The sequence below is a fragment of the Triticum urartu genome, chromosome 3A (genome assembly GCF_056163025.1).
Source record: "Triticum urartu cultivar PI428250 chromosome 3A, HENAU_Tu73, whole genome shotgun sequence".
Classification (NCBI taxonomy): domain Eukaryota; kingdom Viridiplantae; phylum Streptophyta; class Magnoliopsida; order Poales; family Poaceae; genus Triticum; species Triticum urartu.
The window spans coordinates 186,083,484-186,155,572 of record NC_141875.1 but is presented as its reverse complement, the minus strand read 5'-3'; the positions used below and the strand labels follow the sequence as shown (position 1 = coordinate 186,155,572).

At 46.8% G+C, this 72,089-nt stretch overlaps 2 protein-coding genes and 1 pseudogene across 2 annotated transcripts; 2 read left to right on the top strand and 1 right to left on the bottom strand.

Moving 5' to 3' along the window:
• The first annotated feature begins 28,121 nt into the window (after positions 1–28,121).
• LOC147979138 (uncharacterized) lies at positions 28,122–29,514 on the top strand (annotated as a pseudogene).
• A 21,018-nt stretch (positions 29,515–50,532) lies between these two features.
• Positions 50,533–52,113, top strand: LOC125543610 (transmembrane protein, putative (DUF1218)). The gene is made up of 3 exons (XM_048707012.2): positions 50,533–51,109; positions 51,187–51,458; positions 51,537–52,113. Exons 1-3 carry the CDS (start codon positions 50,945–50,947, stop codon positions 51,961–51,963), a joined length of 864 nt encoding a protein of 287 aa, XP_048562969.1. The 5' UTR covers positions 50,533–50,944; the 3' UTR covers positions 51,964–52,113.
• A 61-nt stretch (positions 52,114–52,174) lies between these two features.
• On the bottom strand, positions 52,175–56,672 carry LOC125543609 (importin subunit alpha-1a). Its single transcript, XM_048707011.2, has 11 exons — positions 56,300–56,672; positions 55,565–55,661; positions 55,378–55,469; positions 55,152–55,283; positions 54,869–55,054; positions 54,621–54,784; positions 54,438–54,516; positions 53,839–53,967; positions 53,179–53,306; positions 52,712–53,084; positions 52,175–52,587 (listed from the first exon to the last, which is right to left on the bottom strand). The coding sequence occupies exons 1-10, from the start codon at positions 56,498–56,500 to the stop codon at positions 52,718–52,720; spliced, it is 1,575 nt and encodes a 524-aa protein (XP_048562968.1). The 5' UTR covers positions 56,501–56,672; the 3' UTR covers positions 52,175–52,587; positions 52,712–52,717.
• Positions 56,673–72,089: the final 15,417 nt, after the last annotated feature.

Here is a 72,089-nt window from a genome sequence, read left to right as displayed (position 1 = left end):
GCATATCCTCCAAAATCTGATTGACTCTCTCGGTCTGTCCATCTGTCTGTGGATGAAAAGTTGTATTGAACTCTAGCCTGGTACCCAAAGTTTCGTGCAACTGATTCCAGAACTTTGAGGTAAACTGGGTTCCTCTATCTGATACAATGCTCCTCGGAACTCCATGCAGACATACGATCCTGGTCATGTATATCTTTGCCAACTTAGCACTGGTGTAAGTAGTTTTCACTGGGATGAAATGAGCTACCTTTGTCAAATGATCGACTACAACCCAAATCGAGTCATAGTCTGAACGAGTTCTGGGCAATCCCGTAATAAAATCCATGCCTAGCTTATCCCACTTCCATTCGGGTATTGGCAATGGCTGTAACAATCCCGCTGGCTTCTGATGCTCTGCCTTTACTCTCTGACATACATCACAAACTGCTACATACTCCGCAATATTCTTCTTCATTCCGGTCCACCAGAAAGTATCATTCAAATCCAAATACATCTTGGTATTTCCTGGGTGAATCGAATATGGTGAATTATGGGCCTCCTGTAGAATCAACTTCCTGATCTCCGGGTCGTTAGGCACATAAACAAGATCTTCAAACCATAGGGTATCATGCTCATCCTCACGAAATCCTTTAACTTTTCCTTTGCTCATCTTCTCCTTTATAGAGGCAACCTCCTTGTCAGTCTTCTGAGCTTCTCTGATCTTATCCATCAAAGTAGACTGAATCTCCAATGCCGCTACATAGCCTCTCGGAACTATCTCCAAACATAGCTCACGAAGGTCCTCGGCTAACTCCTTTGGTAAATCTCCCATCATTAGTGTGTTGACATGGCTCTTACGGCTCAGCGCATCGGCTACTACGTTAGCCTTTCCGGGATGATAATGCAATCTCATATCATAATCCTTGATGAGCTCCAACCATCTCCTTTGCCTGAGATTTATCTCCTTATGCGTGAAACTATACTTCAAACTCTTGTGATCCGTGTACACTTCACAATGGTTTCCAATGAGAAAATGTCTCCAAGTCTTTAATGCATGCACTACGGCTGCTAACTCCAAATCATGCGTGGCATAATTCAACTCATGAGGTTTCAGCTGTCATGAAGCATACGAAACAACTCTTCCCTCCTGCATAACCACTGCTCCAAGTCCTCGACGTGAAGCATCGCAATACACCTCATAATCCTTGCTTTGATCTGGCAGAATCAACACTGGTGATGTAACCAAACGTTTCTTCAACTCCTGGAAACTGGTCTCACATTCCTCAGTCCATTTAAACTTGGTATCCTTCTTCAACAACTCTGTCATAGGCTTCGCAATTTTTGAGAAATTCTCAATGAATCTCCGGTAGTATCCTTCAAGTCCAAGAAAACTCCGGATCTCTCCAACTGTTGTTGGTGCTTCCCAATTTGTCATAGTGACAACCTTGGTGGGATCTACTGCTATACCTTCTCCGGATATAACGTGTCCGAGGAATCCAACTTCCTTCAACCAAAACTCACATTTGCTGAACTTGGCATATAACTGATGTTCTCTGAGCTTCTCAAGTACCAAACACAAATGCTCCTTATGCTCCTCTTCATTCTTTGAGTAGACCAAAATATCATCAATGAACACCACGACGAACTTATCCAAAAACTCCATAAACACCTTGTTCATCATGTTCATGAAATATGCAGGTGCGTTAGTCAGACCAAATGACATAATGGTATACTCGTACAGCCCATACCTGGTGGTAAAAGCCGTCTTAGGTATATCCTGCTCTCGAATCTTCAACTGATGGTATCCTGATCACAGATCGATCTTGGAAAATAGCTTAGCTCCTTGCAATCGATCAAACAGATCATTGATCATCGGCAGTGGGTACTTGTTCTTGATTGTTACTTCATTTAATCCTTGATAATCAACAACCATCCTTAATGATCCATCCTTCTTATCCACTAGAAGTACTGGCGATCCCCAAGGCGAAGAACTTGGGCGAATATAACCTTTATCCAGTAACTCTTTAATCTGCTTCTTAATCTCTTCCAAATCTTTTGCGGGCATCCTATATGGTCTCTTAGATATTGGCCATGTGCCTGGCAAAAGCTCTATCAAAAACTCAATATCTCTATCCGATGGCATGCCTGGCAACTCCTGTGGCAATACATCAGGGAAATCCTTCACCACTGGTACTTCATCCTGCACAACTCCTGATAAGGAATTTCCTTGAGTCCTCTTCGGCACATGCCGGGATACGTACTTGATCCTTCTTCCTTCTGGCGTCGTAAGCAAAATTGACTTACTGGCGCATTCAATGTTCCCTCCATACTTTGATAACCAATCCATGCCTAATATCACATCTGCCGGGGTTTCTGATCCACGGACACCTATGGGACCGGCGGACCGGGTCCCTTTTGGTTTGGCGGGGGGCGGAGGTTGCGCAAAGAGCAGATCGAGGCGAAACACGCGGGCGGTTGGTCGTGCGAAGGGCAAATCGAGGCGAAGCACGCGAGCGATTTACCCAGGTTCGGGCCGCACGGATGCGTAAAACCCTACTCCTGCTTTGTGGTTTGGTATTGATTTCTAGCTCGGGAGCGCGGAGTGCTACAGTACACACCGGCGGCTAGCAAGACCGAGCGTGAGTGTTCGAAGTGACTCCCCCCCTTCGTTGCACTCGGGCCTCCTTTTATATGCTCAAGGGGTTACCGACATAGCAACAGAGGTAAAGGGCAAAAATGGAAAAGGTGCCGAGGATAGGCACAGCTAGGTGCTGTAGTAGGCACAGCTATCCGCTACAGTGTTATCGAACCTAACCCTGACGGCAGGGGACAAGGGCATTAAATGCCCGTCTGTGTCGCCTAAACAGTACCGAGAGGGACCGCTAGGGACGCCACCGTTTGCCATGATGGTTATCTTGCCAGCGCCTGCTCGCCACCACGCGCCCCTAGCTGCCCGGCCTCCCGCCACGTGTGCTCGGGAGAGCGACACGTGGGTGGGTGTGCTGGAGCGTGGGCTCGGAGAGGCGGTTCGCCGCGGCCAGCGCCTTGCCGCGTTCGTCGTCTTGTCGCGCCCGGGAGCTTGTCGCTCGCCGGGTCTTGCCGGGGCGCGTAGCGCGCCGTGGCGAGTTCCTTGAAATGCCTCGAGTGGACTTCCCGGCAAGCTCCTCTCGCCGGGGTCTCGAGGTACCTTTGATAGCCTTCCCGGCAAGCTCCTCTTGCCGGGGCCTTGGTTTGCCTTCCCGGCAAGCTCCTCTTGCCGGGGCCTTGTTTTGAGTACTTTGTTCTTGAATGGTCTTTGAAGTAGCCGCGGAGGGTCTTGGCGGTCACTCGGCAAGCCTTGCCGCGGGGATGCTGCGACTGCCCGTGCACAAGTTCGGGATACTAGGGTACCCCTACTCTAGTACACCGACAGGAGCCCCCGGGCCTAGGCCAGACACGGTGCCGAGCGCTGTTGGGCCAGGCCCAAAACAGTGCACGGGCACGCGCGGCCTAGGTCACGCCGCAGACCTCTCCGCTTCCACCGCGCCCTCCCCGAACGGCGCGCGTTGAATGCGGCGTCATGGGGAGGTCGTGGGGGTTCCTTTTCTCGAAATGTGGAACGCCCCCCCCCCTTTTAAAAGTAGGGGGAACAGGGGTAGTTGGCCCATTCGCCCGTTGCCGTTCCCAATCTCAGAAATCTCCACCGCTCCCTCGCCTCCCCAAAGCAGAGAGAGAGAGCAGCGCTCCGCCCCCCATCGCCACTAGCACCACCAACGCCGTCGACCTCCTCCACTGCTTCCTCCATGGCTCCAAAAGCCGACAAGGGGAAGGCCGTGAAGACGACCGAGGCGCAGCGGCTCGCGGCGCTGTGGAAGAAGCGGTCCGTTTTCCCCCCCAAGCTCGGCGCGAAGGAGCTGTGGGAGGACTACTCTCTGTTCTGGTCGGCGGAGACGCGCGCGCATCCGCGCACAAAGGTACTCCCCGCCGCCGCTTGCAAGGAGGCTCCGAATGGATACGCCTTCTTCACATTGTTCTTCTACTGCGGGCTCTGCCCGCCTTTCTCTGATTTCTTCTGTGACATCATGAACACCTATGGATTCCATCTCCTCGACTTCACCCCCAACGCCGTCCTGACAATGGCAGTTTTCGCGCATCTGTGCGAAAACTTTGTCGGAGTCCTTCGCAACGTAGCCCTCTTCCGCCACTTTTTCATACCCCGAGTAGAGAGGGGAGAGGCTCTACCCGGCGGAATCGCCTGGATCTCAAGGGCCGGCAAGAAGGAGGCCTATCTGGAGGGAGAGTTCCGCGGCAAGTGGGAGGAGTGGAGGGCGGATTGGTGCTGGATTGTCGAAGAGGATCCGCAGACATTCACCACCCGGCGCCAAATCCCAGTAGTACGCGGCGGCGACTGGAGCGACCTGGCCCCGGAGGACGACAGGCTGAGAATTGCTGCCACCAGGATCCTGCGCCTCAGGCTCGCCGGGCTTACTGTCGGTGCCGTTGGCGCAGACTTCCTTCGCCGCCGCATCGCTCCCCTGCAGGAACGAGGGAGGCCCACTTGGGAGTTCAAGAACGCGGCAGATATCATGAGGCTGCGGCCGGGCCTCAACTACAACTTCACAGTCCTGGAGCTCAACGCGATGCTGCAGGAGCTGTTCAGATACGACCCCCAGCATCCCGAGGTGTTCAGGTTGCCGGGGGGCGTCGTGCCTCTGTGCAACAATTTCGCGCTTGACCGTATCCGCGCAATGATGCCGGAGTGCGACTCGCACGGGATTGTGCCGACTTGGCAGGAGCCTGCCGACGAGGTCGTGCAGCAGTTCTTCGACGACTTGGTGGAAGTGGCGGTCCGCCCCGACGAGAAGGACGGCCTCACCCGCGACACCACTGACGCGGAGATGGCGCGCATCGCCACCAGGCTGGAGGAGGCGGCGGCAGCCGCAGCCGCGGGCGAGTTTGGGTTCACCACGGCAGAGGCGGATGCAGCAGAAGTGGCAAGCCGCGCCGAGCTAGGGGAGCCTGCCGGCAAGAAGGATCTTGCCGGGCGTGACGCCGAGTCGAGCGAGCCCGCCAAGGACACGAGCGGCTCGTTGCAAATCGACTCTTCTTCCTCCTCGTCTTCAGCCAGCCCACCAGAAGCAGAGCCTCCATCCCCACCAAGAAGGCGCCTTCGTGAGGTTGGTGATGTGGCGGAGCGGCAAGCGGGCCAACAGTCGCCATGTCGCGTGACACGCTCGACCACGGCAAGCACCGTTGCCGCGGGAGCGCCTCATGCCACGACGGCGACCGGAGCGGAGTCTAGCCGGACCACCGCTGCAGTCCCTGCCGCCACTCGCGCCGTGCCAACGGCCGGAGCGGGGTCGTCTCAGACCGCCGCCACTGCTCCCGCCAAGCGGCCAAGGGAAGCTTCTCCTCCGCCTCCTCGCGCCGGGCGCGGGCCAGGCTTTGACTTCTCCTCGTTAAGCTCCTACGAGGAAGAAGAGGGAGAGTAAGCTTCTCTCGTTGTACTTGCATTTCTCCAACCCTTGCTGTTGGTCTTGTTTCTCACTTGCCCTTCCCTGAATCTGTTCCTCTTTAGGACTCTGGCCCAGAGAGCGGCAAAGAGAGCTAAGGCCCCGGCGATCACCATCGAGGACGAGCCCCCTGCGACAACGGGTGGCGTGCCCGAGATAACCTTGCCGGAGCTGGCGACTTTCCTCCATGGCAGCCCCCAGCGTAAGTGTGTGATTTACTTCCCGCCGCGAGGCGCACTTGGGTACTTGTCTTTGCTGATATCTACTTGTTGACTTGTGTAGGAGCCGAGCAGCCCCACCAGGAGCCAAGGGAGAATTCTCCGACGAGGGAAAATTTCCTGACAAGGGAGGGCTCTCCGGCAAGGGAAGGCTTCCCGGTAATGGAGAAGTCTCCGGCAAGGGAGGGTCCTCCGGCGAGGGACAGCGTCAGCGGCCCTCCGACAGCGGAGACCACGACCGCAGAGCTGGGCGCAGGTACTCCTCTTGCCTCGCAACTTCTCTCGGGTTCTTCTTCCTTTGGTCTTTTTGAATTTTTGCTGGATTTTGCTTGATTCTTCTCCCCTTGCCGGCTGTCAGACCCACCTGCTGCGGAGCGGATGGAGACCGAGGTCGCCGCCGAGGACGTAGCCGGCGCGGGTGATCCCGCCGGCGCCGAGGCCGCGAAGGCTGGTGCCGCGGCGACTGGCGAGGGGTCTGGCGATCGTACTGATGGCCCAGAGGCCGCAGGAGCACCAGGCGCTGCACCGACCGCCGACCCGTCCGCCGAAGCCGCCGCGCCAAGCACCGAGGAGCCCCAGCCGGGCGTTTACTTGAAAGCCGGCGAAGGCGTCTTCGTCAACCTCCCCTGGGCGTCAAGCTCCAGGGCGCCGGTCGAGGGGGAAACCTTCGACGGAGAAGTGCTCACCTCCGCGGGACTGAAGCTGGCCGACGCGCCAAACAGCAGCAGCAACGAGCCCGAGGAAGAGCGGCTGCTGCGCAGGTTGATGTCGCTCTACCGCGCGCGACAAGCCAAGCTGGAGGCCCGCAAGGCGCTTGTCGCGAAGGCGGGAGCCGACATCGAAAGGCGCGCGGAGGAGCTCCGGGGTTTCCACTGGGAAGCCGTCTGATCCCTGGTGGAGGAGCGGGAGCAGCTCGCTGAAGCGCGGAAGGCCTTCCTCCTCGAGAAGGCCGAGGCCGAGGAGCTGCAGCGACTTGCCGCTGTGAAGCTAGCCGCGGAGGAGGGCGAGCTGGCGCAGCGGAAGGTCAACCTCGACACTCACGAGGAGGAGCTTGCCGCGCGCGAGGAGAAGCTTGGCGGAGCCCTCAAGCAAGCGGAGGACGCTGCCGCCGCCGCCGAGGCCGCCAAGGAGGAGTTGAAGACGAGGGTGGCGTGGCTGGAGGCCGATCTCTCCGAGAAGGGCAAGGAGCTCAGCGCCGCCAAGGTCTCCAACTCCGCTCTTGAGTCGAAGCTGGTCGCTTTGACCAAGGCGCTGGACGGCGCCAAGGAGCAAGAGGCGACCCTGAAGAAGGAGATCGAAGCCGATAAGGCGTTGCTGGAGAGTGCTGCCACCACCCAAAACGCCTTTAGGGATACGGTGGAGCACTGGACGGAGAGCCTCGTGAACGCCGCCGGGGACATCGACAAGGAGCTGGCGCAGCTGGGGGTGGAAGACTTCGGGTACTCCTCCGACGAGAACCTCCAGCCCAGCGCCAAGCTCACTCTGTTCTTCAAGGGCGTGGCGACGGCCCTCCAGCGACTCCGGGATAGGATCCCGAAGCAGCTGGCTGACGAGTCGCGCGAGATCTGTGCAGGAGCCCTTCAGAAGGTGTTGATGAAGGTGGCCTTCCGCAATCCAGGCCTCCGCCTCAACAACGTCCTCAGACCCTTGCCGCCTGATATCGATCAGGAGGAGCTCAAGGCCCTCGTCGCACCCATTGTGGACAAGGTGGGCGGGATCAAGAGGGTTGAGGGCGACCGCGTTGACTAGGCCGTCTGCTTCCTTCTTTCCTTGTCGCTGCTGGCTATGCCATAGAAAGCATCTGTTAGAGCTGCGACAAGTTATTTTGTAATGTATCCTCCCTATGGGCAGTGATCGCTATGTTATTCCCCTTTACTTGATTCCTTGCCTTGTATGCTTTTACCCTACGCTTTTAGGGAACTTGCCGGTGCAGGCACCTGAGCCGTGAGTGCTGAGTGCGGAATGTCAGCAGCCTGCTGGCGGTGCCGCTACCGGCAAGAAACCTTGTCGCAGCTAGCCGCAGCTAACTTAAGTTGCTGAGCGGGCTCGAAGCAAAGTAAGGGCGCGGCTAGTTGAGCAACTAGTCGCAGCTCACTTACGTTGTTGAGCAGGCTCGAAACAAGGCAAGGGCGGGGCTAGTTAAGTAACTAGCCGCAGCTCACCCAATGTTGTTGAGCGAGCTCGAAACAACGCAAGGGCGCAGCTAGCTACGAGCTGGCTCCTCCGCGCACAGGCTCTCCATACAAGGCGCGGCCGTTCAAGGGGGATAACTTTAAAATTTAAAAAATCTGACTGCTCAAGCTTTGGCAACTTATCTTTTCTGTTGTTTGCTTCCCGGCAAGGCGAAACTCTTGAACGACGCCTGGTCCATACCATCATCTTCTCCTCTCCCTCCCGGCAAACTTGTGCGCGAGAGAGCCTTCCTTTCCTTGTGAAAAAGAAAGAAGAGAAAATACAGATATGGAGCCTTACAGCTCGTTATTGCTTACCGGGGAGTAGGTGTTTACTCGATTGCCATGCATTTCTGCCAACAGCCTTTGTCCGTCTTCCTGGTGAATACGCTTCAATTTCACACCGTTGAGTCTTCTTCTGTACAGTGTCTTGTCGACAAACTGGTACATACTTGACTGCCGGGTTACTCTTTCCGCTTCTTCTGGCTCTCCGGGAAGCTCTCCTGTCTGAAGGAGGCGGACAATTTGTTGTGCCCATGCTGGAGCTTGTGGCTCGACAACAGGGACTAAAGGCGATTCTGCGGCTGCGAGAACGTCCGCTTCTACGGCGAGAACTTGCGGGTCTGCCGGAGCGTGACGTTCCTCGGCAAGCTTGCCGGAGCAAAGCTTGTCACTGCCCATCATGTTACGGGAACAATCTGTTAGAGCTGCGACAAGCTATCTTTGTAATACGGCTTGGTCATGGGAACGACCGCAGCGTTACTCCCTTTACTTGATTTCTCCCTTTGTATGTTTTCGCCCTACGCTTGCAGGGAACTTGCCGGTGCGGGCACCTGAGCCGTGAGCGCTGAGTGCGGAACGTCAGCAGCCTACCGGCGGTGCCGCTACCGGCAAGAAGCCTTGTCGCAACTAGCTGCAGCTCACTTAAGTTGCTGAGCGGGCTCGAAGCAAAGTAAGGGCGCGACTAGTTAAGCAACTAGTCGCAGCTTACTTACGTTGTTGAGCAGGCTCGAAACAATGCAAGGGCAGGGCTAGTTAAGCAACTAGCCGCAGCTCACCCAATGTTGTTGAGCGAGCTCGAAACAACGCAAGGGCGCAGCTAGCTACGAGTTGACTCCTCCGCGCACAGGTTTCCCATACAAAGAGTGGTCGTTCAAGGGAGGCAACTTCAAATCTAGAAAATCTGATTGCTCAAACTTTGGCAACTTATCTTTGGCCGTCGGTGCGGACGGAGCAGCTGCCTCCGAAACCTTCTTCTTCGGCGGCATGTTGATGGAGATGATGAAGATCTAGCCCGCGAGAACGCCGGATCTGAGGACGATGAAGATCTAGCCTGCGAGAACGCCGGATCTGGTTCACACAACTTCGACGCCCCCTACCTGGCGCGCCAAAGATGCCGGGGTTTCTGATCCACGGACACCTATGGGACCGGAGGACCGGGTCCCTTTTGGTTCGGCGGGGGGCGGAGGTTGCGCAAAGAGCATATCGAGGCGAAACATGCAGGCGGTTGGTCGTGCGAAGGGCAAATCGAGGCGAAGCACGCGAGCGATTTACCCAGGTTCGGGCCGCACGGATGCGTAAAACCCTACTCCTGCTTTGTGGTTTGGTATTGATTTCTAGCTCGGGGGCACGGAGTGCTATAGTACACACCGGCGGCTAGCAAGACCGAGCGTGAGTGTTCGAAGTGGCTCCCCCCCCCCCTCGTTGCACTCGGGCCTCCTTTTATATGCTCAAGGGGTTACCGACATAGCAACGGAGGTAAAGGGCAAAAATGGAAAAGGTGTCGAGGATAGGCACAGCTAGGTGCTGTAGTAGGCACGGCTATCCGCTACAGTGTTATCGAACCTAACCCTGACGGCAGGGGACAAGGGCATTAAATGCCCGTCTGTGTTGCCTAAACAGTACCGAGAGGGACCACTAGGGACGCCACCGTTTGCCACGATGGTTATCTTGCCAGCGCCTGCTCGCCACCACGCGCCCCTAGCTGCACGGCCTCCCGCCACGTGTGCTCGGGAGAGCGACACGTGGGCGGGTGTGCTGGAGCGTGGGCTCGGAGAGGCGGTTCGCCGCGGCCAGCGCCTTGCCGCGTTCGTCGTCTTGTCGCGCCCGGGAGCTTGTCGCTCGCCGGGTCTTGCCGGGGCGCGTAGCGCGCCGTGGCGAGTTCCTTGAAATGCCTCGAGTGGACTTCCCGGCAAGCTCCTCTCGCCGGGGTCTCGAGGTGCCTTTGATAGCCTTCCCGGCAAGCTCCTCTTGCCGGGGCCTTGGTTTGCCTTCCCGGCAAGCTCCTCTTGCCGGGGCCTTGTTTTGAGTACTTTGTTCTTGAATGGTCTTTGAAGTAGCCGCGGAGGGTCTTGGCGGTCACCCGGCAAGCCTTGCCGCGGGGATGCTGCGACTGCCCGTGCACAAGTTCGGGATACTAGGGTACCCCTACTCTAGTACACCGACAACATCCAATCCTTGAGATTCCAATACTATTAGGTCCGAGGGAAATACATAGTTACCAACCCTTAATGGTAACCGATCATACCATAGACTAGCCATATACTCTGCTCCAGGCGATGTTACTAACATGGGTGACCTAAGGGCTTGAGTTGGCAGTGTATACTTATCCACAAATCCCCTTGAGATGTATGAATGCGATGCACCAGTATCAAAAAGAACGAGTGCCGTAAAGGACTTAACCAAAAACTTACCTATTACTGCAACTGGCTGAGCTTCAACCTCCTCCACATTAACGTGGTTCACCTGTCCCCTATTGAAAGGGTTCGGCTTCTTCCCAGAGCTTACATTGCCATTTCCATTCTGGGCGTCAGGACATTCATTGGCGTGATGTCCAGTCTTCTAGCACTTATAGCAAGTGACTTGGCTCAGGTCTCTCTTGGCTGGTGTTGATGGGTTGGTGCGGTTCTGGACGTTGCTTCCTCCATTCCCATTACCATTCTTGGGGCCATTATGATTGTGCGAGCTACCTCCTCCATGGGTATGCTGAAAATGTCCTCCCGGTTTAGGGGTAAAACGAGGCTTCTGCTGAGCTCCAGAATTGTACTTCCCTTGTCCATACTTCCTCTTGTGGTTTTCAATCTACTGCTGCTTCCCTTCAATCATAAGAGCGCGATCTACCAACTCCTGGTAGTTGTTGAAGCTTGCTACCATCAACTGCATGCTCATCTCATCATTCAGTCCTTCTAGAAACTTCTCCTGCTTAGTTGCATCCGTAGCAACGTCATCTGGGGCATAACGTGCTAGCTTACTAAAGTCATCCACATACTGGCCAACTGTCCGTCCTCCTTGGCGCAAGTTGCGAAACTCACGCTTCTTCATGGCCATAGCTCCTGCTAAAACATGGGCAGTACGGAAAGCCTGCTGAAACTGATCCCATGTGACAGTGTCGATAGGATAAGTGGTTGTGAAATTCTCCCACCATGATGATGTGGATCCTTCAAGCTGATGTGCGGAAAACGCACCCTCTCCGCATCTGTGCATCCTGCCGTGGTCAACTCCCTTATTGTCTTGCAGAGCCAATCATCTGCAACAATCGGCTCGGTGCTACTGGAGAACACCGGTGGATTCAGCCTAAGAAAACGGGTTAAGTGATCAACAGGTGGTGGCGGTGGTGGGTTGTTGTTGTTGTTCCCCTGATTCTGATTCTGGACTAGCAATTGCATCAATGCATTCTGCTGCTGGATCAACGGAGTGAGCTCCGGTGGGAAAGCAAACCCATTGTCACGTCTCGGAGGCATCTGAGGGTTTAGAAAAGATGAGAATATAGAATAGAATGAGATCTAGAGAGAAAACACTACCCAAATGCACATGAGGAAAATGCACACAAAAATAAGTTCATTCAAATCAAACAAGGCATACAACGGTCTATCTATCGTTACAAAAGTGCTCGAGCTATACTAGATACATGGGGGAATACTACTACTGTTATGGTGGTCGACTAGAAAAACTGCTCCGATGAAGACTCCATGATATCTGCTCCAGCTTCCTCAACATAGTCATCATCGCTATCGTCTGGGTCCGAGTCGGTGTCGTCGATGATGATGTAGTTCTCTGGACAAGTGCAATCTTCGTCTTCTCCTCCAGTTGCGGGAAATCTCATGAATACTTTTAGCTTCTTCTTCAGATCATCATTCTTCTCCACGAGTGTTACTATTTCCTCCTCATATCCATCGCGTGTAGACTTGAGTTCTTCTTCCAGCTCCATGATCTTGGTCATGGCCTTCTTTAGGTCTATCATGCCTGCGCACATCTGGTTCTCCTGGCGTCGAATGTGCTGGTTTAACTCCTGGATGAAAGCTGCAATTGATCTATCCTTCCTGGTGCTGATCATCCCCATTGCTCATCTCGGCGCCCACAAATCTAGTAGATAGTATCCTTGAGATACTTGTGGTAGACTTCTCCAATGCGTCCCATAGTGATATGGGCTGCCATGCTCTTTCCTAGACTCCAGGTTGGTGCATCAAAGGAAAACTCTATGGGCCCAATGACGGGCATGAACGTCCTTCCTGGAACTTGAACTTGAATCATCCAGCGCTCCTCTTCAGGTAAAGTGGCGTTGTAGGTTCCGGTGAAGCTTGGTACTCCGATGTTCAGGTATCTAGTGACTTCCTTCAAGTGGCGTCCAAAGGGTGTATCTTCACCCGGTTGCGTGAACTTGTTCCTTGCTTCCGCCATCCTAAAAGAGTATAAAAGATGAGGAGTCAGAAACAAGAAGAGTGAGTAATGATCTAGGGCTTTAGCTTAGTGGTCGTGTCCTATAGTCAGTGTGTGCTATGATACCATCTTGTAGCGACCAGACCTCAAACAGTCTGATCTCTATGCTTTAGTGTCATCCCTGGATCAGTAATGCTGACACGCACAGTACTTGAAGGATTTATAACAGAGTAGCAATCACACACTTATTACATCGAATGTCTCAAAAGAGAACTTATTACAATAAATATGGCTTAAGGCCATCTAATACGATAACAGCGGAAGGCTTGAAAGATAAGTGAGTCCATCAACTCCAACGGCATCACTGAGTATAGAACCACAACCTAAAGGCACCTTACTCATCGTCTGAAAAGTCTGCAACATGAACGTTGCAGCCCGAAAACGGGTCAGCGCATGGAATATGCTGGCAATGTAACACATAGAGAGTAATGAAAGAAATAAAGCTATACTACATGCATATATGGCTGGTGGAAAGCTCTATGGTTACAGTTTTTGCATAGAGCCAATTTTTCCCTACTGCAAAGGAATAAATTTTATTTAACTATCATGGTGGTCGTTAAACATTGAGAGCGTTGACACCCTCTCAATCCCAATTAAGCATCATCATTAAAACCCAACAATATTAATTAAAGTAACATGATGAGATTCACATGATAATCCAAGTACTAGATACTCAAGACGTCCATAACCGGGGACACGACTAACCATGATTAGTTTATACACTCTGCAGAGGTTTGCACACTTTTCCCCACAAGACTCGATCTCCTCCATTGGGATTCTCGCACTACATGATGTTTGAGAAACGGATAACCGAGACATAGTCTTTCAGAAGCGCTAGCACCTTACGATCGGGTAGACAGTACCAACCTACATCCCCTACATCTGCTAGTCTACCACTGTAAGAGTTCGCACGACTTAGTCAACTATGCTAGAGCCCATAGTAGCTTGTGGCTGCACACGGAAGTTTCTAGTATGAATAATCTCATGATCCCTTTGAGCCTGGGTGGCGGCCCATAAAGAAAATTAGGCAATCGCTGGAATACCCAGGTGCCTCAATCCACCCAGATGTGTGTTTAAGTTGCCACCTTAAATAAACCATTGATTTAACAATCTCACATCTGTCATGGATACACTCACCCAATCCACGTCTACTAGCATAGCATGGCATAACAAGCAAACGTTAGAAGTAACTCCCAAGGGTTTGATAATAAAATAGGTAATAGGTACTACCTCATCTACTTCCCAAAACCCACATATTAATCAGTCCTAATCTTGCAATTGTTTGAGGATTGATCTAATGCAATAAAAACTGGGTAGTAAAGAGGTATGATCAAAGTGTTACTTGCCTTGCTGATGATCCGCGAAACCTAGAGATTCAAAGTAGCAAGCGGCGCACTCCGGGTACTCTATCACAAACAAACAAGCAAGCATACAATAAGTACTCATCTAATGCACGGGTAAAACTCAAATAAGAGATCTAACCAGAAAGTTCAACTTAAGAACTCCGGTTTGCAAAAAGAATCAAAACGAACGAAGCAACGAAAGTCAAACGACGAAAGAAACAAACTTCATTTACTAATATGGATCTAAGTCAAATTTTACAGAAGCAAAATCTTCTTTGAGTAGGTTAAACGGAAAGAGGGTTTCGAGACGAAACTCCAGGCGCTTGAATCGCCTGATTCCGATAAACGAGCAAAAAGTTATACTAGAACGAAAATTGGATCAGAAATCGCGATCAGAAATAACCGCGGAAAAATCCGAGAAAAAGAAAAACTGACGAACAGATTAACGAACGAACGTTCATTAACTGAAACTAAACGGCGAATTCGTCCGTTAAAACGAACGAACGGGCGAACGCTCGCTAAATAAATAAACCGGAAAAAATAAAACCGATCTATTAAAAAAACGAATCTATGGTTTTCTAAAAAACCGGATCGGTTTCTTTAGAAAACCGGGGCGGCGGGGCGGCTACCTCGACTCGGTTCCGGCGGGGTTCCGGTGCGGCGGCGGGGCGGCGTGGGGTGGCGGGGCTGCGGCGGCGGCTCCTGACGGCGGCGCAAGGCGGAGGGGACGGCTCGGCTGCTGCTGCTATCGGCGGCAAGGCAGGTCGGGTGGCGGGGTGGGGAGGGCGGCAGCGGTATTTAAGTGGGGGGTGGCTCCTTGGGGGAGGGGCAAGGCGGTGGGGAGGAGTCCGGCTCGGACTTGGAGTCCGGGTTGATGGCGGCGCGGCGCGGGAAAGGCGGCGGCGGCACGGGCCGGCCTGGCTCGGCTGGGCCTTCGGCCCAGTCGAGCGCGGAGATTTTTTTTAAATAATCCCGCCGAACAAAGAAAAATCCTAAAAAAATAAATATAAATCTAAAAATGCCAAAACAAATTTCCGCCGTTTAAATAAAATATTTAGAACAAGATGAACATTTTCTTGGCCCTAAAATGCAGTTTTGAAAAACGTGCAATTTTTCCTAAATTCAAATAAAATAGCAAAAACTCCAAAATAAATCTTATTTGATTTTTTTATTAAATCCTCAATATTTCTTTAATTTGGGAAAGTCATTTTATTCCCTCTCTCATATTTATAATAGAAATAATTGAAGATAAAATAAATAAAATCAAATGATCCTATTTTCAAAATTTGAGAAAAACTCAAATATGAAAATAACGAAATCTCCAACTCTCTCCGAGGGTCCTTGAGTTGTGTAGAATTTCTAGGATCAAACCAAAAGCAAGAAAATATGATATGAAGTGATGATCTAATGTATAACATTCCAAATTGAAAATTTGGGATGTTACACTCTCTCTCCCCTAGGCCCAATAAGGCCCATTACTTCTCCGGTGGTTTCGATAACCCTTCCGGCACTCCGATATTTATCAAGTGACCCCCGGAACTCATCCGGTGTCCGAATAATATCGTCCAATATATCATTCTTTATATCTCGACCATTTTGAGACTCCTCGTCATGTCCGTGATCACATCCGGAACTCCAAACTACCTTCGGTACATCAAAACACATAAACTCATAATATCGATCGTCATCGAACGTTAAGCGCATGGACCCTACGTGTTCGAGAACTATGTAGACATGACCGAGACTCATCTGCGGTCAATACCAATAGTGGAACCTGGATGCTCATATTGGTTCCTACATATTCTATGAAGATCTTTATTGGTCAAACCGCATAACAACATACGTTGTTCCCTTTGTCATCAGTATGTTACTTGCCCGAGATTCGATCGTCGGTATCTCAATACCTAGTTCAATCTCGTTACCGGCAAGTCTCTTTACTCATTCCGTAATGCATCATCCCGCAACTAACTCATCAGTCACATTGCTTGCAAGTCTTATAGTGATGTGCATTACCGAGAGGGCCCAGAGATACCTCTTCGACAATCGGAGTGACAAATCCTAATCTCGATCTATGCCAACTCAACAAACACCATCGGAGACACCTATAGAGCATCTTTATAATCACCCAGTTACGTTGTGACATTTGATAGCACACTAAGTGTTCCTCCGGTATTCAGGAGTTGCATAATCTCATAGTCATAGGAACATGTATAAGTTATGAAGAAAGCAATAGCAATAAACTAAACGATCATAGTGCTAAGCTAATGGATGGGTCAAGTCAATCACATCATTCTCTAATGATGTGATCCCGTTCATCAAATGACAACTCATGTCTATGGTTAGGAAACTTAACCATCTTTGATTAACGAGCTAGTCAAGTAGAGGCATACTAGTGACACTATGTTTTGTCTATGTATTCACACATGTACTAAGTTTCCTGTTAATACAATTCTAGCATGAATAATAAACATTTATCATGATATAAGGAAATATAAATAACAACTTTATTATTGCCTCTAGGGCATATTTCCTTCATGCGGTGCCCCCCTCCACAGTTACACACCTCGGTCATATCGTCGTAGTGCTTAGGCGAAGCCCTACGCCGGTAACATCATCATCACCTTCACCATGCCGTCTTGCTGACGGAACTCTCCCTCGTCCTCAACTAGATCAATAGCCCGAGGGACGTCATCGTGCTGAATGTGTGCTGAACACGGAGGTGCCGTATGTTCGGTACTTGGATCGGTTGGATCGTGAAGACGTTCGACTACATCAACCACATTACTAAACGCTTCCACTTTCTGTCTACGAGGGTACGTGGACACACTCTCGCCGCTCGTTGCTATGCTTCTCCTAGATAGATCTTGCATGATCATAGGAATTTCTTTGAAATACTACGTTCCCTAACACTACCTTCTTGTAATGGATTGAGTTTTCCCTTTGAAGTTATCTCATTGGATTGAGTCTTTAAGGATTTGAGAACACTTGATGTATATCTTGCATGTGCTTATCTATGGTGACAATGGGATATTCGCGTGATCCACTTGATGTATGTTTTGGTGATCAACTTGCGGGTTCTGTGACCTTGTGAACTTATGCATAGGGGTTGGCACACGTTTTTGTCTTGACTCTCCGATGGAAACTTTGGGGCACTCTTTGAAGTTCTTTGTGTTGGTTTGAATAGATGAATCTGAGATTATGTGATGCATATCGTAGAATCAAGCCCGCGGATACTTGTGGTGACATTGGAGTATCTAGGTGACATTAGGGTTTTGGTTGATGTGTGTCTTAAGGTGTTATTTTAGTACAAACTTTTGGGATGTTTGTGACACTTATAGGAATAGCCCAATAGGTCGATCAGAAAGAATAACTTTGAGGTGGTTTCGTACCCTACAATAATCTCTTCGTTTGTTCTCCGCTATTAGTGACTTTGGAGTGACTCTTTCTTGCATTTTGAGGGATTGTTATATGATCTAATTATGTTATCATTGTTGAGAGAACTTGCACTAGTGAAAGTATGAGCCCTAGGCCTTGTTTCTAAGCATTGCAATACCGTTTTCGCTCACTTTCGTTACTAGTTACCTTGTTGTTTTTATATTTTTAGATTACAAAAGCCTATATCTACCATCCATATTGCACTTGTATCACCATCTCTTCGCTGAACTAGTGCACCTATACAATTTACCATTCTATTGGGTGTATTGGGGACACAAGAGACTCTTTGTTATTTGGTTGCAGAGTTGTTTGAGACAGACCATCTTCATCCTACGCCTCCCATAGATTGATAAACCTTAGGTCGTCCACTTGAGGGAAATTTGCTACAGTCCTAGAAAACTCTGCGCTTGGAGGCCCAACACGAGTCTACAAGAGGAAGGTTGCGTAGTAGACATCAAGCTCTTTTCTGGCGCTATTGCCGGGGAGGCTAGGTAAGAGGCACTCACATCCCGTCAACTAAGCTCTTTCCTGGCGCCGTTGCCGGGAAGGTTAGTGCTTGAAGGTAGATCTTTAGATCTTGCAATCGAATCTTTTAGTTTCTTGTTTTATCACTAGTTTAGTCTATAAAAGAAAACTACAAAAAACGGAATTGAGGTTGCCTCATATGCTTCATCTTTATAATGTCTTTCGTGAAAATAAGGATTCCGATAATTGTGCTCAATTGCTAGAGGAAGAATGCAATAAAATTTTTGGCACTAAATATTTGTATGATGAGCATGATTGCAATGTTATTAGTATGAATTCTTTGAATATCCATGATGCTAATGGTATGCAAAGCCACAAGCTTGGGGATGCTATGTTTGATGAAGATGATATTTTTTGTCCCCCAAGTTTGATGAGAATATTTATTATGATGATGGCATGCCTCTTATTTATGATGATTATATTGATAAAAGTGGATTTGGAGAGGTCATGACTTTATTTAGTAATGATTCCACTATTTCGGAAGAGGTTCCAATTGTTTATGAGAACAAAGTTGCTATCTATGATGATTATTGTGATGACATGTATTCTATAAAGAATAATGATAACCATGAAACTTGTCATCATGATTTTAATTTTCAATTGGATTATGCCTCACATGATAGTTATTTTGTTGAGTTTGCTCTCACTACTATTGATGAGAATAAATTTGCTTATGTGGAGAATAATAAAATTTCTATGCTTGTGCATCATGAAAAGAATGATTTATGTGATAGTTATATTGTTGAATTCATTCAGGATGCCACTTAAAATTCTTATGAGAGAGTAACATATGCTTTTACATATCTCATTAATACCAAGTTTCCTCTCTATGTGTTGAAAGTTTTGAAGTCATGCTTGTTTTGCCTTCCTATGCTAGTTGATTCTTGTTCTCATAAGTTTTTTGCTCACAAAATCCCTATGCATAGGAAGTGGGTTAGACTTAAATGTGCTTTCCACATATGTTTCATGACGCTCTCTTTGCGTTTCAACTATTTACTTTTATGCAAGCAACATTGAAATTATCATGCCTAGCTAGAAAGGCATTAAAGAAAAGCGCTTGTTGGGAGACAACCCAATATTTACCCCTACTGTTTTTGCATGTTCACATGATTAAGCTATTATAGTAATCATGTTTTATAGCTTTTGTTTCAATAAAGTGCCAAGTAAAGCCTTTGGGATATTGTGGATGATAGTTGATTCAATTCTGTCAAAAGCAGAAACTTTTGCGCCTAGTCATAGAATTGTTAAAAATCACAGGACCGTCGAAATATTCTTAATTTTTTATAGTATGTTTATATACTAATTTCTCAGGTTTTCCTAATTTTTCAGAATTTTTGGAGTTGCGGAAGTATAATCTCAATTCAGATCTTTACAGACTGTTTTGTTTTTGACAAATTCTATTTTCGATGCATAGTTTGCTTGTTTTCTAATTTCTATGGCTTATATTGCTTAATATAAATTGTAGAAATGATAGGGTACAATAGGCATCATGTGAGAAAACAAGAACTGGCACTGGGCTCTAGGTTAATAGGTTAGTCCCAAAAATAATATAAAATAGCATATTAATGCATATAAAACATCCAAAACGGATAATATAATAGCATGGAACAATCAAACATTATAGATACATCGGATACGTATCAACCATCCCCAAGCTTAATTCCTGCTCGTCCTCGAGTAGGTAAATGATAAAAAACAGAATTTTTTATGTGGAATGCTACCTAACATATTTATTCATGTAATTTTGTTTATTGTGGCATGAATGTTCAGATCCATAAGATTCAAAACAAAAGTTTAATATTGACATAAAAACAATAATACTTCAAGCATACTAACAAGGCAATTATGTCTTCTCAAAATAACATGGCCAAAGAATGCTTATCCCTACAAAATAATATAGTCTGGCTATGCTCCATCTTCATCACACAAAATAATTAAATCATACACAACCCCGATGACAAGCCAAGCAATTGTTTCATACTTTTGACGTTCTCAAACTTTTTCAACTTTCATTGAACGCAATACATGAGCGTGAGCCATGGACATAGCACTACAGATGGAATAGAAGGTGGTTGTGGAGAAGGCAAAAAGAGGGAGATAGTCTCACATCAACTAGGCGTATCAACAGGCTATGGAGATGCCCATCAATAGATATCAATGTGAGTGAGTAGGGATTTCCATGCAACGAATGCACTAGAACTATAAGTTTATGAAAGCTCAAAAGAAAACTAAGTGGGTGTGCATCCAACTTGCTTGCTCATGAAGACCTAGGGCAATTTGAGGAAGCCCATCATTGGAATATACAAGCCAAGTTCTATAATGAAAAATTCCCACTAGTATATGAAAGTGACAACATAGGAGACTCTCTATCATGAAGATCATGGTGCTACTTTGAAGCACAAGTGTGGTAAAAGGATAGTAACATTGCCCTTTCTCTCTTTTTCTCTCATCATTTTTTTTGGCCTTCTCTTTTTTTATTTGGCCTTTTCTATTTTTTTATTTCCTCACATGGGACAATTCTCTAAAAAAGAAGATCATCACACTTTTATTTACTTACAATTCAAAAATTACAACTCGATACTGGAAGAAAAATATGACTCTATATGAATGCCTCCGGCGGTGTACCGGATGTGTAATGAATAAAGAGTAACATGTATGAAAGAATTATGAATGGTGGCTTTGCCACAAATACGATGTCAACTACATGATCATGCAAAGCAATATGATAATGATGGAACATGTCATAATAAACAGAATGGTGGAACATGGCAATATATCTCGGAATGGATATGCAAATGCCATAATAGGTAGGTATGGTGGCTATTTTGAGAAAGGTATATGGTGGTTTTATGGTACCGGCGAAAGTTGCGCGGCACTAGAGAGGCTAGGAATGGTGGAAAGGTGAGAGTGCGTATAATCCATGGACTCAACATTAGTCATAAAGAATTCACATACTTATTGCAAAAATCTATTAGCCATCGAAACAAAGTACTACGCGCATTCTCCTAGGGGGATAGATTGGTAGGAAAAGAACATCGCTCATCCCCGATTGCCACTCATAAGGAAAACAATAAAAAATATCTCATGCTCCAACTTCGTTACATAATGGTTCACCATACGTGCATGCTACGGGAATCACAAACCTTAACACAAGTATTTCTCAAATTCACAACTACTCACTAGCATTACTCTAATATCACCATCTTTATATCTCAAAACAATCATAAGGAATCAAACTTGTCATAGTATTCAATGCACTTTATATGAAAGTTTTTATTATATCCCTCTTGGATGCCTATCATATTAGGACTAAATTTATAACCAAAGCAAATTACCATGCTGTTTAAAGACTCTCAAAATAATATAAGTGAAGCATGAGAGTTCAATAATTTCTATAAAATAAAACCACCGCCGTGCTCTAAAAGTATATAAGTGAAGCGCTAGAGCAAAATTGCCTAGCTCAAAAGATATAAGTGAAGCACATAGAGTATTCTAATAAATCACGATTCATGTGTGTCCCTCTCAAAAGGTGTTTACAGCAAGGATGGTTGTGGCAAATTAAAAAGCAAATGCTCAAATCATACAAGACGCTCCAAGCTAAACACTATTATGTGGTGAATAAAAATATAGCCTCAAGTAAAGTTACCGATAGACGAAGACGAAAGAGGGATGCCTTCCGGGGCATCCCCAAGCTTAGACTCTTGGTTGTACTTGAATATTACCTTGGGGTGCCTTGGGCATACCCAAGCTTAGGCTCTTGCCACTCCTTATCCCATAGTCCATCAAATCATTACCCAAAACTTGAGAACTTCACAACACAAAACTCAACAGAAAATCTCAAAAGCTCCAATAGTATAAGAAAATAAATCACCAATTTTGGTATTGTTGTGAACTCATTCTTTATTTATATTGGTGTAATGGCTACTATATTCCAACTTATCCATGGTTCATACCCCCCGATACTACCCATGGAATCATCAAAATAAGCAAACAACACATAGAAAATAGAATCTATCAAAAACAGAACAGTCTGTAGCATTCTATATTTCTCGAATACTTATGCAACTCCAAAAATTCTGAAAAATTAGGACAATAGAGTAAATTCAGAATAAAGCAAATATTTTTTGTATTTTTGGTTTATAGATCGGAAAGTAAAAGATTGCAAAATAGTAGACCGGAAACTTATATGATGGAAAATAGACCCGGGGGCCATAGGTTTCACTAGAGGCTTCTCCCAAGATAGAAAATATTACAGAGGGTGAACAAATTACTGTTGAGGAATTGATAGAAAAGTGCGAAGTTATGATGATATCTAAGGCAATGATCATGAATATAGGCATCACGTCTGTGTCAAGTAGACCGAAACGATTCTGCATCTACTACTATTACTCCACACATCGACCGCTATCCAGCATGCATCTAGAGTATTGAGTTCATAAAGAACAGAGTAACGCATTAAGTAAGATGACATGATGTAGAGGAATTAACTCAAGCAATGTGATGAAAACCCCATATTTTTATCCTCGATGGCAACAATATAATACGTGCCTTCCTGCCCCTGTTGTCACTAGGAAAGGACACCGCAAGATTTAACCCAAAGCTAAGCACTTCTCCCACTGCAAGAAAAACCAATCTAGTTGGCCAAACCAAACCGTTAGTTTGAAGAGACTTACAAAGATATCAAATCATGCATAAAAGAATTCAGAGAAGATTCAAATAATATTCATAGATAAGCTGATCATAAATCCACAATTCATCGGATCTCAGCAAACACACCGCAAAAAAAGTATTACATCGAATAGATCTCCAAGAACATCGAGGAGAACATGGTATTGAGAATAAAAGAGAGAGAAGAAGCCATCTAGCTACTAGCTATGGATCCAGAGGTTTGTGGTAAACTACTCGTGCTTCATCCGAAGGGCAATAGAGTTGATGTACAAGCCCTCCATGATCGTATCCCCCTCCGGCAGGGTGCCAGAAAAGGTCCCTAGATGGGATCTCACGGGTACAGAAGGTTGCGGCGGTGGAAAAGTGTTTTCGTGGATGCCTCTGGTGGTTTGGGGATATATGGGAATGTATAGGCGAAAGAATTAGGTCAGGAGGTGCACGAGGGGCCCACAAGAAAGGGGGCGCGCTCTACCCCCTGGGCGCGCCCTCCACCCTTGTGGCTGCCTCGTGGCTCCTCCGACTTCATCTCCAAGTCTCATGGGTGTATTCTGGACCAAGAAAAATCAACGCGAAGGTTTTATTCCGTTTGGACTCCGTTTGGTATTCCTTTTCTGCGAAACTCTAAAACAAGGAAAAAACAGGTACTGGCACTGGGCTCTAGGTTAATAGGTTTGTCCCAAAAATAATATAAAATAGCATATTAATGCATATAAAACATCCAAAACAAATAATATAATAGCATGGAACAATCAAAAATTATAGATACATTGGAGACGTATCACCCAACATCTTCACCAACACCGCCTGGGAATGAATAGACACTCTATGTCTTCAAACCTTTTTGGTCATTCATGAAAAAAGGGGGAGAAGCATATCAGTTGATAGTCTTCAAACATGTCCATATGGGTCGGGTGCTTATTTTTGCTAAGTTTTTACAACTCCCGTTCTTGAACTGTTGGCTTTTGAGTTGTAACACTTAAAACTTGATGGTCGTCTGCCACCTTTGCTGCTACTGTTTACTGCGATGATAAATTCTGCATGAAGTCATTCTGCAGACACCCATTTCTCATTATGCATTTCATTATCTTCGTTACATTTGTGTATGCATGATGAATTGTCTTCATGAGTTGAAGAAGATCTCCACAAAGCAAAACCTGCCATGTGCATTTTCATTCAAAGGCAAAATATCTATAAGCACATCTTCAGGGGGAGCCTCTTTCAACTTATGAAGCCAATGACCACATACTCTAACTTACACATATTTTATCCCTGTTGAAAACTTCAACCAGTTTGTCATCAATCACCAAAAAGGGGGAGATTGTAAGTGCATCTAGTGCCACCCCTACTTGGTTTTGAGTATTGACGACAAACGTGGTTGAGGGACTAATGTGTTTGTGAGAATTGCAGTATAACACAGGTAGTAGTCCCTCATTGATTCGGTTTTCCTACCAGAGATGACCCCTAAAAATGTATGAAGACATTGAAGACAATGGTGGTTCGTGAAGACAAACATATTGAAGATAATGACATGTGAAGACATTCACTTGAAGACTATGGAGTGCGAAGACATAGTTTCTTTCGTAGTTTCCTTTCCTTCTTTATTGAGTCATAGGAACCACCAAATTGTTAAGTGGGGTCCAAGTGAACAAAGTTAGAAGACTGACGTGATGCTCAACCTAAATCATGTCTTCGAGTGAAGACAATGAGAGCAAATCTTATCCAGAGCTGGATGAGTCAGCTTTGCTTGTAGCCTAAGCCAAGCTGTCGCGTGTGTTTGAAATCTGACCGTTGGACACGTGTTGGTTCCTTAGTGACTGATGCGGAGCATCCTATGGACATCACCATGTCAAGAGTTCATTCGGCAAGTGACACGTGCGACATCTACTTCACATACATAAAGGTGAATCCTCTCCTTTACACGTGCTCACTTGACCCCTTCGAGGATGGTATACTACTTGACCCTCCATTGTGCATGCATAGGTATTGTCGGAGCTTCACGGATGACGAGGAGGAGTGCAAGCGCCAAGGATCACCTACACCATCCGCGAGGGAAGCCTAGAAGAGAAGACGCAAGAAGAAGAGCTGTCGAAGAAGCTCCAGCCACCGGACGACCGGTCGGGTCCGGACGTCCGGTGCCTGAAGATCCACCGGACGACCGGTGTCCCTGCACCCGAGCCAAACGAGCGGACGTCCGACGCCACCGGACGACCGGTCTAGACCGGAAGTCCGCTACACCAGCATCCGAGCCAGATCGAGCGGACGACCGGCCCCTACCGGACGTCCGGCCGCCCACGAGCCACCGGACGACCGGTCCCCAGCGGACGTCCGGTACCTGGCTGTGTCCAGTTGCGGGTTGAGGCCCATGTACCCCTTCACTTTCCCCCCATTTGCACTAAGACTATAAATAGACCTCTCCCTCCTCCTTTCTAAGGTAGCGTTGTGATAGCTCATTTGAGAGATAGAGCTACGCTCATCTATATCGGATCTACTCCTTGAGAGAGACCGCGGTCCCTCTTCGGAGAAGATCGACCTTGGATTCAAGACCTCCTTGCGGAGAAGATCCCCTTGTGGATTCAAGACCTCCTCACGGAGAAGAACCGGCTACCCTTTGTATCGTCCGTTGTTGACTTTGGATCTTGTATTTCCCTTTGTGTTCATGGATCTAGCGCATGTGTGATCATTCTTGTTGGTTTGAGTGTTCTCTTGTGTTCCCCTCGTGATTTTCCCCTCGTTTCCCTCCTCGTGTTCTTCGCATTCTTCGCGGGATCCGCTCCTTTCGTGAAAGATCGGGCCACTAGGGTTCTACCCTACATCATCTTGGATCAGAGCCAGCTTGTCTCTTGATACCATCATCTTGGAATCGTGAGCCACGTTGATCACGATTTCGGAGCCTCCCCCACCGTTTTCTAGCCTTCTTTTGCTTGATTTCGTCCTAAATTCGAAAATCCCCACCAAAAATAGCCCCAAATTTTTTTGTGATTTGTTGGTTTGATGGTGTTTTGTTGATTTTAATCCATGGATTTGCTTGGTTTCAAGTGGATCTAGCATCTCCCCGAGTTTCCCCATCTTTCCATCCACGAAATCTCATCAATTTTGACCCCAAAATCCCCAAATTCCGCCCAAAATCGCGTCCCGGATCTGAAATCTCGCGTTGACCCCGACCACCGGACGACCGTCACTTTACCGGACGTCCGGAGCCCCTGGAACGACCGGACGTCCGTCATCCACTGGACGACCGGAACCCCTAACCCGAGCAGAATCACCGGATTTCTGACCCGACCGGACGTCCGGCCACCGGACATCCGTCCATTAGCGGACGTCCGCTACCTGTAAAAACTGACTTCGGCTGATTTTTGTTTCGGCCATAACTAATTCATCCGAACTCCAATTTTGACGTTCTTTAGCTCGTTTTGAAGCTCTTGACATCCTCCTTCCCACAAAAATACCACCAAAGTCATTTTACTCCATCAACTTTTCTGAAATTTGGCAAGTTTGGCTAGGCCCTCCACCATATCATCCGCTACACCACCATAGCCTTCCGCAACCTAACCAATTTTGTTCCCCATCGCATTAGTGGTTGCTTGAGAGTGATTTGAGTCTCCTAAGGTGTCTAGGCTACTTAGGGACGGTTGCTTCTTCATCAACCACCACCACCACTTCCGCATAGGCTTGACCACTATACACTTCCGCCACCCCAACTTAATCCAATTTTGGTTGTGTTGTGAGTTGTGTCTCCTAAGGTGTTTCGGCTACTTAGGGACCGTGCTTTCAACTCTGACACCGCGTATAGTCCACCACCATAACCTCCATTTCCGCATTGCCTAGTGCAACACCACCGCATCCCGCTACCACCATTTTGACATTTGAGATTTTGAGTTCGCGGTTTTTCCGTTTCCTAAGGTGTTTCGGCTACTTAGGGACGAGTCTCCATCATCTTGGTATCTCCATCAAGATCACCGCCACTCATCATCACAGCGGACGGTAACCTCCATATCATCTTGGTATCGTGGTACCCCTCCATTGTACATTCCCCTTGCAATTGCATTGTTAACCCCTAGCCCATTTTGCGTTACTTGCCTATCGAGACTAGCCATTTGAGTATTGCCGGCAACGTTACTTGTGCACATTAGTGATCTACACCATACATTGCATACATACCATATCATATTGGTATCATCATATCATCTCGTCTGCCTCAAGTTTGTTCCCGCATATATACAATTGCTACCTTGGTTTGTGCATTTCGCGAAGTGGCCAAAAAAAGAGAATAAGCTTTTAAGCAAAAGAGAAAGAGCAAAGAAGCTTGTAAGCAATAGCCATAGCATCCACCACATTGCATAAGATTGTCATATCCGATCATCTTGGATCAAACACCGGGAACCATACATACATAGCATACTTGGGATAGAAGTCGTTGCATTTTTGTCTCCTATAGGTTGTGCACAAGTGTCGTATCCGCCTATTGAGCAATCGTGCTAGCGTCTCTCTAGAGTTGTGCAACAAGAGCATTTTCCATGGATTCCACATTTTGAGCTCATCCTTGGTTGCACGACCCCATTTATCTATCCATGTGTGTGTTTCCGTGTGCCGCATATTGCTATTGGTCTACTTGTTTCACTTGCGAATTTGTGAATCTCTTTCAACATTATTGACTCTTGCTAACATTTTACATCAAATTTTTGTGCCACTATCCTCACCGAGCTCCACCATAAGCCTTATTTGTGTAGGTGTGAGAAGCCAACAAGAATTGGTACCAATTGTGCTATTTGCTTGTACACATTGGAGTGATCCTTAATCCACTTTCAACTTTGGTCAAGGTACATTTGGTATTCGTTCTTCTCTTTCTCCACTCATATTGGCTTGAATCTTGTGATGGATAGGCAAGGCATTTCATCTCCTGTCTTCCACAACAACGAGGGCGTGTACAACTACATCAACTACAAGCTTTCCGCACAAAAGGAGGAGCAAGATGCAAGGATGGAGGAGATTCGGACCTTGTTGATCAACCGTTCTTCCCCTTCATCATCCTCAAGGCGGCAACATTCAAGTCACAAGTCTTCGGAGCGCAAGAATGATGCAAGCGCAAGTCGTCCTCGTCCACATCTCCATGGCGACCACCATCACGTTTGTGATCCACCTCGTCATGAAGGGCAAGTCACCTCCAAGCAACATGTGCAAGACGACGACGAACGACATCTACATCGAGCTCAAGCACGACAACGACAACATCATCATGAAGATGCTCGAGATGCGCCTACCTACAAGTCGCAACAAGCCCTACTTCACGCCAAGTCCAAACTTCATGACCACAAGAGAAGACCGCGAGACAAGAACCACCAAGACGGAGCCACGGCTACACCAACCACTTTGGCATCTTTGCCAAACGACTTCAAGGCATCTTCGCCTTCGGATATATGGCATCTTCGCCAACAAGAAACTCAAGACTACGCTCAAGAGAAGCTCCCCAAGATCAAGTCCGCGACTTCCACGAGCTACTACGACCTCGACATCGACCACACGATTCCTTTCTATGGGACTCAAGAACCCAAGGAGTATCTCGAGTGGGAGCGTTTGATGGACGACTACCTCATGCTATATCAAGTACCTCCCGAAGATCAAGTGAAGTGCGCCACAAGGAACTTCCACGACTATGCGTCCACATGGTGGCTTCACACACCTTCGGAGAGCTACGACATGAGTTGGTCCAAGACGAAGAGAGCTTTGCGGCGAGAGTTTGTGCCTCCAACCTACATGGAACAACTTCAACGCCAATTGGAGAACACCATCCAAGGATCCAAGTCCATCGACGAGTACTTCAAGGAGATGAAGATTGCCTTGCGACGAGCCAGCGTGGACGACTCCATTTCGATGAAGTTCCACTTCATGATGGGATTGCACAACGACATCTCCAAGACGATCTTCCTCGAGAACTACAAGTCCCTCGACGACAACTACATTGGTGCTCTCAAGGCAGAACAAGAACTCATGAAGGCCAAGGCTTCTCGACCCCAAGCTCACTTCGTGACGACCAAGATCCATGAGAACGAGCATGAGGATAGTACCACCAAGATGTCCAAGCCCGATGAGCTCCAAGACGATGCTCCCAAGGTCGACTTCACCGACATTCCTCTTTGTGGCATTGGCGATGCCGAGTCCTCCATGACTCTTTTTCAAGACGGTGCGGCGACGAGTACGACTACGGAGACCCTCAAGGACCAAGCTTTGGAGGCGAGCGACACGGTGGCGAGCAAGGATGATGCTTCCATCTTAGGAGGCGAGAGTGATGATGTGCCATCTTCGGCCTTCATCCACGGCGAGAGTGATGTTGTGCCATCTTCGGCCTTCATCCACGATGACGACTACGAGACGGTTGAGCATGAGATTTTCCCTTCGACCACGGCGACATGTGATGACTTGAGTGACTTTAGCCACCATATTGAGAGTGAGAGTGACTTCACCACTAGCCCCATATGTGATGTGTTGCCACAATTCCCATGTGAGGAGAGCCACAACCTCCACCACTTGAGTGAGATGAGTGACTCCATCATATGTGACATTGAGTGCACCTACCATGAGGGAGTGAGTGAACCACCACATAGAGAGAGTGAGATAGTTGATAGGTCATGTGAGTCCACTTTCAACACTAACGACTTGACCTCTACCTCTATTGTGTCTTCTCATTTGGTTCTAGGTCCCTTATATGATGATGCGCTGCTTCTCGACGACTTCGTCCTACCTTTGGACAAGACGATGGCCATGGTGGAATATGATGCACCCCCCACATGGTTCCATCACAATGATGATCTTGACCACCATTTGGTCTTTCCCACCTCACATACACCACTTGAGTGGAATGAACAAGGTAACATAGGTGAAGGTGATGCTCCAGTCCCACTAGTGGACATTCATGACATTGATTGCTTGCATGATGTTGATCCCCCTATTGACATGCTTCATGCTAGTATGATTTCCCCATGCGATGATTTACCCATTTATGATGATTATGATGATTGCCATGTGGAGTCTCTTAGTTGTGATGCCATGTTACATAGGATTTCTTGTGCTAATTCTCTCGGTCACATCATGTTTGCCAATCCGCTTGACTTGTCATATGCTATGCATGAGATCAATCATATGTCATATTTGCAATCTCTTCATAGTGACTATGCATATGCCATTCAAATTAACCCAATTTGCACTTATGACATAAATGACAAGCCTATGGTTATTGGCATTTGTTTCTCTTGTGATGATATTGACATGCTACCTTTGCATCATTTATCCCATATGCCATGCCATAACCACCTAGCTTTGGATATGCATTGTTTTGGATGTTGTCCATTTTCTCCATATGATGTTTCCAACATTGCTCATGAGGAGACCCCCATAGTTTCCTCATACATTTTAGGAGATTTTGATTCATCCCATTCATTGCATGATCCTCATACTTATGTGCACACTATGCTCCCCATGAATAAACATGATATTGATGTGCCATATACTTGTATGCTCAATTTGCATCCCCATCGTGTTATACATAATAACTGTTCTTTTATGATGGATGACATGTTCTTATACCATGCATCAAATTTCTTTGAGCGATGCTTATCTTGTACTAACTCACACGTGCAAATACACATCATGATGGATGATGTGTACATTTACCACGTGCACAATTTCTTTGGTTTGTGTCTCTTTTGTGTAGGTACCCATGAATTCTTGTCAACCTCGCAATCCCACGAGTTGACAAAACGAGCTCTAGAGAGCAATGATGACTTGGGATCCCATGGAGTGTCTTTCCCACCGCTCTCTTCGCGCAAATACTTCGCGCATTTCTTCTACATGGCCCTCACTTGGCTATGGGTTGTTGTCCATTATATATCCTTTGCCCATCTTGCCATGTTCACTTTGCATGATATGCTCATTCATATGCTTTTGCCATGCATTTGTGACTCATGCTTTGCATTACAAATGATGATTGATTCTCATACTTGTATGTGTATTTGCAAGCTTGGTGGAGATATTGCTTGCTATTGCTATGTTTGCTTTGTACCCCATGCCTATGATGATAATTTCATCTTGCTTTGCGTTCGTGCTTGCGATATGTCATGTGCATTGCCTATGCCTATTATTTGCACTCATGACATGATTGCCATGATTTACCCTAGTATGTTGCATCTTCGCACTACTAGCTTGCACGACTTGATTACTATGCTTGACTTGATTGCCTCACACATGATGAAAAATTGCTCTTTCTATTGTGTTGAGTGCCACACTATATTCACTACACCCCATGCACATTATGCTTGGATTGTCTTGCACTTGACCAATGTGTTTAGACACTTCATTTTACTTGGTGTTGTGAATGACTCATATGCCTACCATCGACCTTACATTGAGCAATTTGTGAATGCTTGCTATGAACTTGAGGTAGATGCTTCTTCTCTTGTCACACATATTTGCATCACTACCTCACATTCACATGCTTGTTTCCATGATGTCCTTCTTTGTGCTCAATTTATGTGCTTACATGCCATGTCACAATCCTTTGTCACACCATATGCTATGCTTGATGACAACACTTGTTGGGTGAATCACCTCTTGAATGCTTGGTTTTGCACTAATGCTAACCGCATTTGTTTTTCCAAGTGTTTGTTCTCCTTGCTCCTTTTGAAGGACTCACGAGACGGTGTGACATTGAAGAGTGCCCATTTCAAGCTTCAAGATGACGAGAACTTGGTAATCGACCACTACTACATGGCGATGCCATCTCTTTCCCATGGTGATTTGGATTTCGATCCGAGGTCGGATCTTTCCCAAGGGGGAGGGGATGATGCGGAGCATCCTATGGAAATCACCATGTCAAGAGTTCATTCGGCAAGTGACACGTGCGACATCTACTTCACATACATAAAGGTGAATCCTCTCCTTTACACGTGCTCACTTGACCCCTTCGAGGATGGTATACTACTTGACCCTCCATTGTGCATGCATAGGTATTGTCGGAGCTTCACGTATGACGAGGAGGAGTGCAAGCGCCAAGGATCACCTACACCATCCGCGAGGGAATCCTGGAAGAGAAGACGCAAGAAGAAGAGCTGTCGAAGAAGCTCCAGCCACCGGACGACCGGTTGGGTCCGGACGTCCGGCGCCTGAAGATCCACCGGACGACCGGTCCAGACCGGACGACCGATGTCCCTGCACCCGAGCCAAACGAGCGGACGTCCGACGCCACCGGACGACCGGCGACCGGACGACCGGTCCAGACCGGAAGTCCGCTACACCAGCATCCGAGCCAGATCGAGCGGACGACCGGCCCCTACCGGACGTCCGGCCGCCCACGAGCCACCGGAAACGGTCCCCAGCGGACGTCCGGTACCTGGCTGTGTCCAGTTGCGGGTTGAGGCCCATGTACCCCTTCACTTTCTCCCCATTTGCACTAAGACTATAAATAGACCTCTCCCTCCTCCTTTCTAAGGTAGCGTTGTGATAGCTCATTTGAGAGATAGAGCTACGCTCATCTATATCGGATCTACTCCTTGAGAGAGACCGCGGCCCCTCTTCGGAGAAGATCCACCTTGGATTCAAGACCTCCTTGCGGAGAAGATCCCCTTGTGGATTCAAGACCTCCTCACGGAGAAGAACCGGCTACCCTTTGTATCGTCCGTTGTTGACTTTGGATCTTGTATCTCCCTTTGTGTTCATGGATCTAGTGCATGTGTGATCATTCTTGTTGGTTTGAGTGTTCTCTTGTGTTCCCCTCGTGATTTTCCCCTCGTTTCCCTCCTCGTGTTCTTCGCGTTCTTCGCGGGATCCGCTCCTTTCGTGAAAGATCGGGCCACTAGGGTTCTACCCTACATCAGTGACCCAGGGTCATTTCGGACATATCATGTCAGGTTGCCTCCTGGCTATAAATAGCCTACCCCCTACACCATAAATTCGTGGCTGCTCAGAGTTAGTTCATGGCTTTTGTCGTTTGAGATAACCCACCTCCGAAGCCTTTGAGAGAGATCCTTGCAAGGACAAAGCCCAAAAAACCCAAAGCCAAAAAGTGTTAGGCATCACTGAAGTATTTCTTTCCGCATGACCTGAAGATTTGGTACACTTGAGGATTGTGTATCCTCCAGCCGGTTAGGCGTCACGTTCTAAGGATCCAAGAGTCATTGTGGATCGCTGGTGAACAGAGTCTGTGAAGGTTTGGAAGTCTACCTTGAAGACTTACCAGAGTGATTGGGCGAGGACTGGGTGTCCTTAGCTCAAGGGGAATAAGGTGAAGACATGGTCTTCTGAGTTCAATCTCAGCCTCCCTAACCAGACGTACAGTTGTCACAGCAACTGGAACTGGTCTACCAAATCCTTGTCTTCACCAAGCTACTGGTTCTATCCCCCACCTCATTTACATTTCTGTTTGTCTTCGTGAAGTCATTGCTTGCTTGCATGATCTGTTTGACTTCACTGTGCGAAGACTATTATCTTTTTGGCTTCATACTGTCTTCCATTCCGGTCTGTACTACCTACATGCTATTAGTCTTCGTGCTTTCATTATGTTGCCTACTTGACTATGGTTTGTCTAGACTAGTTTATCTTCCGCTGCATATCATATAGGCTCAACTTGATTGTTTGTCTTCAAATACCTCGGGGTTTGAAGACTTCCATAAAAATGGCTTATTCACCCCCCCCCCTCTAGTCGATAACTAGCACTTTCAAGAGTTAAGATAAATCTAACCATAGCATTAAACAAAAGGATCCAAAACTGCCCCTTACAGAACATCTCATAAACTGGGGTTTAGGTTTCCACCACTCCCGCAACCCATCATCTACAAACTAATCCCACAATGCCTTCCCCTGGGCCCAATCATGGTGAAGTGTCATGAAGTCGATGTTCACACGACACCACTAGAGGAAGAACAACATAACATATCATCAAAACATTGAACGAAAACCAACTTCACATGATTACTTATAACAAAACTTCTCCCATGTCCTCAAGAACAAATAGAACTACTCACAACGCATAATTGTGTTCATAATCATATGATAGAAATATATATTAACAATCTGAACATATAGTCTTCCACCAAGTAAACCAACTAGCATCAACTACAAGATGTAATCAACACTACTAGCACCCCCAGGAACCAATCTGAGGTTGGATACAAAGATTGAATACAAGATATGACTAGGGTTTGGAGATGAGATGGTGCTGGTGAAGATGTTGATGAAGATGATTCCTCCCACGATGAGAGGAACATTGGTGATGATGATGGCTTCGATTTCTCCCTCCCAGAGGGAATTTTCCCTGGTGGAATTGCTCTACCAGAGAGCAAAAGTGCTCACACCCAAATTCTACCTCTAGACGACAGCGGCTTGTCCCAAAAGTCTTCTCTTTATTTATTTTTCTAGGTCAAATGGCTTCATAGAGCAGAATATGGGCCTCGGTGGAGCCCACAAGCTCGGGTGGCGCGCCCACGGGGTAGGGCATGCCCCCTGGCTTGTGGCCCCATCAAGGATCTTCTCCGGTACTTATTTCTTCCAATATTTTTTATATATTCCAAAATAATTCTCTGTAAATTTTTAGGTCATTTGGAGCTCCGGAGAATAGCTATATCTGTTGTGGCCTTTTCAGGTGAGAATTCCAGTTGTCAGTAATCTCCCTCTTTTGGTGTATCTTGCATTTTAAGAAAGAGCAGGTATTAGAATTACATCATAAAGTGGAATATAACTTCGAAACAATAAAAATATTTGTAGGAAAACACGATGCAAAATGGACGTATCAAACACCAGAAAAAACACTAGTACTAGTGCTTGCCCAGCTAGGTCCTAAGCGAGAGCACCCTATGGGCGTATGCCATGGCAACAAACCCAACACTTTGTGCATTGTTGCCAGCAGGTGGCTAAGAGAGGTCATCAGAGCCTCCGGACTAAAGCTATGATGACAATGTAGAGGTTAGGGTGGACGTGAACCGGATTGCTTTTCGTAATGGCGGTTGCCACCTCCTTGGCGATGTCAGTTATGTTGCTGAAGACGTTGAGCTCCTCTCCCATCAAGCCACCCATCTTCCTCTTCCTATCAAACACAATAACGTGATCATCACCCTTATCAGGATCGTCAACAACGATGGTCTCTGAGTCTTGGGTGTCTGGATATTCAGGCATAGGCGAACCGAGTGGCTCACTAGAGCCTATGGCATGCTTGTCGGTTGCCAAACCAGAGGACAAGATATGTTGCATATGCAAGTGGTTCGGTGTATGGGTGTGTTGAGGAAAACTGCATCTTGGGGGTGGTCCTAAGGGAGAAACACGACGTGGTTAGTTGTGATTCGCACGTTAGACATGTTTAAAAAGTGGTATGTGAGCTAACCATGTTGTGGCCTTGGTAGTGCTCTGCCTCCAACAGGATCGTTTAGGTGCCCTAATCCCATGACGCGCAGCTAAGGTCTCTGAGCTTGGACACTTGGATCCATCTGGCTCTCCACTTCCTAAGCTGGTTGTAGACCTTAGTCGAGGTGACCTCTTGTCCATGGAACTCGAACACTTGCTTGGTAATAGAGTTCAAGTGCACCTCCTTGAAGCCCTTCTGAGTCATCGCCCCACTGGCTATGATATCACACATCTTGTTAAGCATGAAGGTGGACTGTAACGGCTACCATTTCATCAAGTTTCCTCTCCCGGCTATCTTTGTCTTCTTAGCCTACAGTTGCCTTATGTGCACAACCAGCGCATCTGTTGTAGGCACAAATGTTGGACGCACAACAGACCCCTCAAAGACATCTGAATCTGGAGGCATCTTCTGGGTCGTAGGCTTGATTCCTCAACATAGGATGGCGGCAATTAGCTCTCGGACAAGACAATAGCCTGACTAAACTCTTAAATGTTCATGTCCTACCAGCATTGGCATCGGGACTAGTGGAACACAAGACACATCGAAAGTAAGCACAGTACAAATGGATCATGAAGTTCTACGCACCACCCTATGACCGATCAACAAACTCATAGCATACAATGGAGTTCAACACAATAGCATTCCAACATACTTGCAAACTAGCATAGTACACATGCTCTGATTCACGGGCTAGTACATATCTACCATATCATCATCCTTGTCGACATGGTAACAACATGAACATCATAAAAGCCAACAAGCAACACTCATCATGCTACCAATCCATCACCACTAACTACCACAACATCACATTCTCATAGATTTACAGTCTACAATGCTACTACATGCTCACATAGTTAGCTAGAATGAGTAGAGAGGAGGGAACGATCGAACTTACAGCCATCGGTGTAGCCGGGTGGAGGCGCGTAACTCGTCGGAGAAGAGGAGGGAGATGAATCGCCACCGCTATCTACTGCCAGCCGAAAAAGGGGTGATTGCTACCTGCTCGTCGGTGAATATCCGCATGGTACGAAGAACTTGAAGTGGGGGATGGTGGCGGGAGTTTGGGCAGTGAGCCGAGGGTGGCTATATAGGGCAACTAATTCGGTGGGAGGTGAAACAATTACTCGTGTAGATTTTTTGGGGGTGCGCATGAGCTCGCACCATCTCCTTGCTCGCATGAGCTCGCTGCCACATTCCCCTCCCCTACATCACCTGAGCCTAGCTGAGGGGAAACGGTCGATTCAACAGTTCCTAGCGGTTTTAGCTGGGGTGCTTTAAGTTTCATGCTATGAAGGTCTGACAGTGAATACAACCTACCAAACGGCCCATTTTTGCACCGAGCAGGCCTGGTTGGACCTAATGCAGGCTACAAACATGTCATACATGAATCTGTGGAGTGACCGGAACACCCATGTAATTCTAAGACTTATCCATGTACTTTGAGTCACCATAAAAGTGTGCCAGTGGGATATGGCGATCACACGCCTTGTTGGTAGTCCTTCAGGCTCACCAAAAATACAGAGAATTGGTCAACGACCTGTTGTACACATGAAGGAATTGGTCAACGACCTCTTTTTCTGGAACTGTCACTTGATATAGTTGCAACATGTTACATGTGAGATGCTGCTCCTTGATGGCTTTGAAGTTGCAAACTGTTAATGACACTGGAAATTGATGTTGATGAATGCCAGTGAAGATGAATAGTTACTTTGCTTGACATGATTGCAATGTGTTTGTCTTTCCAGTCCACTGCCATGGGGTTGTGCTACTCGAGATAGTCCATACCGAGGATTACATCGTACGTGCCCAGCAGTAACACCTTCGTCTCTATAGCAAATATATGCCCCCTGCAAAAACCAGTTGCGTTGTGGTATGACAGAGTAACAGCTCAATTCACCTCATGTGACCTTGACACGCCCATGTTGTTGCTGAGGAACCACTCATCTGAGCTTGGTGGCCAGCTGTTAGTCGACAAAGGATGTGGAGTTACCTGAGTCCACCAATATGAGGATTTCGTGGCCTTGGATCCACGCATGCAGCTAGAAGGCGCACAGCGAGACGCCACCCGTGAGCACTTGTCAGGAGATGGCCATCGCAGTGTCGTATGTGGCCAATGTTGGAGTAGTTGGTTGCTTGTCAAGACCCGTGTTGATGCCGAAGAGCTCGAGCAACTCCTCCACCATGTGGAGTTGCACCAATGTGGGGCACGTGTGGTCATGCCCCCACCATTCACCGCACTTGAAACAGAGGCCGCGCGCGGCGGTATCATGTAGTGCCTTGACGTTGGAGTTGTCGGCACGTGCATCGTTAACGTTTCACCGAACTATTGTCGGTGTTGGTGAAGGTGCCGGCGGGGTTCAAGGCAATGGGGGTGGAAGAGGCGATGGAGCACTCGGCCTGCGTGCTGCATCCAGAGCACACGGTGTAGGAGGAGGCGCGTGGGGTGGATACGCCAAATCCACCATCTCCTCCTGTAGCAAGGCCAACAAGCATGCGGTGTCCAAATCCGGTGGCCGATGCATGAGTACCACAGCCCGGATATCCGCGCGGAGTCCCTCCACAAAACAAGTCAAACAATAATGAGGGTAGATGGCCTCAGAATATGAAGCTAGATGATTAACGGCAAGTTCAAATCGCTCAATATAATAAGCTACAGAAGAAGTTTGACGAATAGTGTAAAATTGTCAGATCAAGAGTTGGTGACGATCATGAACAAAATGAGTACAAAGCAGTGCACAAAATGACTCACAATCGAACCCTGACAACTTGTTTTGCACCGTCTGTAACCAAACCGAAGCGGAACCCGAGAAATTCAGCACGGCCATCGGCACCCCAAATGGTGAATGAATCCCAAACATGTTAAAATATTGTTCGCAAAGGGTTTTTTAGGGCTTTGGATTTTTACCCGTGAACATAGGAAAAGAAATTGATGGATGAGCCTAACCCAGACCTGCGAGCAACTGGCTAGCATGAGCGAACGGACACAAGGCAGGAGTAGGTGACTAAAGAGGAAACCGCACTATGCCCGGGAGAGACGCCGGTGTGGCCACCATCGTCTGCTCACGGCAAAGGAATGCATTGTCGTAGTCATCGGACCCGTGGGGCAATTCCTGTTGGGGAACATTGCAGAAAACAAAAAAAATTCCTACGTTTCACCAAGATCAATCTATGGAGTCAACTAGCAACGAGAGGAGATTGCATCTACATACCCTTGTAGATCGCGAGCGGAAGCATTCAAGAGAACGAGGATGATGGAGTCGTACTCGTCGTGATTCAAATCACCGATGACCAAGTGCCGAACGGACGGCACCTCCGCGTTCAACACACGTACGGAGCGGATGACGTCTCCTCCTTCTTGATCCAGCAAGGGGGAAGGAGAGGTTGATGAAGATCCAGCAGCACGACGGCGTGGTGGTGGATGCAGCAGTGAACGCAGCAGGGCTTCGCCGAGCTTCTGCGAGAGGGAGAGGTGTAGCAGGGGAGAGGGAGGCGCCAAGGCTTGAGGTGCGGCTGCCCTCCCTTCCCCCCCCCCATTTATATAGGCCCCCTAGGGGGGTGCGCCGGCCCTAGGAGATGGGATCTCCTAGGGGGGCAGCGTCCAAGGGGGTGGAGTAGCCCCCAAGGCAAGTGGAGGCGCCCCCTCCCCTAGGGTTCCCAACCCTAGGCGCATGGGGGGCCCAAGGGGGGGGCGCACCAGCCCACTATGGGCTGGTTCCCCTCCCCACTTCAGCCCATGGGGCCCTCCGGGATGGGTGGCCCCACCCGGTGGGCCCCCGGGACCCATCCGGTGGTCCCGGTACAATACCGGTGACCCCAAAACTTTCCTGATGGCCGAAACTACACTTCCTATATATAATTCTTCACCTCCAGACAATTCCGAAACTCCTCGTGACGTCCAGGATCTCATCCGGGACTCCGAACAACTTTCGGATTACTGCATACTCATATCTATACAACCCTAGCGTCACCGAACCTTAAGTGTGTAGACCCTACGGGTTCGGGAGACAAGCAGACATGACCGAGACGACTCTCTGGTCAATAACCAACAGCGGGATCTGGATACCCATGTTGGCTCCCACATGATCTCATCGGATGAACCATGATGTCGAGGACCTAATCAATCTCGTACTCAATTCCCTTTGTCAATCGGTACGTTACTTGCCCGAGACTCGATCGTCGGTATCCCAATACCTTGTTCAGTCTCGTTACCGGCAAGTCACTTTACTCATATCGTAATGCATGATCCCGTGATCAATCACTTGATCACAATGAGCTCATTATGATGATGCATTACCGAGTGGGCCCAGAGATACCTCTCCGTCATACGGAGTGACAAATCCCAGTCTCGATTCGTGCCAACCCAACAGACACTTTCGGAGATACCTGTAATGTACCTTTATAGTCACCCAGTTACGTGGTGACGTTTGGCACACCCAAGGAACTCCTACGGCATCGGGGAGTTGCACAATCTCATGGTCTAAGGAAATGATACTTGACATCCAGAAAAGCTACAGCAAACGAACTACACGATCTTTGTGCTATGCTTAGGTTTGGGTCTTGTCCATCACATCATTCTCCTAATGATGTGATCCCGTTATCAATGACATCCCCATGCCCATAGCCAGGAAACCATGACTATCTGTTGATCAACGAGCTAGTCAACTAGAGGCTCACTAGGGACACATTGTGGTCTATGTATTCACACATGTATTACGATTTCCGGATAATACAATTATAGCATGAATAATAGACAATTATCATGAACAAGGAAATATAATAATCATTTTATTATTGCCTCTAGGGCATATTTCCAACAATTCCCTCCTGTTGTTCCCGCCGCCGATGGGGCCACCGGTCGCCGCAAGGCTTGGATTATGTGGTTTACCGATTGTTGCCGCACGGAATGCCGCCGTCGCAGGCACTCATCCCAATTGAAGAGCTTCCACCACCGTGCCGATTTCAGACACCTACTTCTTAGATCCAATCGCCAGGCGACCATATCATCGAGGCGAGCGGAGTGCGATTGGATGGCGTTGGTGTTGTTGCGAAGCTCGTTGCAGAATTCCCCATCAAGGCTGAAAACTTCTCGAAGTAGTCCTTGATCGAGGGATCCATAGCCTCTAGATGTAGCGAGGTTGTCGTAAGTTGCATGACTTGATGAAATGCGCAAGATTCAGCAACCGAAAGGGGTGGTGACTGGTCTCTGATACCAGATGACAGGGCACCAATAGCTCTCTCTCATCTACTACTAGTACTCACAAATTTGGGCTACAAGTTCTGATTACACGACTAGGGATTATGACGTGAGGAGGAAGATAGCCTAGCCGTTGTGTCGATACCTTTGATTCTCTGGATGCCGTCACTGTTTTGCAATGGGTGTTTAGTAGGCGGGTGATGTGTTGGGCTTCATTAGACTCACTCTGGCCCAACCACCTTGGCGTTGGGCTTGCGTTGATGAATGGGCCTCAACCTTCTGGGAGAGGTGGGAGTGTCCCACCAGATGGGATTGCCATGTCATGGGTGCTGACATGTGAGTGCTCATTTTAGATGAATGCACTTTGATGGTTTGCAATAAGTTGTTAATAAGTGGCCCAAGATGAGGAGCAAGAACACAATGTTTGTGGAATTGAGCCAATAGAAGTTTGTCTCATTAATGCTTCTGAAAAGATTGATAACTTGCATGAGACCTAATGATTTCCCAACATCTATTTGAAAAATAATCCGGTGAATCCATCCGACGCGGGGGAGGGGGGGATGTCGCTAGGCATTTGATTGATAGTGTCACTTACTTCCTCCTTGGAGAAATAATCGGCATGCCCAAAGTACCAATGGTCGTCCTATATCCATATTATTAAGGTAAACAGGAGTCAGGATAATGTTCAAATGCGCTCCACTGTTCAGCTCCACACAAGTGCATGTCGGTAGGAGTGCAAGCTGATTCATCACCAATGCAGTGGGGTACCCACGGGCCATGGTGTCATGGCACGGCCCAGCTCAGGACGGAGGCCCAAGGCCGCGCGACGCAACAGGAGATTGGCTCGAGCGTTCGAGGCCCAACGCAAGGAGGGGATTCTAGGCACGGCAAGCAGCTCAGCTATATGAGGAGATTTAGAGAGCAGAACATGGGGGGAGAAAAGACTGGAACCTAGATCCTCTCTCTGTATCCTTTCCCCTCTTCTCCTACCTCTGCCCACAAATTGTATCTGAATTGTATCAGGAAGAACCTTGAACCCTAGCTGGTTCATAACACTTGGTATCAGAGGTCACTTCGTTCCTCTTCGATCCACGCGGGATCCGTCAGTCCGATTGTGGTGAGCGACGGATTTTTGTCCGCCGCTGTAAATCCTCTCCTTCGGCAGGAACTACCGCCTCGAATGGGGCGATCTGGCGCCGAAGAAGCGTGGGCCAACCGCTGTAGAGCAGCAGATCTCGGCCGCCATGGATACGGTGGAGCAGCAGGGGCGGCGACCAACGCCAAGCTCGACTCGATCTTTGAACAACTCAAGGGTGTCACCGCTTGGATGCAGCAAATGGATTCCACAAAAAAGTCTCTCACCGTGTCGGCCTCCCTGCTCCAGCTCCACGCGGAGGATGCGACGGCGCGGCTGGAGGCGCTCGAATCGTCGCCATCGCGTCCACCTGATCCAGCCAACACCACCGCGACACCATCAACTGTGGAGATGCGCACCCATGGCGTGGATCCGCCCAATGGGCACGGCGGGCATCTCCAACATCAGGGGACGGTTCTAGGGGATCCTAGATCCTCTGGTCTGCCTCCGGCCAACGGTATGCCCCATTATGCACCCCACCTATTCGACATAGAGTCTCATCCAGAAGAGCGTCGCTTGTCACACACATCACACCGTCCTCCCTTTGGTAGCACGCCCAAGATGGATTTTCCCAAGTTCGACGGGACCGATTATCAAGTTTGGCTTGATAATTGCGAACTATACTTTGAGATTTACAGTGTGTCTCAAGCGATGAAAGTAAAATTCGCTTCTCTGAACTGTGTGGGCAATGCGGCGCTCTGGCTCAAAATGCTTCAGAAGTGCCGGGATGTTGCGACTTGGCATGATTTCTGTACTTCGGTTAGAGAAAAATGGGGTCATGATTGTGACACTCCCAAAAATTTTAACTGGTTTTCATCAAAAACTTTGTTGAATTCTTTTTGAGGGCTTTTAAAAATTTCTTTTCCAGAAATCCTTCATCTTAGAAACTTCCTTTTCTTTGGCAAGGATTTTATTTTTCTTCAAAACTATGGTGTTTGATCTTTTGAAATTTCTTCTCTGTTGGTTTCCCCTCAAATTATTTTGGGAGTTTTAATCTTTTTCTTTTAAAAAGAAACTCTATGAAAATTTGGGATTTTCATATCTTGTTAACCACCCATGACTTGGTATTTTTGCCCATGTGATAAAACCCCTCCAAAACCTCCCCTCCTCCTTGAAATCAACCTAAGATCTCTGTCCCAACTCATCCAAGCAAGTTTTGGATTTTATTCTAATTATTTTTCCCCTCAAATCATTTCTGAAAATTATTTGGAGCCTGAGTGATTTTCAAAGCAAGTACCCTTTTGCTTTTGAGTTTTTACCTCAAACCAACTCTCCTGGATAGTTCTTTGAACCCACAACCCAGAACCATCTTGATCCACTCCTCCCCTTTTCAAAATTTTCAAAATTCAGTCTCTGCAAGTTTGGACCAGATTTGCCAAATTTGGTGAAATTCATATCTACACTTCTCCAAAAATTCCACCAAAATTCAGGCAGCCTACTGGAGCGATGAGTAGCCACTCCACCAAAAATCAGCTCAAGGAAAAATCCCCAGAGGCCAAAAACATTCTGTCGAACACCTGAGCTGCACTGTTCCTTTGCAAATTCAGTAAATTCAGATTTCAGTGTTGTTTTTCGTCCGTCAGCTTCACTCACGCGTCGACAGTGCGCTTGGCGCGTTGCGCGCGGCCTCTACTCCCTGGCCAGCACCCCCGCACGCGCGCTTGGCATCTTCCCGGTGTCGGTGGCGCCCCTGGCCGCCCGCGCCGGCATGTCTTGCGGCGGCCGAAACCCCGTTACAGCCGACAGGGGACAAGAACGGCGGCTCAACGCCGTTCCGCGCCGCCCATCGCCCCTCTGCTCTCCGCGTGGCCTCATGCGTGCCAGCGCACGCCCGTGGCACCGCCACCGTGGCCGGCAAGCACGGGACGCGCTCCCTGCCGCCGACGGGCCCGCGCCGCCCCGTTCTGTCGAACTCACCCCCAAAGCACCAAACTCCAGCTCGATTAGCACCAAAACGGAACCGTGGACCTCCACGATGACGCACAACGTCCTAATTACCCCGACCAAGCCCTGCGCCGCCGTAATCGTCACCGGAGACCCCCGTTCACGGCCACCGCCTCGGACCGCCTATATAAAGGGCCCCCGAGCTCACCCTCATGCATGCATCATCTCTACACCTCACCAACACCCCGCCAGGCCACCAGGAGGACCTCGAGGAGGTCTCCTCCCCCAACTCCGGCCGCCCCGATCCGCCTCGGCCTCCACCACGATTCGCTCCGGTGAGGCCGTCTCCGGCGCCCTAACCCCGTCAGTTACTCCCTCTAGCTACCAGGAGCCTAACCCCCTCCTCAATTTGATTACTGCATCTCTCTCCGACGAGCCCCTCGATCACCCGAGCCGCCGTCCGCCGGAGCAAGGCTCGCCGCCGACGTGGTACTCGCCAGCGACCACCACCACCACCAACCGACACGGAAGGGTGCACTGAACACGGAGGTACCCTCCGATCCCCCTGCCTCGCTGTGGATCGCCGCCGGCGACCACCGCGGCTCTCGGACGCCGACGAGCTTCGTCCCCCCCCCCATTTGAAAGTTTAAACCTGACGAGTGGGACCCCACCGTCAGCCTCTCTGTCATCTCTATGTGAAACGTTTTCTGGTAGCGCCTTCGGGCAAAATGCGTTTTCCCCTCTGGGCTGGCGTATTCAATACTGGAACGTCTTCTGTTTTTATAAGCTAACCCCTGGGAACTTTCTGTTTCATTACAGATGAGTCCCTGGACAAAAACCTTTATAACTTTTAAACAGAATAATATTTTTGATTGATTCTTTTTCTGTTCTCTTCATATTTTTGTCTAGTTTTTTATCATATTTATTTGAAAAAAATTTGGAATACTTTTTGTGCACCTCGTGGTATTTACGATAGCGCATATATTTTCTTTATACCGTAGATACCGAAGGAGGTGACGGGACCGCAAACTTCACCGAGCTAGGCTCCGACTACTCCGAACCAGGCAAGCATGTTTGAACTTTTGATATGATGAGTGTCTTGGCATGTTTTGCATTTTAGTTAGTCTCATGGCATGTTGAAGAGCATACCGATGAAGTTATTTCCATGCATTGATGAGGTAAGTGAGTTCGATGATCCATACGTGGATGGATGTGAGTATGAATGGCCATGTGTTGGCATGAGGATGGGTAAGATGGCAGTGTTGTAGCATGCCAGTCTTATGCCAGGCCATATGACTACAGTATCAAACCGTATCAGTCCAGTTCCTCCCATTTCCTTCCCTGTACTACCACATGTTTTCCGCAAGGAATACGGCTTAGTAAGTTGCAAACCGCTTTCCTGGTACACACCAAAAAGGAGAGGCCGGGATGATGGTTCCATGGCCCTGGATTAAAGCCAGTCATCCGGTCAGGGGGCATGGGTGTTTCCGGTTGGGACCGAGAGGGGGGCACCCCTTAGAGCACGCGTATATAAATTTGATCCCATGCTATTCGAGATTGTGATCTCCCCGTCTCAAAAGTTTTTCTTGGACGATGTCTAGGGTGATTCCTAGCATCGAGAGGTAGGATGGGTGTGTACTGGTTAGCTGTGTTTTCTTCCGAAATACCGTAAACGGAACTAGTCCTTCGTGACTACGGAAATCCGTTGGCTGTGGGAAATTTTTGTACAACCTCTGCAGAGTCATATATTCCTTGAATCATCTATTCCATGTCCAAGTTCAACATTATCTTATCCTGACAAGTGCCAGTTTTGATGACAGAAACTCCGGTGAATCGTATGAGGGCTAATTCCGGTTAAATGATTATTCCTGTGGATGGACTAACCCGTTTATTTTAATGAATTGAATGTTGATTATGAGTATTATTTACTTGTGAATAAAAGCCCTTTCTGTGATGTCGCTCAGACGTCCGACTGTGGCATTTCTTTTAAAGCCCTTTCTGTGATGTCGCTCAGACGTTCGACTGTGGCATTTCTTTTAAAGCCCTTTCTGTGATGTCGCTCAGACGTCCGACTGTGGCATTTCTTTTAAAGCCCTTTATGTGATGTCGCTCAGACGTCCGACTATGGCATTTCTTTTAAAAGCCCTTTCTGCGATGTCGCTCAGATGTCCGACTGTGGCATCATTTCCTTCTATTTATTTGTTCACCTTTTGAGGCGTCGCTTCAGACACCCGATCGGTTTTTCATTTATGTTTTGTTGGGATTTCAGGCGGACTACCGCCGTTTCCCTTTTTACTTACTTCGTTATGCTAATTTTTGAATATACATTGGTGAATTAATCGTGACGCATTCATGCATGCATTTGTTATATCTTACGTCCGAACTGTCTTGCGAGTACTTTCAAAGTACTCACTGGCTTGTTGATTTGGCCAGATGCTGACGAAGGCGATCTCATGGATGAAGAGTTCGATAGCGAGTCCGACGCCTAGAGGAATCCCAGTCAGTCTCATGCGACCCTGGATTTGGTCACTGTATTATATCCGCTTCCGCTACCAAATAAATTCATCGAGCCTCACCTCGACGCTCGATGAGATGCCAGTTTTAGAGTCATGTATCCCACTCCCCGCTGTGTTTTTCCACCACCGCCCTATCCTCGAGTCAGTAGTATGCCTCCACACCACTGTGTCATGTCCGCCATTATGTATAATTATTGGCGTGCTTGTAATAATTTGGTTGAGCTGCCGTGGCTCGACTCTGTAATATATTTTATGCTACTGGCTTATTGTATCAAGAATTTGTCTACCGGTAAGGAGAATTTTTCTCATACCGGACTCAAAAGATTGGTTTCTCAATAAATATTTTATTGGAAAACCGGTCGTGACAATGATAAACATAAATTCTACATGAGGCAAATGTTGTTGTTAAGTCAAGTAGGCACACTCGAGGAGTATACAGCGAAGTTCGACACACTTAGGCATCAAATTCTGCTTGCTGACCCGCACACTCATGAGATTTTCTTTGTGGAGCGCTATACTGCTGGTCTTCATCCTGATATTCGCTCTGTCGTTGTTTTACATCGTCCTGAATATGTAGATACTGCTAGCTATTTGGCTTTGTTGCAGGAGGCGGAGTTGGCGCACGAACAACCTCAGTCATCGGGCAAGTCCTTTCGACAATCAAATCGTCATAGCTCCTCCAATGAAAAGCCAAAGTATACAACATCTACTGATGATTCACGCAAAGTTGCAGAAAAACTCGAGGCACTGCGCAATTATAGGAAGGCCAAGAACCTTTGTTTCACTTGTGGCGAGCCATGGGCACGGGGTCACAAGTGTCCAGACAAGGTACCGATACATGTCATGGAGGAACTCTTGGAAGTTTTGCAGCTAGACGACCCCCCCTGATCCGCAACAACAACCAGACTCCAGTTCCGATGAAGAGGTCATGCTTCTATCAACAGCTTCCAAACCAGAGACATCAGTTCGTCGACGGACCATCCGCCTCCATGGCATGATTGGCAAGTGTAGTATCCTGATCTTGGTGGATTCAGGGGCAAACTGCTCGTTTGCGGATGAGAAATTGGCCGTTGACCTCCATCTGCAGCCTCAGGAGATGGCTCCAACACAATATGTGGTGGCCGGAGGAGCCACGATGACCAGCTCGCAGTGGATACCTAAACTGTGTTGGTGGACACAGGGGTATACCTTCCAACAAGATGTGAAAGTTCTTCCACTGGGATGTTATGACCTTATTGTGGGGGCAGATTGGCTTGAAGAACACAGCCCCATGTGGGTTCATTGGCGTCACAAGACCATGCGTTTCACTCATGACGGGCATCGGATCACATTGACTGGTATCAAGGAAACGGGAACACGCTGCAAGCAGATATCAGCATGCAAGCTGCATGGCTTGCTACGCCGGGGAGCAATTCAGCATGGCGTTCAGGTACGAGCTATGCATCAGGAACAAGATCTGCTATCTATGACAGAGCAGAACACACTGTCAGGGACTGTATCTTCAAACACAGCGATGCCAGCTGAGGTTGCAGAGTTATTGGTGGAATTCCAGGACTTGTTTCAAGTCCCTACATCCTTACCTCCTCGGCGAGCCCAAGATCACAAAATACCGTTGATTCCTAGTGCCCAACCAGTAAGTGCAAGGCCATATCGTTGCACACCACAACAAAAGGACGAGATTCAACGTCAGATTAAGGAAATGCTCCGACAAGGGATCATTCGTTTGAGCACCAGCCCCTTCGCCTCTCCGGTGTTACTTATGCGAAAGAAAGACGGTTCATGGCGATTCTGTGTGGACTACCGGATGCTGAATGCAATCACAATCAAGAATAAGTACCCCATACCCATCGTGGATGAACTGTTGGACGAATTGGCCGGGGCCTATTGGTTTACTAAGTTGGATATGCTGTCAGGATATCATCAGATCCGTATGGCAGAGGGAGACGACTTCAAAACAGCTTTTCGCACACATCAGGGGCTTTACGAGTTCTTGGTGATGCCGTTTGGAGTTGCAGGAGGGCCGTCGACGTTCCAAGGAGTGGTGAATTTTTCATTTGACGGCCTGCTGCGCAAAGGAGTGTTGCTATTCATGGATGATATCTTGGTGCATAGTCACACATTGGAGGAACACGTTCAAAAGTTAAGAGCTGTTTTTCAGATTCTGAGACAGAATCAGTTTGTGATCAAACGCTCCAAGTGTGCTTTCGCGCAGCAGAAAATAGAGTATCTTGGTCATGTGATTAGGGCAGAAGGAGTGGCTACAGACCCAACAAAGGTTGCAGCGGTTACAAGTTGGCCAGTGCCAACGAATTTGAAGGAATAGCGTGGGTTTCTCGGCTTGACAGGCTACTATCGCAAGTTTATTCAGAATTATGGCATCATAAGTCGACTTTTGACTGAGATGTTAAAGAAAGGGCTCCTGTTTCAGTGGACTCCGTGGGCTGAGGAAGCATTTCAGCTACTGAAACACGCAATGGTGAGCGCCCCTGTGCTATCCGTTCCGGATTTCTCCAAACAATTTGTATTGGAAACTGACGCATGCAAAGAAGGGGTCGGAGCTGTTTTGATGCAACAAGGTCACCCGGTGGCGTATCTGAGCAAAGCACTATGCTCTAAAAACCAGACCCTCGGCACATATGAGAAGGAGTGTCTCGCGTTATTGATGGCTGTGGACAAGTGGCGACCGTATCTGCAACATCAGAGGTTCGTGATCCGCACAGATCACCAAGCACTGCAACACTTGTCTGATCAGAGGTTGAGCACGGGCATTCAACACAAAGCTTTTGTGAAGCTCATGGGTCTCGATTACATAATAAAATACAAAAAGGGGGTAAACAATGCGGTGGCAGACGCCTTATCTCGGCATCCACAGCCTCCCTCTCTACTAGCAATCTCTGCCTCGGTGCCCGTGTGGCTGGAACAACTTGTGGCTGGGTATGCAGACGATGCACATGCGACCAAGTTGTTAACAGAGTTGGCTATCTCGTCAGATAATGCTCAAGGATTCAGTCTGTCGCAAGGGGTGATCCGCTACAAAGGGCGTGTTTGGGTGGGCTCTAACAAAGTGGCTCAACAACATATTATCCAGAGCATGCACGACAGTGCCGTGGGTGGTCATTCAGGTGTGTTGGCAACATATCAACGGATCAAACGCTTGTTTGCATGGCCCAAGCTGAAGGACTCAGTAACAGCGTATGTGCAGCATTGTGAGGTGTGTCAGCGTGCCAAAACGGAACATTGCAGGCAACCCGGACTCCTGCAACCTCATGACATTCCACCCCATCCCTGGCACACCCTTAGTTGGGATTTTGTGGAAGGGTTACCCAGGTCACAAGGTATGGATGTGATACTCGTGGTCATAGATAAGTTGACGAAATATGGTCACTTTCTCCCCCTCAAGCACCCGTATACAGCACAGCAAGTGGCACAATTGTTCTTTGATCAGATCTATCGTCTCCACGGTATGCCCTTTCGCATCATCTCAGACCGGGACCCGATATTCACCAGCACCTTTTGGCAAGAGTTATTCCGGCTGTCGGACACCATTCTAAACATGAGCTCTGCCCGACACCCGGAGACTGATGGACAGATGGAGCGGTTAAACCAGTGCATGGAGTCGTTCCTCAGATGTTTTGCCCATGATGCTCCACTCAAGTGGGTACGTTGGCTTCCCTTGGCTGAGCATTGGTATAATACCTCCTTCCATACAGCCATGGGTCGGTCCCCGTTTGAGGCATTATATGGTTATGCACCACGTCCCTTTGGATTGGAAAACCCTGCATCTACTCCGGAGTTGGCAGATATGGTGGCTGAGCGGGAATCGATGCTCGAACTACTTCGGCAACACTTGCTCAGGGCGCAACAACGGATGAAACGTCAAGCAGACAAGCACCGCAGTGAACGATCATTTGAAGCAGGTGATCAGGTTTTCCTGAAGGTACAACCATACTTACAGAACTCCTTGGCGGCGCGGCGCAACCACAAGCTGTCTCTCAAATATTACAGGTCGTACAAGGTGTTGCAGAAAGTTGGAGCTGTTTCCTATCGCCTCAAATTACCACCCTAGTCCAAGATACACAACGTTATACATGTGTCCCAATTGAAGAAGTTCCTGCCGCCAAACACTGAGGTGGAGCCAGACACGACTGCACCAGCTCCACGCCACTCCAGCCAGAATCTTGCAAACCAAGCTGGTGTCTATTGACGGCAAGACAACTCCACGGGTGAAGGTACGTTGGATAGGGCGACCAATGACGCATGATACTTGGGAAGAAGCCTTTGTTCTGCATCAGCGTTTTCCTCTACTGTCGACTTGGGGGCAAGTCGCCTCTCAAGGGGTAGGGAATGTCATGGCACGGCCCAGCTCAGGACGGAGGCCCAAGGCCGCGCGACGCAACAGGAGATTGGCTCGAGCGTTCGAGGCCCAGCGTAAGAAGGGAATTCTAGGCACGGCAAGCAGCTCAGCTATATGAGGAGATTCAGAGAGGAGAACACGGGGGGGGGGGGGGGGGGGGGGGGGGGGGGGGAGAAAAGACTGGAACCTAGATCCTCTCTCTGTATCATTTTCCCTCTTCTCCTACCTCTGCCCATAAATTGTATCTGAATTGTATCAGGAAGAACTTTGAACCCTAGCTGGTTCATAACACATGGCACTGCCGACCTTGCATCTGTTTTCTTCCAAAAAAATAAAAAAAATCGTAGCCCTTTCTCTTACCTATAGGTTGCCTCGTTGGCGCTACAAAGCGCAGATGCTGCGCGTCGCTTTCCCGAAAAGGCACCGCGGCGAATTACCCACCCCAGCGGAAAGAAGAAGGTGCCCTCCTCTCCTCCTCATCACTGGTGAAAAAGAAGGAAAGGCAAAACGAATCGGAATGTCTCCCACCGCGGCACGGCGCAAGAAACCCCGATCCCCTCACCCACGCTCCCATCCCATGCATCATCGCCATGCCATCCATGGATTCCTCCCGTGCGGCGTCTCCCAACCCAAGTTCCTAACCCCACCCACACCCACACCCACACCCAGCAACCCCAATTCCTTCCTCTCCCACCAACGCAACCACATATTCCATCGTCGCCGTCACCTTGACGGCTAGACGCAGGTAGAGACCGACCGGCCCCATATATACCATACGTGACTGGGCAACATCGTATCCGGCCGTGGAAAGGGGAAGCCTAGCCTAGCTGCGAGGAGTGAGGTCGGTACCGGCTTAGCTAGCAGCAATCTGCAGGTGAATTGGGCACTAGCAGCAGCAGCAGCAGCATCAATCAAGTGAGGATTTCGCAATGCGGCCGGCCGTGACGCACGACGACCTGTCCCTCCGCAAGGCGCAGGAGCGCCGGGCGGGGCGCTCCGGCAGCCAGATCGCCGTCGCCCTCGTCGCGCTCTCCGTGCTCTGCGGCCTCGTCAGCTTCATCCTCTGCCTCGCCGCCGAGGGCTCGCGCTCCGAGGTACGCACGCACGCACACCGACCAACACGCGGCCTTGCTAGCTTACTATAGCTCGTGCTGATGCTGGCTGGCTGCAGGTGTCCAACTACCTGATGACCGTGGCCGGGAGCGGGGCGCAGGTGGAGCTGTGCTTCTACAACGGCAGCGGCCGCTCGGCGCTCGCCTTCTCCATCGGCGCCTTCCTGCTGCTGGCCGTCGCCATGTTCGCCGTGCACGCCTACATGCTGCTCGCCGTCGCTTCGCCGGACTCCGCCGCCGCTGGCCTCGCCGTCGCCGAGGACCACCCCCGCGTGTCCTCCGCCACCAACACCCTCACCTGGCAAACCTGCTGCCTCTTCTTCGTCACGTGGTACCAACATTACTTCAAGCATGCATTGGGCAAGATTGATGGTGTGGATTCATAATAAACACTGATCGATGGGTGCAGGATTTGCTTCGGGCTCGCGGAGGTGCTGCTCATGATCGGGATTGGGGTGGAGTCCGGCCACGTCAGCGACTGGCGGAGGCCGCGGCAGGTGTGCCACCGGGTGCGCCCGGGGATGTTCGCGGCGGCGGGGATACTGGGGCTCATCACCGTCGTCGTTGGCTTCGTCGTCTACGTGACCGCGGTGCACACGCAGAAGCTGCTGAGGCAGCACGGCGGCGGCCACTACCCGCCGCACCCCGGCAGCGCCCCGTACCCCAGCGTCCAGCAGCACCACCTGCAGCCGCCCGTGTCGTACCCACCATACCCGGCCCCGCACCCACACCCTCATCCGGCGCCGAATGCGCCGGAGATCACAGCGGCCGCGTGCCAGGTGCAGTCCAGCAACGCGTGGTGCATCACCAAGGACAAGGAGTACACCGATGTTTGAATGCCTGAGCCGAGACGATGCACGTAAAATTCCTTTTAGTTTTCGAACAATTGCTTGCTGATTTCAATTGGATTACTATTTGCTGATATGTAAAACAATTTGTTTGTACAAGGACAATATAAATGTTTTAACTTGTTATTATGCTGTTCATTTGGCCTGCCAACTCTGTAATCACAATGCCCTTGTCAAGATTGGAACATGCAAATCAAAATTGATCACAACAAAACTGATAATTAAGTGAAAGCTGACATTGCCATGTTCGGACAAACTGCAACTCACTTCATTCCTGAAGAACCCCACAGACCAAACCATTCAAGAATTGTCCCCTAAATGCCTCGCAGAGTTGCAAAAGCTTAAAACTCAGGCTATACAGTAGCAAAATAGTGCACACCATACTAAAGATGCAAACCCCTACATAGTAGCCTGATAAAAAAGACCCAGACTCCTCAAGTTTGACGATTATACTCCTCTTACAAACGCTGTGATATTGATACCCAGGACCAGTTGCTTCCTTGAAAATCTTCAGCTTATTGGACCCACCACAACCATGACCTTACCCCACACACCGACTAGACCAAATGGTGACAACTGCTGCGACAAGGGAATTACCACCATTGGTCAAATCTGCAAAAGGAATTTAAAATTATATTATTGGTTGTCTCTTTGCTCAAAAGCTGATTCATGCTACCATATCGAGCAAATATGACAAGAGAAACAACAAATATGGTTATATGTTGAGAGTACCGACCTGTATTCAGCCCAAGTTCAGATCAGGGTTGCCACCTTGGCCAAAGTCAAAGGCAACACCTGTGGGAGCTTCCATAGTTGCCCCCATCGCATCATCTTCCTCCTCCATCCAGTAAGCCTCGAGAATCTTCACAGCCTTCTCATAGATTTCATTGTTATCATGGCTCTGCAGGTTCTCAATCTTTTCCAGGCCCTCTGCTTCATCAATCATCTGCGCATAGACATTCCCCTCCCCAGAAGCACCCAAATTCTTATCAGTTTCTCCAACTTTGAGAATGTTCTCAAGACCCTCCAAGCAAACAGTAACAATCCTTGGATCTGGGCAAAGCAGGAGGTCACACAGTGGCTTGATGCAGCCCTCGCTAACCAAATACCTGTTTACATAATACATACACATCAGCACGGGAAAACTCAAAATAGAAGTGCAATATTTGCATGTAATCTGAATAACAGCAAATGAGAACATACTTGATTTGGTCATGGGAACCACCGGAGGTAGCATTCGAGATGGCCCAAGCAGCCTCCTTCTTGATATCGAATTCAGCCGTTTGCAGCAGATGCACCAGAGGTCCAATAATCCCAGCAGTAATCACAGCCTAAGAAGCCAGCATAGCAAGGTATGTGATCAATGATTAACCTTTAAGAACATATAGATTCAACAAGCTTGATGACTAATACATGGATCCTCTAAACGCTCTTATATTTCTTTACGGAGGGAGTAACTCATTATGTTGAGACTATTAGGTACATAGGCACCCCAACTGGGCAAACGAAGTCATAATGCTTACAAATATTCCAAAAGGAATAGAGCAGTTTTGAGTCAGCAACCAGTTTGTACAGAATAAAGACTGTCATTTACATCTAGTTGAACGAACAATTGAAGGAAATCTTAGTTCTTAGGCGTGTTACTTTTGAGTCACCGGCATTAGTTCTTTGTACCACTAGCATATTGATAACATTAGTTACAATATTTCCCACTAGCCACAATGAACATAGCACAATCTAACATATATGCACCACACAATACATACAGTTATCAAACTAAAATCAATCAATGTCCTGAGTATTTAATACAAACAAAGGTAATCCCCTACGAAGAAACCATGTGAGAATATGCAGAACCCGGACCTGTATCTGATCTTTGTTACCAGCAGTGATATTTGAAACAGTCCAGCAGGCCTCTTTCTTGATGCTTTTCTTGTGATTTTGTGTCAACAGACTTAGGAGACACCCAAGAGCTTGATGATCAATGATGCACTGTAGAATAGAAGACAATCTTAATAACACGGAAAAATGAACAAACGAAACTATACAATCTCTAAGGAAGCTAGTAATCACAGATACGAATTGTAATTTGCCATGCAAGTGAACACATAATTATTTATTAGTGTGATCACGAAGCAGGCTATGTAAAACTTGACGAGCATTTTACTTGAATAGGGAAACAGACTAGGCAGGATTTCAGTTGACTGTTGGGGTAACAGTGTAGTAAAGTGAGCAACCAAACTATCAGAAGAAACTGTACAGTAAACAAACAAAGATGAGTGATTCAAATTTCAAATATATTTTGTAGACACTTGTCAAATCTGATGTACAATGGTAAACATGATGGTTATAATATATCCAAATAACAATATCCTCTGTAAGAGTATAACTCAAAAGTCACAAAAACTTAATGGTGCAAAATGTAGTGAATCCAAAGAACAAAACGAAAATGAATGAGTTACCTGAGTTTGTGAGTCATCTCCTGTGACAATATTTCCAACAGTTCGTAGTGCAGGTATAAGCACTGAAGGTGATGGATGGCTTCATGTTGTAAACAATATTGAAAGAACAGAAATGAGTGAATGAACATATATGAAGATAAAGAATCGTATAGGAGAGAGTTGTAACGCAGGGTTGAAACATACAGGAGAAGCTCCACAAGCCGGGGACAGACACCAGCATCAATCACAGATTGGATCTTGTCATTGGTGCCATCAGAGAGATACGAAAGAGCCCAGCATGCATCAGTTAAAACTTCCTCATCATTGGAATGGATAAGTCGTGCAAGTGCTGGCAGAGCAGGCTTAGTCTATGGTAACAAATAAAGAATATGTCAAGTAACTGCTGTTGACTACTAATCACAGGAGAATCTAAATGCAACAGTGTATAAAACCTGATCAAATGCTGGCTGTGGCTTTCCTCTGCAGAAATTTGATAAAGTCCAGGTCGCATTCCTTAACATGGAGAGTTTAGCATGCTCATTCAACTGTGCTAGCAGAGGCATCAATGCACCATTTGCGAGTACAAGGTCGCGGCACTTTGGGGAGTCACCAGCAACATTGCCCAATGCCCAGACAGCCTTGAAATTATTTTCAAGAAGTATCAGAATTGATGACTCCCAACAAACATTCAACCAGGACAATATAAAACTAGTAGCCAAGCAAGTGATCAAATACCTGCTCACGAACATCATCGCTGCCAGATGCAAGAAGCTTCACAAATATTGGAACTGCCCCATGATCAATGACAACCTTGGTATTCTCTGATGTGCCAGACGCAATGTTTGTGAGTGCCCACGCTGCTTCAAACTGCAAAAGTTATTCAAAAACACCAGGGTAAGAAGTTTAGTTGGTAAGGGTCCTGACTTCCAGATTACAAGAATAAGATTCAGTTGACACACACCTGGAGTTGGGGGAAATCCTCTCTAGTAAGAAACTGCACAAATCGAGGAACAACGCCTGATTGGATAACTTCTTCGATTGGGGGGCTCCTTTCTGATTAATACAAGTTACAACCTCAGTTAATGTTCACTCACTGAGTGATATAAGAGATTAGTTTTACAAACAAACAAAAACTGAGAAGTTGGTACCGATAGAAAGCAACTTGCGGAATTGTGTCGTTGCCTCAAGCTGCAGGTTGTTATCCTCGGAATAAACCCCACCAACCATAGCAGGTAAGCTTTCAAGCTACAAAATCCAAACAGAAAACAAAAATGATCAGGTTAATAATGTATCAAAGTAATAAAAGGTCTACAAACAGCGCACTGTTCTAAACAAAGGTAGTTTTGGCAAAGATGGGAGCACCCAAATCAAATGAAAACTGAAGAACTGATTAAATTAACCACTGGAAGTGCAAGACGAACACCTAACTGTGTGTCTCCAATAACCATAACTAAAGCAAAAGGACAGAGAGGTCACGAGTCATAAGGCTGGTGTGGGCAGGCGTGCCTCAGAAAGTCATGACCAACGAAGCATGTTTATCAAACCACCAACTAATCTGGCCTCTGAACGATCCCCACAAGTCAATAGTCACTAGTCAGTATCTGAAGAACTACCACGAGCCTACGACTTGATATTTCTTCAAGCCGCAACGCAAGCACCACACACAAGTAGACATGCGTGCGTTCAGTCGCGCGGACGCAAACATCTCTTGAGCATAACGAAGCAGTTACTAAACCAATCTACTGCAGACGAAGCAAATACTAAACTCATCTGGAACCTCGTGTATAATTCACAGTAGAAATAAACTACGATTCAGACTCCAGAAGCACTGAAACAGGAAGCTAGGGGAAGGGGAGTGGGGCAGAAGTGTGCAGTATCCTCACCTTCTTCTCGACGCCGGCGGCAGGGATAGGAGCCTGGGCCTGGAGCCCCTCGCGGCGCTTCTTGAGGAGGCTCTCCTCGCGGCGGTTCTTGCGGATCTCCACCATGTTGTCCTCGCGCCGCCGCCGCCCCTCATCGGCGTCCACCGTCACCTTGTAGCGGTTCCGCCGCGCGTCGGCCCGCTCGCTCGGACGCACCGACATGGCTGGGTTGGTCGCTGTGGTCTCTCTCGCGCGCGCGCGCGGCGGTGGCGGCGGGGAGTCAAAAACCCTAGCTAGGCGACGGGGCTCTGGGGGTGGGGAGGAGCGCGCGAGGGGAGGGGAGAAAAGAGGGAGGGGAGAAACCCTAGCGGCCGCTGCGAAAGGGAGTTAAAGCTCACACCACGATCGAGATATTCTCTCGTTTCCTCTCTCCCTTTTATTTCTTTTTTCGGTGCCCATTTTCTTGCCTTTTTAGAACTGCCCGTTTTCTTTATGGGCTGTGCATGGCCCAGATTTATTGGGCCCGTTACTGATCCACCATGTGAGGTGAGAGTGGTCTGGCCCAAATCTAAACATGGAAAACTCTCGGTATCCATAAATTTGTCCGACTATGGATTTTTTATACTCTATTAGTAAGCATGTACGTGCAATGCACGTCTCGACTAATACTATTTGTTTCAAGATTGATCACAATGTGAATCCTTCATTGAACAATCTATTTCAAGATTGAAGCATGAAAGAAACAAAAAGTAATCCGGATAAATTTAATACTAATATGTTTCTATCTAACCAATTTGAATACTCTCTTTTCTCGAGAAAACAATCTAAATACTATTTTGTATGGCATGAATAAAATTTAAAAAGCAAACTTTCTAATTTTCCATTTATTTAGAAATAAACAAAAAGACATACAGGCATGAGCACAGCAAGGACGCCCAACCATCTCTGAAGCTACTTTTCTATTGAAAAATCCCACACACTACCCTGAATCTGGGGCATGTTAGCAAGATTACGCTCGGTTCCAGCAGATACGGGATCTGATTAGAACAAAAACTCCCAAGAGCAACCAAAATTTAGATGAAGTTTCAAGAAGACCAAGTTTTTGTAGACCGTGGGATTCAATGACAGCCTCCCCCTCTCCATGTTTAAGACAAATGACAGGAGATTTCTGCAGGAGCAGGACACCAATAAACCATCAACATAGTACATATATTTCTTCCAAGACAAGATAAATGATCAGCTACTTGGCTCCTCTGTAGTACCCACTTCATATTACAAAAATAACACCAATAAATTATTTAACTTATAAGAGAAAACAAACAACACATGAAAACAATAAATAGCTGATGAGGAAGTCTTCTAAAAATCACAATACGCTTTCAAATTTTCTTGTCTAAGGCGGTTACAAATTCTGTAGGGATGCCGAGTCGCTTCTCCTCTTGTTTCTCTTCTGTACTCTCCTAGTGCAGCACCATGCAGGATGCGAACCGATTGGTCACGGCTGTATTGCATGGAGAGGGTGCCGACAATCTATTTCTCAAATCCGATGGGATAGAGTTTTATAGAAATACAACAATAAGATTTCATGCCATGGCAGTAAGCAGTCAATGTAACAAAAAATTCTTGTCGTTCTTTCTAGTTTTGGTGGCTGCGAAAAGCATAATATGACCATGACTAAAAGATCTTTCAATAGGAAAATGGAGTAATGAACCACAGAGATATTAAGGAAAGGAACTATGCGACAATGATATACCTCATGAGACCGCACTGCAATATCTAAATTTTTGCTGGAAATTCAGGTTATCTAAGACAATTTTCTCAGCAATGATATAAATGAATGGATTAGATACTTGTTTCCCGGATCTACCTTGCCGACTAAATGAACCTACATTTTTGTAACCTTAAAGGAACATAGAGAAAAAGCACAACCACTAACTTAACAGTTGCCCAAGAATATGGAAGGATAAAACGGAATAGAGAATTGGGAATCAACCTAACTGGGAGAAGGTAACAAAAGGGATAGGTGGAAGTAGTGGAGACAGTGCTAGTCAACACTTGATGCATAAAATAGAACATGATAGAACAACATCTGAATCATGAATGTAATCCAAAATCTATATTTTATAAAGATATGCCCAACTCCTCAATAGTTGGTTAAACATCAGGATAAAATGCTAGAAGTCTTTATAAGATATTAAAAGCAGAATGAACCACATCTACCAGAAAAAAGGCTTTCATATCAACATCTTTGCAGAAAACGCAACCTAATACTCCATGTATAAGTAATCAAACAATTATCATGCAAAAAGCTAAACAAACCCAACAAGGGCATAATATAGATCATCATGAGCGGCCGATGTAGAAGTGTGTATGGCAATGAGCGAATGAGACGTTCCTAGTGGTGCAGGACATCGCGAGAGGACCTGAAGGCAGAGCACGTGAAAACAACGACCGACACTATCCTAACCCACCACCAGATGTACTCCTTAACTCCAGCACCACCAAGCTCCTCCCTGATTTTGGTAATGGAACCATGTATGTAAAGGGATGATACGATAATTAAAAGAAGATGAACTCGATAATTCAAGGCTAAAAAGGGATAGTCTGAAGTCAATAGTTTGTACTTAATTTGCAATACCTTCTAAACTGCATGATCTGAATGGAAACATTAGCTTTTGTTTGACATACCACTTCGTAACATCTTTCTTGGTCCTGGACCCTTTTCCAAACAATCAGAACAAAAAAAGATCAGAAATGCATATATACATTTTTATGAAAAAAATAGATAATTATCTGTGTCGCCTTACCAGGTTGGAATCTCATCTCTCACTATCTTAGCACTTCCTCATTCATCTCCATTCTCCAGGGATGCCTCATGCATCTTCAGTCCTAATACACATATATACTTTTTAGGGCCATCAAATCCAAGAAATTACAGAACTAAGAGATGAACTATTGCATAAACTAACCAGGCCCGTTAGTCATTGCACAAATTGTCAAGTAAAGAATCTCCGAACCAATATACAATAACCACAGGTTCACGGTCTCCTAGATTTCCCTAAAGAAATGGACAGAATCAGGATGAAAACTTGGACCGCTAGTACCTAAATTTTTTGAGATAAAAAAACATCTATTATAAAAATACTTAACAAAATAAAATCACTGGGAGGAACCAGGACTGTCAGGGCCGCAAATCCATGGAAAAGATGAAGATAAAAAGGCCACCTAGCAGAGAACTACAACTACTGGAGGTGCTATTGCCACAGTAGGGGGAAGTACACAGAAGGACGGGGTAGATCATATATATGTGTGTGAGTGTAGGCAGCAAGTAGTAGGCGATGAACTCCATGGAGGCATTGTGTGAAAACAAAGAATGGGAAAAAAACAAAAAAGAATCCTGAACCAATAACTTGCATTGAGATTAAATAATAATATTACGTAAGAACTCGTAGTCTTATCTAAACTAAACTCGCGTGGTAAGCCGGAAGAAAAAGTATCAGCCATCTTGATCTATACATATCCACCTTTGAGTTCATGCTTCCCGTAGTAGGCAGTAACCATTTGCGAGTTTAGTTAGTTTTTTTATTTTCTACAGGAAGTGTCCACAGATTAAATAGTAAGCCTGCACGTGACAATTCACGTGCATTGAAAAGATAGTCATGTAATAGCAGTCAAAAACTATTTCAAACGAACGTATACTATGATTAAGTTTAAGGAAAACTATAATAAGAAAAATATACATTGTTAATGTACCTAAGCATGTTTTTTGGCGAAGTCAAGAATGGTCATTCTCATTGTTCCTAGGCTGCTGATGTCTGTTCTTCAAAATTATGAATGCAAAATATACACATGTTTAATAACATTTTGTCCTTTTAAATCCCATTGATGAAAAAACGTATTGGAAAACACAACACTCCTTTGGTTAAATCAATGCATCCAAAAGCATGAATATGCCAGCAGAAAAAAAACACATTGTCATATACTTAATCTCATATAATGTAACCTGAGTACAAAACGACTGTGATCTTAAATGACTTGTACATCACGAGAAGGCAAAGATATATGCCATGTCCAATTGTCCTGAAGCATGAACAAGCTCATTGGGGGAAAAGAAGAAAGATACAACATGCTAATATTACTATTGTGCCATTGGTTCACAGTTTTGTCATGAAGCATATGGTTTGCCTATCAGGACCTATTATCTAGATTTGTGTGTTGCTTACTGGTATTGCCCCGGGTAATATTTGGTGAGCCTTGGCATGTTGAATATGTCACAATTGTAAATAAAAATAAAGGGCCTGCATCTCCAATACTATGCACACATGTGATCTATCTTATGCCTCATTTGCACGAAAGTTCAGTGCCCAACTCCATAGTACGAACTCACCCCCCCCCCCCACACACACACACACACAAAACCTCCATATTACAAAGGCAAAGAGGAATTAGTTCAGTTTGTAGCACAAACCCATCAACTTCAGAATAGTCAACCTGCATATCTAAGGAAATATTATTATGATTTTAAAAACTATTGTTTCGGTTCAGATAAAGGAAACAGTAGATATTGTACCACATTATTGAAGGAAATATGCCCTAGAGGCAATAATAATGTTATTATTTTATTTCCTTATATCATGATAAATGTTTATTATTCATGCTAGAATTGTATTATCCGGAAACATAATACTTGTGTGAATACATAGACAAACCAAACGTCACTAGTATGCCTCTACTTGACTAGCTCGTTAATCGAAGATGGTTATGTTTCCTAACCATAGACATGTGTTGTCATTTTATTAATGGGATCACATCATTAGGAGAATGATATGATTGACATGACCCATTCCATTAGCTTAGCACCCAATCGTTTAGTATGTTGCTATTGCTTTCTTCATGACTTATACATGCTCCTATAACTATGAGATTATGCAACTCTCGTTTACCGGAGGAACACTTTGTGTGCTACCAAACGTCACAACGTAACTGGGTGATTATAAAGGAGCTCTACAAGTGTCTCCAAAGGTGAATGTTGGGTTGGCGTATTTCGAGATTAGGATTTGTCACTCCGATTGTCGAAGAGGTATCTCTGGGCCCTCTCGGTAATGCACATCACATAAGCCTTGCAAGCATTACAAGTAATGAGTTAGTTGCGAGATGATGTATTACGAAACAAGTAAAGAGACTTGCCGGTAATGAGATTGAACTAGGTATTGAGATACCGACGATCGAATCTCGGGCAAGTAACATATCGAAGACAAAGGGAACAACGTATGTTGTTATGCGGTCTGACCGATAAAGATCTTCGTAGAATATGTAGGAACCAATATGAGCATCCAGGTTCCGCTATTGGTTATTGACCGGAGACGTGTCTCGGTCATGTCTACATTGTTCTCGAACCCGTAGGGTCCGCACGCTTAAGGTTTCGATGACAGTTATATTATGAGTTTATGAGTTTTGATGTACCGAAGTTAGTTCGGAGTCCCGTACGTGATCACGGACATAAGGAGGAGTCTCGAAATGGTCGAGACATAAAGATTGATATATTGGACGGCTATATTCAGACACCGGAAGTGTTCCGGGTGATTTCGGAGAAAACCGGAGAGCCGGACGGTTACCGGAACCCCCCGGGAGAAGTAATGGGTCATATGGGCCTAAGTGGAGAGAGAGAGGGGCAGCCAAAGGTGGGCCGCGCGCCTCCTCCCCCTGGTCTGAATTGGACTAGGAGAGGGGGGGCGGCTCCCCCCTTTCCTTCTCCCTCCCCACTTCTTTCCCCCTCCTAGTAGGAGTCCTACTCCTACTAGGAGGAGGACTCCTCCTTGGCGCGCCATAGGGGCCGGCCGGCCTCCTCCCCTTGATCCTTTATATACGGGGGCAGGGGGCACCCCTAGACACACAAATTGATCCACGTGATCATATTCTTAGCCGTGTGCGGTGCCCCCTTCCACCATAATCCTCGATAATATTATAGCGGTGCTTAGGCGAAGCCCTGCGACGGTAGTACATCAAGATCGTCACCACGCCATCGTGCTGACAGAACTCTTCCCCGACACTTTGCTGGATCGGAGTCCGGGGATCGTCATCGAGCTGAACGTGTGCTAAAACTCGGAGGTGCCGTAGTTTCGGTGCTTGATCGGTCAGGCCGTGAAGACGTACGACTACATCAACCGCGTTGTGCTAACGCTTCCGCTGTCGGTCTACAAGGGTACGTAGATTACACTCTCCCCTCTCGTTGCTACGCATCACCATGATCTTGCGTGTGCGTAGGAATTTTTTTGAAATTACTACGTTCCCCAACAGTGGTATCAGAGCCTAGGTTTTATGTGTTGATGTTATATGCACGAGTAGAACACAAGTGAGTTGTGGGCGATATAAGTCATACTGCTTACCAGCATGTCATACTTTGGTTCGGCGGTATTGTTGGACGAAGCGGCCCAGACCGACATTACGCGTACGCTTACGCAAGACAGGTTCTCCCGACGTGCTTTGCACAAAGGTGGCTAGCGGGTGACAGTTTCTCCAACTTTAGTTGAACCAAGTGTGACTACGCCCGGTCCTTGCGAAGGTTAAAACAGTACCAACTTGACAAACTATCGTTGTGGTTTTGATGCGTAGGTAAGATTGGTTCTTGCTTAAGCCCGTAGCAGCCACGTAAAACTTGCAACAACAAAGTAGAGGACGTCTAACTTGTTTTTGCAGGACATGTTGTGATGTGATATGGTCAAGACATGATGCTAAATTTTATTGTATGAGATGATCATGTTTTGTAACCAAATTATCGGTAACTGGCAGGAGCCATATGGTTGTCGCTTTATTATATGCAATGCAATTGCGCTGTAATGCTTTACTTTATCACTAAGCGGTAGCGATAGTCGTGGAAGCATAAGATTGGCGAGACGACAACGATACTACGATGGTGATCAAGGTGTCGCGCCGGTGACGATGGTGATCACGACGGTGCTTCGAAGATGGAGATCACAAGCACAAGATGATGATGGCCATATCATATCACTTATATTGATTGCATGTGATGTTTATCTTTTATGCATCTTATCTTGCTTTGATTGACGGTAGCATTTTAAGATGATCTCTCACTAATTATCAAGAAGTGTTCTCCCTGAGTATGCACCGTTGCGAAAGTTCTTCGTGCTGAGACACCACGTGATGATCGGGTGTGATAGGCTCTACGTTCAAATACAACGGGTGCAAAACAGTTGCACACGCAGAATACTCAGGTTATACTTGACGAGCCAAGCATATACAGATATGGCCTCGGAACACAAAGACCGAAAGGTCGAGCGTGAATCATATAGTAGATATGATCAACATAGCGATGTTCACCAATGAAACTACTCCATCTCACGTGATGATCGGACATGGTTTAGTTGATTTGGATCACGTAATCACTTAGAGGATTAGAGGGATGTCTATCTAAGTGGGAGTTCCTTAGTAATATGATTAATTGAACCTAAATTTATCATGAACTTAGTACCTGATAGTATCTTGCTTGTTTATGTTTGATTGTAGATAGATGGCCCGTGCTGTTGTTCCGTTGAATTTTAATGCGTTCCTTGAGAAAGCAAAGTTGAAAGATGATGGTAGCAATTACACGGACTGGATCCGTAACTTGAGGATTATCCTCATTGCTGCATAGAAGAATTACGTCCTAGAAGCACCGCTGGGTGCCAGGCCTGCTGCTGGAGCAACACCAGATGTTATGAACGTCTGGCAGAGCAAAGCTGATGACTACTCGATTGTTTAGTGTGCCATGCTTTACGGCTTAGAATCGAGACTTCAACGACGTTTTGAACGTCATGGAGCATATGAGATGTTCCAGGAGTTGAAGTTAATATTTCAAGCAAATGCCCGGATTGAGAGATATGAAGTCTCCAATAAGTTCTATAGCTGCAAGATGGAGGAGAACAGTTCTGTCAGTGAGCATATACTCAAAATGTGGGTATAATAATCACTTGATTCAATTGGGAGTTCATCTTCCAGATGATTGTGTCATTGACAGAATTCTCCAATCACTGCCACCAAGCTACAAGAGCTTCGTGATGAACTATAATATGCAAGGGATGAATAAGACTATTCCCGAGCTCTTCGCAATGCTGAAAGCTGCGGAGGTAGAAATCAAGAAGGAACATCAAGTGTTGATGGTCAACAAGGCCACCAGTTTCAAGAAAAAAAGTAAAGGGAAGAAGGGGAACTTCAAGAAGAACAGCAAGCAAATTGCTACTCAAGAGAAGAAACCCAAACCTGGACCTGAGCCTGAAACTGAGTGCTTCTACTGCAAGTAGACTGGTCACTGGAAGCGGAACTGCCCCAAGTATTTGGCGGATAAGAAGGATGGCAAGGTGAACAAAGGTATATGTGATATACATGTTATTGATGTGTACCTTACTAATGCTCGCAGTAGCACTGGGTATTTGATACTGGTTCTGTTGCTAATATTTGCAACTCGAAACAGGGACTACGGATTAAGCGAAGATTGGCTAAGGACGAGGTGACGATGCGCATGGGAAATGGTTCTAAAGTCGATGTGATCGCAGTCGGCACGCTACCTCTACATCTACCTTCGGGATTAGTATTAGACCTAAATAATTGTTATTTGGTGCCAGCGTTAAGCATGAACATTATATCTGGATCTTGTTTGATGCGAGACGGTTATTCATTTAAATCAGAGAATAATGGTTGTTCTATTTATATGAGTAATATCTTTTATGGTCATGCACCCTTAAAGAGTGGTCCATTCTTATTAAATCTCGATAGTAGTGACACACATATTCATAATGTTGAAGCCAAAAGATGCAGAGTTGATAATGATAGTGCAACTTATTTGTGGCACTGCCGTTTGGGTCATATCGGTGTAAAGCGCATGAAGAAACTCCATACTGATGGGCTTTTGGAACCACTTGATTATGAATCACTTGGTACTTGCGAACCGTGCCTTATGGGTAAGATGACAAAAACACCGTTCTCCGGTACTATGGAGAGAGTAACAGATTTGTTGGAAATCATACATACAGATGTATGTGGTCCGATGAATGTTGAGGCTCGTGGCGGATATCGTTATTTTCTCACCTTCACAGATGACTTAAGCAGATATGGGTATATCTACTTAATGAAATATAAGTCTGAAACATTTGAAAAGTTCAAAGAATTTCAGAGTGAAGTTGAAAATCATCGTAACAAGAAAATAAAATTCCTACGATCTGATCGTGGAGGAGAATATTTGAGTTACGAGTTTGGTGTACATTTGAAACAATGTGGAATAGTTTTGCAACTCACGCCACCGGGAGCACCACAGCGTAATGGTGTGTCCGAACGTCGTAATCGTACTTTACTAGATATGGTGCGATCTATGATGTCTCTTACTGATTTACCGCTATCGTTTTGGGGATATGCTCTAGAGACGGCCGCATTCACGTTAAATAGGGCACCATCAAAATCCGTTGAGATGACGCCTTATGAACTGTGGTTTGGCAAGAAACCAAAGTTGTCGTTTCTGAAAGTTTGGGGCTGCGATGCTTATGTGAAAAAGCTTCAACCTGATAAGCTCGAACCCAAATCGGAGAAATGTGTCTTCATAGGATATCCAAAGGAAACTATTGGATACACCTTCTATCACAGATCCGAAGGCAAGACTTTTGTTGCTAAATTTGGAAACTTTCTAGAGAAGGAGTTTCTCTCGAAAGAAGTGAGTGGGAGGAAAGTAGAACTTGACGAGGTAACTGTACCTGCTCCCTTATTGGAAAGTAGTACATCACAGAAACCAGTTTCTGTGACACCTACACCAATTAGTGAGGAAGCTAATGATAATGATCATGAAACTTCAGAACAAGATACTACTGAACCTCGTAGATCAACCAGAGTAAGATCCGCGCCAGAGTGGTACGGTAATCCTGTTCTGGAAGTCATGCTACTAGATCATGATGAACCTACGAACTATGAAGAAGCGATGGTGAGCCCAGATTCCGCAAAATGGCTTGAAGCCATGAAATCTGAGATGGGATCCATGTATGAGAACAAAGTATGGACTTTGGTTGACTTGCCCAATGATCGGCAAGCGATTGAGAATAAATGGATCTTCAAGAAGAAGACTGACACTGACGGTAATGTTACTGTCTACAAAGCTCGACTTGTCGCAAAAGGTTTTCGGCAAGTTTAAGGAATTGACTACGATGAGACCTTCTCACCTGTAGCGATGCTTAAGTCTGTCCGAATCATGTTAGCAATTGCCGCATTTTATGATTATGAAATTTGGCAAATGGATGTCAAAACTGCATTCCTGAATGGATTTCTGCAAGAAGAGTTGAATATGATGCAGCCGGAAGGTTTTGTCGATCCAAAGGGAGCTAACAAAGTGTGCAAGCTCCAGCGATCCATTTATGGACTGGTGCAAGCCTCTCGGAGTTGGAATAAACGCTTTGATAGTGTGATCAAAGCATTTGGTTTTATACAGACTTTTGGAGAAGTCTGTATTTACAAGAAAGTGAGTGGGAGCTCTGTAGCATTTCTGATATTATATGTAGATGACATATTACTAATCGGAAATGATATAGAATTTCTGGATAGTATAAAAGGATACTTGAATAAAAGTTTTTCAATGAAAGACCTCGGTGAAGCTGCCTACATATTGGGCATCAAGATCTATAGAGACAGATTGAGACGCTTAATTGGACTTTCACAAAGCACATACCTTGATAAAGTTTTGAAAAAGTTCAAAATGGATCAAGCAAAGAAAGGATTCTTGCTTGTGTTACAAGGTGTGAAATTGAGTAAGACTCAAAGTCCGACCAATGCAGAAGATAGAGAGAAAATGAAAGATGTTCCCTATGCTTCAGCCATAGGCTCTATCATGTATGCAATGTTGTGTACCAGACCTGATGTGTGTCTTGCTATAAGTCTAGCAGGGAGGTACCAAAGTAATCCAGGAGTGGATCACTGGACAGCGGTCAAGAACATCCTGAAATACCTGAAAAGGACTAAGGATATGTTTCTCATATATGGAGGTGACAAAGAGCTCATCATAAATGGTTACGTTGATGCAAGCTTTGACACTGATTCGGACGATTCTAAATCGCAAACCGGATACGTGTTTACATTAAATGGTGGAGCTGTTAGTTGGTGCAGTTCTAAACAAAGCGTTGTGGCGGGATCTACATGTGAAGCGGAGTACATAGCTGCTTCAGAAGCAGCAAACGAAGGAGTCTGGATGAAGGAGTTCATATCCGATCTAGGTGTCATACCTAGTGCATCGGGTCCAATGAAAATCTTTTGTGACAATACTGGTGCAATTGCCTTGGCAAAGGAATCCAGATTTCATAAGAGAACCAAGCACATCAAGAGACGCTTCAATTCCATCCGGGATCTAGTCCAGGTGGGAGACATAGAGATTTGCAAGATACATACGGATCTGAATGTAGCAGACCCGTTGACTAAGCCTCTTCCACGAGCAAAACATGATCAGCACCAAAGCTCCATGGGTGTTAGAATCATTACTGTGTAATCTAGATTATTGACTCTAGTGCAAGTGGGAGACTGAAGGAAATATGCCCTAGAGGCAATAATAATGTTATTATTTTATTTCCTTATATCATGATAAATGTTTATTATTCATGCTAGAATTGTATTATCCGGAAACATAATACTTGTGTGAATACATAGACAAACCAAACCTCACTAGTATGCCTCTACTTGACTAGCTCGTTAATCGAAGATGGTTATGTTTCCTAACCATAGACATGTGTTGTCATTTGATTAATGGGATCACATCATTAGGAGAATGATGTGATTGACATGACCCATTCCATTAGCTTAGCATCCGATCGTTTAGTATGTTTCTATTGCTTTCTTCATGACTTATACATGTTCCTATAACTATGAGATTATGCAACTCCCGTTTACCGAAGGAACACTTTGTGTGCTACCAAACGTCACAACGTAACTAGGTGATTATAAAGGAGCTCTATAGGTTTCTTCAAAGGTGAATGTTGGGTTGGCGTATTTCGAGATTAGGATTTGTCACTCCGATTGTCGGAGAGGTATCTCTGGGCCCTCTCGGTAATGCACATCACATAAGCCTTGCAAGCATTACAACTAATGAGTTAGTTGCGAGATGATGTATTACGAAACGAGTAAAGAGACTTGCCGGTAACGAGATTGAACTAGGTATTGAGATACCGACGATCGAATCTCAGGCAAGTAACATATCGAAGACAAAGGGAACAACGTATGTTGTTATGCGGTCTGACCGATAAAGATCTTCGTAGAATATGTAGGAGCCAATATGAGCATCCAGGTTCCGCTATTGGTTATTGACTGGAGACGTGTCTCGGTCATGTCGACATTGTTCTCGAACCCGTAGGGTCCGCACGCTTAAGGTTTCAATGACAGTTATATTATGAGTTTATGAGTTTTGATGTACCGAAGTTAGTTCGGAGTCCCGGATGTGATCACGGACATAACGAGGAGTCTCGAAATGGCCGAGAATAAAGGTTGATATATTGGACGGCTATATTCGGACACCGGAAGTGTTCCGGATGATTTTGGAGAAAACCGGAGAGCCGGAGGGTTACCGGAACCCCCCGGGAGAAGTAATGGGCCATATGGGCCTAAGTGGAGAGAGAGAGGGGCAGCCAAAGGTGGGCCGCGCGCCTCCTCCCCCTGGTCCGAATTGGACTAGGAGAGGGGAGGCGACGCCCCCTACTCCTACTAGGAGGAGGACTCCTCCTTGGCGCGCCATAGGGGCCGGCCGGCCTCCTCCCCTTGATCCTTTATATATGGGGGCAGGGGGCACCCCTAGACACACAAGTTGATCCACGTGATCATATTCTTAGCCGTGTGCGGTGCCCCTTCCACCATAATCCTCGATAATATTGTAGCGGTGCTTAGGCGAAGCCCTGCGACGGTAGTACATCAAGATCGTCACCACGCCGTCGTGCTGACGGAACTTTTCCCCGACACTTTGCTGGATTGGAGTCCGGGGATCGTCATCGAGCTGAACGTGTGCTAAAACTCGGAGGTGCCGTAGTTTCGGTGCTTGATCGATCGGGCCGTGAAGACGTACGACTACATCAACCGCGTTGTGCTAACGCTTCCGCTGTCGGTCTACAAGGGTACGTAGATCACACCCTCCCCTCTCGTTGCTATGCATCACCATGATCTTGCATGTGCGTAAGAATTTTTTTGAAATTACTACGTTCCCCAACAATTATTGTTTCGGTTCAAACGCAGCAAACACATAATAGTGCCGCTGATCTGCCATGAACCATGGTATTGAGAGAGGTATCATTCATCTTCCTTTTACCTTTTCTAGAATGAAATAATCCTGGTCACCTACTTCGGTTAAGGAAGCAATCTATATATGGAGTATCATATACTCAAAGGTGTACCTGTAATACATTGGAAATTAAACCTTAAATAAGGCATTAAATATACTCCCTCCGTCCCAAGTAAATGTCTCAACTTTGTACTAACTTTAGTACAAATTTGTACTAAGCTTGAGACACTTATTTTGGGACGGAGGGAGTAATGTAGAAGGCATGTATCAGCTATTAGAAGACAAACTTCAGCAGGTCTGTGCAAGACACCACATCACTTTTAAATGCAACGAAACAATAAAGACCACTAAAATCGCGAATCATAATCACTGGGAGTGGCATTTTTCTTCTTAGGTGGCAAAGAAAATATCAAGACTTAGCACTCTGTAACAGATTTCGTACTTATAAGAAAATGCCAAGATTTAGTAATCGTGTACGTGCAAATGCATGTATCAAATACTGTACAAAATTTTATTGTATGTGTAAAATAAAAAATGCACATATTCAATTTTCAAGCTAATAATATTGTGTAGAGATCATAATAAAACAAGTATATCATTTGAAACTGTTACTGCACGCCGAAACGTCAAAGCAAAAGACATGTTTTCATTTATCGTCTATGTTTGGACACACCATGTTTAATACATGCTGCAAAAATATATTTCAAGGCAAGAAATTCAAATTTTGTGTGTGTATACAGCTTCATCCATACTGCAAAATCACCGATGTCTTCACTTGATTCCATGTAAACAACAACTACAAGAAAATAGTTACATTTGTCTTGTGAAAGCATGTGAAATTAATCTAGTTGTATGAAGAAAACAGGTACCAATAATAAACTACATAGGTGCAAGTTTTCAGTGGAAACTTCAACACAAATAGTTATTTCTTTTGCTAGTAGCAACATGAATCAAAGCGAAGAAGACCGCAAAAATCAAATGACCTCACTGTGATTCAAAAAGTCACTGCATTTTTGTCACCTTTTCAATATTTGCAACCAAAAGTTGAGAGCATTTCTCAAATGCGGTTCCCATATGCTTCTGTACAAAGGACAAGTAATTTTTTTGATCCCAATCAATATTTGAAAACAAAGGCAGGACATCAGAGAATGATAATAAAGTTCCAAGCATCCCATATAGCGTGAGAAAAAAGATAGGGTGCTGCTTAACCTGATTTTCCAGTAATATGTTTTTCTGTCCCCATGATGTTATATCCAAAGTGTGTTCCTGAGCCGCAAAATGGTAACCCCTGTTATCATGTATTGCGAACACATAAAAGTTCCATCCACGTATAACTCCGAGCAAAAGCAGTTTGTATGACAGGAAATGACATGTTTGGACAAAGCTCTAACAAGTACCGCATGCACAACACTCTAAGCCGGTGAGACAACAGAACGAAATCAACTTACCCATTAAATAGATAGATAGAGTAGGTCGTCCGCACTGTATAGACTTAACAAATCAACTTAACAACTTACGAAATCGACACCATGCTTTGAGGACCATCTGCCCTGTATGGACAACTTTGGCGCAGGTGTCCAATACACATAGCTTTGGCGCAAGTTGTCTATAAACATATGTAAAAACAGCCCTGATCACCGTTCATACAAGATTCTTAATTAGATCCATCTGAATTATCTTGCTCAGTAGTTCTTAGATTAGAAGACACCTATAATAAAACAAGTAGTACTCCTAGTTCCTTTAGTGATTTGAATCCTCACGAGTTGCAGAGATCAAATTTAGAAAAAGTAGCATTGAGGAATGAGCTGCGGCGTTCCCATGTCCAGACTGGGAAGAGCCAAAAAAACAGAAATCAAAGATTACTTGCAATAAGAACAACATTATCCAACGCCACCCATACATCACAAATCACAAGCTAAATAATAGACGGATACGCCCGCTTACCCTCTAGACGGTGGTCTCAATCGGTGTTTACCTTTCATGGGCGGAAACTGGTCTTGCCCTTGGATCTCTGTGAGCCACGCATAACCAGGTCCACCGCGGTCGCGCCATCGCCAGACGGCGGGGAGGCACCGGTTGAGGCAACAGCTACAGCAAACAAGGTCGGCCGGCCGCAATGGTGAATTCGGCATGGCGTCTCTGCTCACCTGAACATCGGGGCAGCGGCATGGACTGGGGCGAAGCAGCCGCGCATCAGCAGGAGAGCAGAGGAGGGAACTTACTGGCTTGTCAGGAGGCGTCGGCGTACCTGCGGCAGCAGAGAAGGAGAGGCAGGCGCACGACGGGCGGCGGCTCTCCCGTGGGAAAGGGCGGCGACCTGGGGCGGGTCTCCCCCGGCGCGTGACGGGCTGCGATTTGCCGGCGACTCCCGTAGCGAAGGGCGGTGGCTCCGGCTCTCCCGCGGCGAAGGGCGGCGACCTGCGACGGGGCTTCCCCGGCGTGCGACAGGCGGCAGCTCCGGCTCTTCCCCGCCGAAGGGCGGCGACCTGCGACGGGGCTCCCCCGGCGCGCGACGGACGGCGGCTTCGG

Excerpts from the sequence above, each read along its gene's own strand:
- LOC125543610 (XM_048707012.2), top strand. The coding sequence starts at position 50,945 with ATGCGGCCGGCCGTGACGCACGACGACCTGTCCCTCCGCAAGGCGCAG. Across the intron at positions 51,110-51,186 it reads CCGAGGGCTCGCGCTCCGAG|GTGTCCAACTACCTGATGAC; the intron begins GTACGCACGCAC and ends GGCTGGCTGCAG. Across the intron at positions 51,459-51,536 it reads TGCCTCTTCTTCGTCACGTG|GATTTGCTTCGGGCTCGCGG; the intron begins GTACCAACATTA and ends CGATGGGTGCAG.
- LOC125543609 (XM_048707011.2), bottom strand. The coding sequence starts at position 56,500 with ATGTCGGTGCGTCCGAGCGAGCGGGCCGACGCGCGGCGGAACCGCTAC. Across the intron at positions 54,785-54,868 it reads CACAGCCAGCATTTGATCAG|ACTAAGCCTGCTCTGCCAGC; the intron begins GTTTTATACACT and ends TTGTTACCATAG. Across the intron at positions 54,517-54,620 it reads CGGCTTGTGGAGCTTCTCCT|CCATCCATCACCTTCAGTGC; the intron begins GTATGTTTCAAC and ends TACAACATGAAG.